General features: G+C 35.1%; 5 protein-coding genes across 7 annotated transcripts in view; 3 read left to right on the top strand and 2 right to left on the bottom strand.

Annotated features, from left to right (window-relative positions):
* LOC104904269 (squalene synthase 2) overlaps positions 1 to 7431 on the top strand; it is an 8404-nt gene extending 973 nt beyond the window's left edge. Inside the window, exons 2-13 of one of the 2 annotated variants that reach the window (XM_048636410.2) lie at positions 905 to 947; positions 1661 to 1750; positions 2191 to 2266; positions 3652 to 3806; positions 4231 to 4331; positions 4433 to 4537; positions 4714 to 4860; positions 5561 to 5636; positions 6192 to 6280; positions 6381 to 6472; positions 6954 to 6999; positions 7074 to 7431. In XM_048636410.2, the coding sequence (XP_048492367.1) occupies positions 905 to 947; positions 1661 to 1750; positions 2191 to 2266; positions 3652 to 3806; positions 4231 to 4331; positions 4433 to 4537; positions 4714 to 4860; positions 5561 to 5636; positions 6192 to 6280; positions 6381 to 6472; positions 6954 to 6999; positions 7074 to 7142 (1089 nt within the window). In that variant the 3' untranslated portion in view covers positions 7143 to 7431. Of the gene's footprint in view, positions 1 to 904; positions 948 to 1660; positions 1751 to 2190; positions 2267 to 3651; positions 3807 to 4187; positions 4332 to 4432; positions 4538 to 4713; positions 4861 to 5560; positions 5637 to 6191; positions 6281 to 6380; positions 6473 to 6953; positions 7000 to 7073 lie in introns of both variants that reach the window. The other variant, XM_010692473.4, reaches the window with a different exon arrangement.
* Positions 7432 to 14985: 7554 nt separating this feature from the next.
* On the bottom strand, positions 14986 to 21461 carry LOC104904267 (SH3 domain-containing protein 2). Its single transcript, XM_010692471.4, has 10 exons — positions 21155 to 21461; positions 18810 to 18929; positions 18664 to 18733; positions 18417 to 18568; positions 17585 to 17686; positions 17264 to 17464; positions 17100 to 17162; positions 16834 to 16986; positions 15829 to 15903; positions 14986 to 15463 (listed from the first exon to the last, which is right to left on the bottom strand). Exons 1-10 carry the CDS (start codon positions 21212 to 21214, stop codon positions 15347 to 15349), a joined length of 1113 nt encoding a protein of 370 aa, XP_010690773.1. The 5' UTR covers positions 21215 to 21461; the 3' UTR covers positions 14986 to 15346.
* Positions 21462 to 22742: 1281 nt separating this feature from the next.
* On the bottom strand, positions 22743 to 41225 carry LOC104904265 (MAG2-interacting protein 2). Its single transcript, XM_010692470.4, has 12 exons — positions 40884 to 41225; positions 40753 to 40801; positions 38759 to 38932; positions 37779 to 37980; positions 37471 to 37685; positions 36359 to 37322; positions 34551 to 35485; positions 34079 to 34167; positions 30023 to 30382; positions 26158 to 27346; positions 25760 to 26025; positions 22743 to 25597 (listed from the first exon to the last, which is right to left on the bottom strand). Exons 1-12 carry the CDS (start codon positions 40968 to 40970, stop codon positions 22994 to 22996), a joined length of 7134 nt encoding a protein of 2377 aa, XP_010690772.1. The 5' UTR covers positions 40971 to 41225; the 3' UTR covers positions 22743 to 22993.
* Positions 41226 to 47627: 6402 nt separating this feature from the next.
* On the top strand, positions 47628 to 54896 carry LOC104904999 (subtilisin-like protease SBT3.13). The gene is given in 10 exon segments (XM_057392285.1): positions 47628 to 48062; positions 48183 to 48274; positions 49537 to 49628; positions 49720 to 49875; positions 49955 to 50066; positions 50418 to 50894; positions 51199 to 51269; positions 51272 to 51313; positions 51659 to 51808; positions 51811 to 54896. Coding segments are annotated over 10 exon segments (1782 nt in total). The 5' UTR covers positions 47628 to 47975; the 3' UTR covers positions 52314 to 54896.
* A 15005-nt stretch (positions 54897 to 69901) lies between these two features.
* LOC104904264 (GATA transcription factor 7) lies at positions 69902 to 71814 on the top strand. 2 transcript variants are annotated; one of them, XM_019251558.3, is made up of 3 exons: positions 69902 to 70153; positions 70418 to 70719; positions 70823 to 71814. In XM_019251558.3, the coding sequence occupies exons 2-3, from the start codon at positions 70438 to 70440 to the stop codon at positions 71489 to 71491; spliced, it is 951 nt and encodes a 316-aa protein (XP_019107103.1). In that variant the 5' UTR covers positions 69902 to 70153; positions 70418 to 70437; the 3' UTR covers positions 71492 to 71814. The 2 variants fall into 2 exon arrangements, with proteins under 2 accessions (XP_019107103.1, XP_010690771.1); XM_010692469.4 differs by having other exon boundaries at positions 69903 to 70153; positions 70379 to 70719.
* The last annotated feature ends 275 nt before the right edge of the window (positions 71815 to 72089 follow it).

The following is a 72089-nucleotide window of genomic DNA, read 5'->3' as shown; positions in this document are numbered from 1 at the left end:
GTTTTAGTTGGGTATGTCTTATTAGAACACGAAGTGTGAAAGATGTGTTTGTTGTTGGCTATGTCCTATGGTGACCTTGAAGTGAATGAGTGGAATTTTTATTCTTTTCCTAACTGATTCCTTTGAAGTACTTTTTTGTGGCCTTATTTTTGCGTATGTATCTGCATGCATGTGTCTGAAAAGTTTATGAAGCCTTCCTCCGGAGAGGCAGAGACAGGAGTTACACAGTTTTTACTTACACGCTTAATAAAAATGATATTTGCATGCTGTTCTACTGCGAAGCATCAATTATATTATATGCTAAATAGCTGAATAACATTCAGTCATAACTATAACTTTTTTTTCAGTTTTTAGTAAGTTGGCTTAGATGATTGCTCCTTAGACCTCAGTTAGCATATCTGTTAATGACAATGTGTTATATCTTGTAGCAGCACAGTTTATGATCTCGAAAATGTTGCATGATTTGTTGGATAATCAACATTTGTGATCTTGGCTAGAGTGATGGATAGAGTGGCTGATCTAGAGTAGTATAATAGTGGGTGCAAAAAAAAAATTATTTTTTTAATGGTGCAAATGATCATATATTTATAGAAATAACCACAAATTCACATGTATTATAACAAAAATTACCAAAAATCAGAATTTAAGTGGGGTTGCTCTGTCCCTGATGGATACTGAAACCAAGTTGTGCGAAAGTTTTTTTTTTTGAGGAAACACTCAGACAGTTCATTCTATAGTAGCCTGACCAATTTCTAAATACCTCCATCTAGGTGGCCAATAAACGTGGTTGGTTGTGTGCGTGCGTGCGTACCTATCTTTAGTTTACAAAATGTTGTTTCAAGATTTTATTATTGCTTACGTGGGTACCTATTTTTGCTTATTAATTTAATTTTTCGTATGACAGGTATGTGTCTTTTACTTGGTCCTTCGAGCCCTTGACACTGTAGGTTTGTTTCTTCAAGCTCAACAATAGAAACCATGTGTGCTATATTAGCTGAGTATTGTGGTGACTATTTTTTCATATAAGTAGTTATGATGAGTCCCTAAGTGTTGCTATGGTTACATGTCCTATTGACAACATGAAATTAGGGATTTTTTGCTCAGTCTAAAGTTAAACTTCAAAGTCAGCTAGACTCATAAGTGAGTATGTTGTTCACTGTTATATAAGGAGGGAAAAAGAATATTTGTAGGGATGCATAGAGGATTTCACAGGGTTAATGAGATTCATATCGTATCTCTTGTCTTTTCCCTCTTCAAATGTGTTTTATCTTCTAGTCTTTTGTAATATTCTTGACTTTTGCTTGATCCTTTGGACGTGATGACGCTTGACAGTTGACAGTTGACACCCATCCTTGGGAGTTATTTTTGCATGATCCTGGACCAGTTCTCCTTCATCTTAGAATGAAATGATTAGCACTTTCTTAGAGCGGTGTTAGGGGTGGGAGTAATCCTCCTGGACGATACACTATTGTCTCCGTCCTTTTACCAACTATACTCTTCATAGAATAGTCAGTAGCATAATAAAAGTTACGTGCAAGTCACTGTGGAAATGTTTATATTGTGCTCCATAATGATAAACATTATATGTCGAAGGTTGGGTTGTAAACTTACTGTAAGTATTATGTCTCTTATTGGTTTTTGGTATGGCACTGACGTACAGAGGATGATACAAGCCTAGCCGATGATGTCAAAATACCTATCCTGAGAGCTTTTCATGAGCACATATATGATCGTGACTGGCATTTTTCTTGTGAGTAAACTGAATTTTGATCAGATTCACTTTTGCTGTTCAACTTTATTTTGTAATATATGAATTACCTAACTATACTTTTGAGTATCATTTGTGTCATGAAGTTATTCTAGGGCAAAAGCTACTTATATATATTTATGTTTATATTGTTATTATTATTAGTATGTACTTGTATTATCTTTGCCTCTTAGCTTGATGATGATGTTATCTTATCTACTTACTAAGAGCCATGTCATGCCTACGATCAGGTTTGAGTCATGAAGTTACTGGTGGCTACTGTTTAATTATATTATGCTAGAAACCATTAGCTCAATGTCATATCCCATTTATTGGCAATTTCATGTATTTTAACTGAAGATATCTGATTCTTTTTCTCTGCTTTTCCTAGATCTTTCCTTAAAAGAAACAGTTCTCACTGTGATTATTGTTTCTGTAATCAGGCGGTACAAAGCACTACAAAGTTCTGATGGATGAGTTCAATTACGTCAGAACTGCTTTTCTGGAACTCGATAGAGGGTACCTTCTTATCTCTTGTATCTGCATGAGAGTAGCATTTTGCAATTTATGCAGTTATCTCAATATTGTATGTCTTGTTAACATGAACACATAAACTGTTGCTGATTGTTTCTCCTTTAGGGAAGTTCCATACATCAATGTTTAAGAACTGCTTACGATATCCATGTTTCACAGCTTAAACTCTGGTCATGTTCTTGATGTGTAAGGATTTGGCTGATCTTGCAGTGATACTAAATTGCTTTGACGATATTCTGCAATCAGTTATTGCCATGTATTAGCAGTGTTACTGGCAGAATTTTGATTCAAGCAAGATTTATAATAATTTCCTTGATTTTTAAATTTCCACTAGTTTTTGCTGGAAATATATGGTCCTTATATTTTGTTTGGCAGCTTTCATTATCCTTACCTCAAAACAAGCATGTACAATAGCTATTATATAGTTGGGGAAAGTTGGTAAAGACTAAGCGCACCCATTTTCTACCATTGTAGAGACTAGGACCATGTGTGGGGGAGGTGAGGTTGGGGCAAGATGCTAGACCAACCCCACCATTGGTCTTTGTGAATTTAACTTTGTGAACTTAATTAAAATATAAAATTATTGGGTATGAGGGGATTGAGGGTGAAATATATGGTGGGGTGTAGTAGAAGTAGGAGAGAAAATGAAGTGAACTGACCTAACCATTGGGAAAAAAAAAAGGAAGGTCTAGGCAAGTGTTGGGGAAAGATAGTGAAACATGAGGTGTAAGGAGGATAGGAGATAGAGAATTGGGCAGGAGTGGTGATTGGTAACCACCATCATTATACATTAATGAGCAATATTGTTATCCTAGTAATGTTCTATACTATCAATTAAAGATCTTCCCTTCTCTGCTTGATATTCTGATTACCCTGGCTGTTAAATTGCTCAATCTTGAAGATATGCTTAAGCATTTTCTCAAGTCAAATGGTTCAAGACGAATTTTGGCAATACTTTTCAAGCCAACATACCAAGTTTGTGTCTAAAAATTCATATCTTTGTCTCACGAGTCATGATACTGCAAAATACCAAAACAGATAAGGGCCAAAGAAAGAATTTTAATCCTAAGGATAAGGCAATTTGGCATGTAGCTTAACCTTGTGACTCTTGCAATGTGAACATCGTTTTGAAAGATATTTACACGGCAAACATATAGGACTGCTGAAATTAAGAACTGCTTACAATTTCCATTTTTGTCATCATGTCCAATTATTGGTGGCATCTGCAGTTTACCAGGTGTTAATTGAGGAATTAAAGTCCTAGGCTGTGTTTCATTGTTATAGATTGGTCACATGCTCCTACTTATCCAAGTTTATCTACTCTCTATGGTATAATCAAATGATGTGTGAATTCACGGTGGCATCTGCAGTTACCAGGTAGCAATAGAGGATATCACCAAAAGGATGGGTGCAGGAATGGCAAAATTTGTCTGCAAGGAGGTTCGTGCAAATGTGTTACAGAAAGCCTTTATATACATAAAAAGTACTTTAAGATCAATTTGCTTGACCCCTCCCAAATATCTTGGTAGGCAACATTTGAACCCCCCCCCCCCAAAACTCTCTTTTTTGACAATGATTTACCTGTTTTTCTTTGTCAAATCTGTCTGACACTCTTTTACCTTCATTATCTTTCTATATGCTGCCCTAGATCTGATGGAGATTCACTGTGCAAATTGTCATATGTTCTTAAAGCTTGTACTTTTAGAACTACATTTTGGCCTTGAGAATGATATGGGTCAGGATGCATTCTCGTTTTGGCCTCAGGGCAGCAATATGCACACTATATGGCCATAATTTTTATATTTGCTTTTGATTGTACAAGTTTCTGATTATTGGATCCAACTTTGGTAAGAGTTAATCTTCCAAATCAGGTGTATATCTATCAAAGGTTTTCCTTATTTGGCAGGTAGAAACAATTGTTGACTATGATGAATATTGCCACTATGTAGCAGGACTTGTTGGTTTAGGGCTATCAAAGCTTTTCCATAACGCTGGTTTGGAGGATCTAGCTCCAGAATATCTTTCCAATAACATGGGTTTATTTCTTCAGGTATTCCCTTTTGATTGGGAACTGGAGTTGCAACTTTTCTGCTCTGTGATTTTGTATTTTATATGATGTTACAAAGTGTTCTGTCTGTCCGTATTATGCAGAAAGTAAACGTCATTCGTGATTATCTTGAAGATATAAATGAGATCCCAAAACGTCACATGTTTTGGCCTCGAGAGATTTGGAGTAAATATGTTAACAAACTTGAGGTCAGTCCTTCCATATCAAATTTAACCGGGTAGATTTCAGCTCCTGTCATCTATTTACCTCTTTGTTTTTGTCCATTAATAGTTTGATTGATTAGATGGATGCAATGTCCAGATATATATTATGAAGAACCTGCCCTTGAATAATCGTTTCACTTGCTTTAATATTGGAAATGCAGGATTTGAAAGATGAGGAGAATTCAGAGAAGGCAGTTCAATGTTTAAATGAAATGTTGACTAATGCCTTACTGCATGTGGAAGATTGCTTTAAGTACATGTCAGCTTTGCAGGATCATGCTATATTCCGATTTTGTGCTATTCCACAAGTATGAGCTCTTCTACATCAGCATCTTACATCCCCTCGTTTAACTCTATGACTGTCCCGTTAAAAAAGTAACTTGCATTCGAAGAACTACATTTACATATCCAACTTATGTAGAAAGAATATTTAACCTAAAGTATCCTTACTATCAATTGGTTCCACTAGTTAAAGCTATGAATAGTAAGAAATAGAAGTACAGGTTAAATGTACAAGTACAACTGCGTGAACTGCATTAGATGAATCAAGAAAAAAATCATTTTCAGAGCAAACGAATGGTCCAGGGTAGAAACAAAAATAATAAAAGTAGGGTGGAGGTCGGGTTCTCCAACCCTGTTTTTTTTTTTTTTTCCTAATTTCAGCATGGTGTGAAATTCATTGTAACTAGAGACGAAGTGACAGTCTGAGTTTTGACTGTAAAATGATGTTGAGAATCTAACAAGTTAAGCGGAGCTATATAAAAGTGTGTCTGATAATGGTTTTAAAATAATTCTGTTGTCTGCAATTGTGCTGGGAAAGGGCATTTTATACTATGTTAATTAAAGAAACTTTACTGATATAGCCATAATCTTCAAAATGCATATCGCTTTCTTCTTATGCACTCGAGGCCTGTTTTATCTGCTAGGCCGATGTGTCTTAGTCAACGCAGATGCCGTACTGTTTCTTTAGCATTATAATCTCATGTTATCCCTCTGTACGCATTCTAGATCATGTCCATTGGAACCTACGCTTTATGCTACAACAACGTTCAAGTGTTCAGGGGTGTGGTGAAAATGAGACGTGGTAAGTAATATCTGTTGTAATCATCTTTTTACATATACTTGCGAGCAGTATGTGCCCTTATGATGTTTCTGATGTGCTGCTGCCATCTTTTGTGTGATTCATAATTTGGAATATCCTGTATTATGAGGTAGTTAGTAGCCTTTCGAGTTCTTGCTGCTTCCACTAGGTTCGCAAATTATATTAGTTCGATGGAGGTAGGATCCAGAATCTGTCTTTTTTCTTTTCCTTATTACTTCTATAATTTTTGTCCACTTTAACTTTTGCTTTGGACATGTTTTGGTCCTTTGGACATTAATTCACTTTTACTTGGGACATGTTTCCCGCACTTGCACTTATTTATATATTGTTATTATGTTTCGAAAAAATTAATTGACTGCCATACAATGATACAATTAGAGCGTGTTGTTTGTATAGCAGTTGCCATTAGACCATTGTCTTCCTGAACTGTATTTGCCATGTTTGGCAAGTACTGTTTTATTTTTCTCACACTTGTCATTTTATTAATTCTTCCAAGGCTTGTCATGACTCATGATTATGTTCGTATTCATGTATTAGGTCTCACTGCTGTAGTTATTGATCAGACAAACACAATGCCAGATGTTTATGGCGCCTTTTATGATTTCGCCTGTATGATGAAACTAAAGGTAATACCCCAAAGAATGATGTAAAGCTTTACTTATATGTGTATTTTGGAAAAGTGTGAACACTACATAATAATATCTCTATGCAAATCTACTTATGTAGGTTGACAAGAGGGATCCAAATGCCACCAAAACACTAAGTAGAATTGAAGCAATCCAAAAGATTTGTAGGGACTCTGGAACTCTAAACAAAAGGTGATTCTGAAATTCCTGCTTTTGGGTAAACAGTTAAGACATACAATGGGTCTGATCCGGATCAAAACTTTATTAAAATCCATATCCAGTCCACCTGTACCTCATTTCAGGTTTCCCGGTTTTGTATCAGAATTTTGATCCTTGGATCGATGTCGGATATGAGCCGGATTCCAACTATATTGTCATTGAACATCACAAAAAATAAGTTAAAGGAAACAATTATACCATATTTATCTGATTTTCAAGGATGCAAACTTTATTATCTTGTTGGAATATAATATTAATGTTACAGTTATTCAGTTGGCAATAGTTCTCGTATTTGGATCGAATTTAGTTTAGGTTCAACTCCTATCGAATTCAGATCAAATTATTTCTCTGGATCAAGTTGGACTCAGGTCGAATACGGAATTCATTGCCATCTTTAGGAAAAAGAATTTCTTTTTCACATCTTATGATTAATTTCCATATACATTTTTCTCAGGAAGCTGCACATTGTGCATACCAAGTCAGCTTACACTCCAATAATGGTGAGAAATTATGAAATATTGTTTAGTCACAGCTTTCGTTCAAGTATAGATACTGACCATAGTCTTCTATGCAGATGATGGTGCTCCTCATCATAGTGGCAATCATATTTGCTCGTTTATCTGCCAATCGACAAAATCCTTAATTATTACGAAGGGCACATTAACGTATAGCCAAACTCGATTTGTATGTAATATAAGCTAGAGCTACCTGCCAACAGTTTTGGGTCTGGTTTTTGCAGGTGTGGCTTCTATGGTATATTGTTGTATCATAAATTATCATATATAGGGATGCTTATGTTTTTTTTAAGGCGTAAACCCATGACTTCTTATATGTTGTACCTTGTAATTCTATTCTATATGCTACTATTTATTGTAGCACATGAATCACTTGAGACTTCAAAGATGAATGTAAAGGAAGATTTTTGTGTGGCTTTTGATTGACTCGAAGATCATGTTTTATATTGTTTAGTTTTCAGAATTAAAGCTTTCAATTTTGACCATTTTATGGCTACTTGGGCCCGGTTATATTTTTTGCCGAAAACCTTCTTATGTGATGTGAGACAACTTATAATGCATCCCAAGTGCTTCGCACCATCTGAATTGTCCCAAAATGCTATCAATTCATCCATTTATGATTTTGTGGTGCAGCCACGGAGTGTCCCCGAAACGGTCGTAAAAGTTGTTCTTATGCCCGTTCAAAGTCATGGAAGTCCTTAATATACCATCCAATGTCTCCTCGAGCCATCCAACGACATTCGGTGCACGGGTTCCAAAAAGGTCTAAAATTGTGACTTATAGCCTTCAATTTTGATCGTTTTAGAACTCCTTCGGGCTCGATTATATTTTTCACCCAAAACCATCCTATGGGGTGCAGTACAACTTATAATGCATCTCGGTTGCTTCGCACCATCTAAATTGCCCCAGAATGCCCCCAACTAACCCATTTATTATTTTGTTGTGCAACCACGAAAATGACGAAATGACCCCGAAATGGTCGTAAAAGTTGTTATTATGCCCGTTAAAAGTCGTGGGAGTCCTTAATATATCATCCCATGTCCCCTCCAGGTATCTCACGACATTTGGTGCACAAGTCCCAGGGACGCCTAAAATTGTGACTTATAGCCTTCAATTTTGACCGTTTTAAGGCTCCTCTGGGTTCGGTTATATTTTTCACTCAAAACCTTTCTATGGAGTGCGACACGACTTATAATGCATCCCGGATGCTTCACACCATCTAAATTGCCCTAGAATGACACCAAATGACCCATTTATGATTTTGTTGTGCAGCCACTAAATGACCCCAAAGCAATCGTAAAAGTTGTCCTTATGCTCGTTCAAAGTAGTGGGAGTCCTTATATACCATCCAATGTCCCCTCGAGACATCTCACAACATTTGGTGCACAAGTCCCAGGGACGTCTAAAATCGTGACTTATAGCCTTCAATTTTGACCATTTTAGGGCTCCCCCTGGCCCGGCCATATTTTTCACCCAAAACTTTCATATGGGGTGCGACACGACTTATAATGCATCCCAGGTGCTTCGCACCATCTGAATTGCCCCAAAAAACCACCAAACAACACATTTATTATTTTGTCGTGCAGTCACGGAATAGACCCGAAATGGTTGTAAAAGTTGTTCTTATGCCCGTTCAAAGTCATGGAAGTCCTTAATAGACCATCCAATGTCCCCTCGACGCGTCCCACGGCAATCGCTATACAAGTCCCGGGGACGTCTAAAACTGTGACTTATAGCCTTCAATTTTGACTGTTTTAGGCCTCCTCCGGACCCGGTCATATCTTTCACCCAAAACCATCCTATGGGGTGCGGCACAACTCATAATGCATCCCGAGTGTTTCGCACCCTATAAATTGCCCCCGAATGCCATAAAATCACCCATTTATGATTTTGTGGTGCGGACAAGGAATTGCCCCGAAAAGGTCTTAAAAGTTGTTCTTATGCCCGTTCAAGTCGTGAGAGTTCTTAATATATCATCCCATATCCCCTCGAGACATCCCACGATATTCGGTGATCGGGTCCCGTCGACGTCTAAAAGCGTGACTTGTAGCCTTCAATTTTGACCGTTTTAGGGTTCCTACGGCTCCGGTCATATTTTTCACCCAAAAATTTTCTCTGGGGCGCGGCACAACTTATAATGCATCTAGGGTGCTTCGCACCATCTGAATTGCCCTAAAATGTCTTCAAACCTCCCATTTATGATTTTGTGGTGCACCCACGGAATGACCTCGAAACGGTCACAACAGCTGTTCTTATGTTCGTTGAAAGTCGTGGGAGTCCTTAACATACCATCCCATGTCCCGTCGAGGCATCCCATGACATTTGTTGCACAAGTCCCGGGGACGTCTAAAATCGTGACTTATAGCCTTCAATTTTGTCCGTTTTAAGGCTCCCCCGGGCGCGACACGACTTATAATGGCTCCTGGGTACTTCACACCATCTGAATTGCCCAGAATGCCACCAAACGACCCATTTATTATTTTGTCGTGCAGCCATAGAATGACCCTGGAACGATCATACAAGCTGTCCTTATGCCCGTTCAAAGTCGTGGGAGTCCTTAATATACCATCTCATGTCACCTCGAGGCATCTCATGACATTTGGTGCACAAGTCCAGGGGACGTCTAAAATCATGACTTATAGCCTTCAATTTTGACCGTTTTAGGGCTCCTCCGGGCTCGGTTATATTTTTCACCCAAAATCTTCATATGTGGTGAGGCACGACACGACTTATAATGCATCCCAGATGATTCGCACCACCTGAATCGCCCCAGAATGCTACCAAACGACCCATTTATGATTTTGTCGTGCAGCCACGGAATGACCCCGAAACGATCGTAAAAGTAGTCCTTGTGCCGGTTCAAAGTCGTGGGAGTCCTTAATATACCATCCAATTACCCCTCGAGACATCCCACAACATTTGGTGCACAAGTCCAGGGGACGTCTAAAATCATGACTTATAGCCTTCAATTTTGACCGTTTTGGGGCTACTCCGGGCTCGGTCAAATTTTTCGCTGAAAAGCTTCCTAAGGGGTGCGACACGGCTTATAATGATTCCCGGGTGCTTCACACCATTTGAATTGCCTCAGAATGCCATCACACCTCCCATTTATGATTTTGTGGTCCAGTCACGGAATGACCACGAAACAGTCGTAAAAGCTGTTTTTATGGCTGTTTAAAGTCGTGGGAGTCCTTAATATACCATCCCATGTCACCGCGAGGCATCCCACGACATTCGGTGCAGGGTCTCTTGGACTTCTAAAAGCGTGACTTATAGCCTTCAATTTTGACTGTTTAGGGCTCATCCGGGCCCGATCATATTTTTCACCAAAACCCTTCTTATGGGGTGCGGTACAACTTATAATGCATCCCGATTAATTCACACCATTTGAATTGCCCAAGAATGTCATCTAACCACCCATTTATGATTTTGTGGTGCAGCCACAGAATGGCCTCGAAACGGTTGTAGAAGTTGTTCTTATGCTCGTTCAAAGCCGTGGATTTTGTTACTATACCATTCAATGTCTCTTCGAGGCATTCCACAACATTCGGTGCACCAGTCCCAGGGACGTCTAAAAGCATGACTTATAGCCTTTACTTTTGACCGTTTTAGAGCTCCTCCGAGCGCGATTCTGTTTTTCATCGAAAACCTTTCTATGGGGCGTGGAACGACTTATAATGTATCTCGAGTGTTTCGCACCATTTGAATTTCCCCAGAATACCCCTAAACCACCCATTTATTTTTTTGTCGCAAAGCCACAAAATGGCCCCGAAACAGTCGTAAAAGTTGTTCTTATGTCTGTTCCAAGTCATGGGAGTCCTAAATATACCATCTCATATCCCCTCGAGACATCCCACGACTTCGGTGCACGGGTCCCATGGACGTCTAAAAGCGTGACTTGTAGCCTTCAATTTTGACTGTTTTAAGGCTCCTGCAGGGCTGGTCATATTTTTCGTCTAAAACCTTCCTATAGGGTGCGACACGACTTATAATGCATCCCGGGTGCTTCGCGCCATCTGAATTGCCCTAGAATGCCATAACCAACCATTTATGGTTATGTGGTTGTAATAGCCCTGTTTTAAAGACGTTTATTTAGAAGTTAATTATATTTATTAAGTTCATTATGTTTCGGAAATTCTTATATTATTTGAGTTGTGGAGTATTATTTTTATTTGTCTTGTTGTAATATATTCGTTATATTAATTTTTTTATGGAGTTATTATTATATTATTTTATATATCGTGTTTAGTTAGCAATTTGTGGATTTGTATTTATCCGATTAGGAAACCAAAATTGGCTCTCATCCCTTGTTGTCGGTTTAATGAAACCCCAAGCTGACCCTTATTACTTCTTTCTCTCTCCCGTGTCTTCTAAACCCCAACTCGTGAAAACCCAAAACCCCAATCAATCATCTCTCTCTCTCTCGCATCTCCCCTGTTTCAGTTCACCGGAATTTCCCCACCCCCTTGCAGCTCGCCGGAGCCTCGGCTTATCTCGCCGCTGCGAACCAGCGCCGTTGTTGTTCTCGTTTTCTCTCTCCTCCCTTGAAACACTCTCTCTCCTCTGCTCGTGCTGTGCTGCGGGTCCTATTGTTGCCGTTCACTCGCGGTGATGCGCCGCTGATCTGCCGGTGCTACCTTGCCGGTGAATCATCGTCGTTGCTGTCATGGTTGTTTTCTTTCTCTTTTCCTTCTTGTTGCTGCTGCTGCCGTGGTTTTTCCCTCCCCTATTCTGGCTCGCTGCTGCTCTCCCTGTCGTGTGTTGCTGGTGTTGTTGGTGGTGCCGGTTGTTGTTGCTGTCGGAGCCAGCCCCTCCCCTTGACGTGTCTTCCCTGCTCTTGAAGCAGAGGTGGTGTTCTTGCTTTCCCTCTCCTCTTGTACTGTTATTGTTTGTTGTTATTGTTTGATATTATTGTTAGTGTTATTGTTGGTGGTGGATGTTGTTAAGTTGTTGTTGTTGTTTTTTTGTTGTTGTTGGGCTGTTGTTGTTTATTGTTTTAGTTGTGGAGGAGTTGGTGGTGGTGATGGGTGGTTGTTGTTGTGCTGTTGTTGACGATGCCTTGTGGTGGGTTGTGTAGAATTAGTTTAGGGAATTCAGTATTATGAACGTGAAGGATTTTCATATTGGTAATTGTTTATGGTTCCATTTCATAGTTGGAATTATTTTGAGAATAATTGTCAAACATTATTGTTGATAAGGATGAAGCAAAAAGTATTTAGTTCAGTTAGAAAAGGGTTAGTTAGATGAGCTTCTCATTTATCGAGCAATTTATCAACTATTGTCGTTGTTGTAAGGTGGATTGTGATTCGGAGTTGGTGATCAAATTGCCAATGGTCTTGGCGGCTTGTTATTAAGGATCTGGATTGTATTTCAGGTAACTTTTATGTTCAGTAAAATCATTTACTCATGCCCATGTGTGTGTGGATCTTTATTCTGTTTTTGATACTTAAGTTCGTACTATGGCCATAGTTATGAATGTGATGTTATGAGTTGATTCTGAAAATGTTATTCGATGAATATGAATACGCAACTATTTTGCTGGCTTAGTTTATGAACTGAAAATAGAAAGTGGGCAAGGTATGGGTGGAGGATGGTTACTTTTTGACCTGATACGGTCGGCTACGCTCCATGGACTGTGAACCTTGGGGGTAGTATTGCTGGGCTCCATAAAGAACCTTGGAGGCAGTGTTTGTCCTTTGTCCAAAGCCTGTACTTGCCACTGATTGTTTAAGAGAGTGAGCTATGCCAGCGTTGTAACGAATTGAAAATGATTTGAGAAATAAAATGTTTATAAAGGGCTGAAGTAAAGGTTACGAGTTTTCTACTCATTTTGGAATTGTGTTTGTTTTGTATTTTCTCCCTGAATTTGCAGGTTTGTATCAAGAGCTCGAGAATGGAAGTGAAGCAAGATTATGATGGTGTCGTCCTAGATTAAGGATTGAGTTTGTATCTAGTTAGTTGATTGGAGAATAGTTTATGATATTTCGTTGTATAATATTTGGGAATTTTAGTTCAGTTATTGGTGTATTTAAGGATGTTTTTCCGCTGCGATTTTATTTAATTAAGAGTTAATTATTGGTTATGGATGCTGAGTGTGTTTTCGTTAGCAGCTCGGAAGAGCGGGCTGTTACAGTGGTGCAGCGACGGAATGGCCCCGAAACGGCCGTAGAATTTGTTCTTATGTCCGTTCAAAGCCGTGGAAGTCCATAATATACCATCGAATGTCCCCTCAAGGCATTCCACGACATTCGGTGCACAAGTCCCGGGGATGTCTAAAAGCGTGACTTATAGCCTTCTATTTTGATCGTTTTAGGGCTCTTCCGGGCCCTCTCATATTTTTCACTGAAAACTTTCCTATGGGGTGCGACACGACTTATAATGCATCCCGCGTGCTTCACACCATCTGAATTGCCCCAGAATGCCACCAAACCACCAATTTATTGTTTTGTCGTGCAGGCACGGAATGACCCCGAAACTGTTGTACAAGTTGTTCTTATGCCCGTTCAAAGTCGTGAGAGTCCTTAATATACCATCCCATGTCCTCTCGAGTCATCCCATGACATTCGGTGCACATGTCCCGGGGACATCTAAAAACGTGACTTATAGCCTTCAATTTTGACCGTTTTAGGGCTCCTTTGGGACATGTCATATTTTTCGCCAAAAACCTTTCTATGGAGTGCGAACGACTTTTAATGCATCCCGGGTGTTTCACACCATTTGAATTTCCCCAGAATGCCATCAAATCTCCCATTTGTGGTGTGGCCATAGAATAGCGCTGAAACGGTCGTAAAAGATTTTCCTATGCTTGTTCAAATCCCTGGGAGTTCTTAAGATACCATCCCATGTCCCCTAGAGCCATCCTACGACATTGGAGTCCCGTAGACGTCTAAAAGAGTGACTTATTGGAAAACTAATTTCCCTTGATTAGAGGGCTTATAAATTGGCACAGGAGAGTTGCAAGAAAAATTGCTCATGCTTGCTGCAGATTTATTGAAGCAACTTATTAGTTGTGTAATATGCAAGTTGGGAGTTTTCCTCCTTTTTTGGCTCGAATCGTGTGTTTGAGAAGAGGGTTTTTCTTCCTTTACCTATCTAAATCAAGGGTTTATTTAAAAAAAAATTGTTTGGAAGATCAATTTTGATAGAGTATAATTCTAAGTGTTTGGTTACAAACGGTGCAATCTTAGGTGCTCTTCTTTTTGAGTTAATGTAAAGTTAATTACATCAGGCCAATTTTCAACTCCATATGGAGAGATTATTTTCAAGGAGGTCAATCCATGGAGCAATCCATTGTCATCAATGAACAAAACAATGATTGATTAATATGATTCGTGAGATGAATTGAGTACCAATTGTCATTGCTATTATGGTCGAAATTGAACAGATATTCTATACTAAACTAAATTTTATAAATCGAATATATCTAATTAAGTAGTAGAATTCCTTCTATATGAATGTTTTATCAGATTGAATCCAATAAATGAATTATCTAGTAATTCATAATATGAATGATGAAAGTCGAAGGTGCGGAATAGAAAGTTAACCTTTGAGACATAAGCTATGCAACTTTTGGCGGTAAGGAGGCCGTCTTCCACGCCAACGCTTAAAATCACATCTTACATCGGCTCTTCCCCAAGCATTATCCCCAAGCATTTCTGAGATAGAAGGACCCAAGGCTGAGGCCTAATGTGTACCTTAGAAGAAAAAAAAGACGTTTGATTGAACAAAGTTTCACCGCGAAGATCCGAGCACAAATTCCACTTCCACATATTTCCACTTCCCAATAACTTAGGTCTTAGAACATGATATTCTCAAGACTTTAGGAAGGCCAGAGTTGAGAAGATGGCACATAATACAATAGAAGTTAAGTGCAAGGAAAATGAACCAACAAACAGGATAATAGATAACAGATGAACCAACAAAGAGGATAATCATATTAAGAATCAGTTGGTATTAAACCAACACGCAAAATCAAAGAAAACAAAAGCACTACGTATAAGTAGGTAATGGATCAACATAAAGTCAAAAAAATAGCATATGAAAGTTTTGAAGTCTTTAGTCACACTTTCATGACATCCTTCCATCGATTTCCCCCTCCCACTTCCAATGTAAAGGAAAAATAATATTACTATATAAGATTGCACAAAAAAGAAAAACAAGGGGAAGACTAGAAGAGGGAAAACAAAAATGATAGCTACATCATACACTACAGTAAACCTAAGGCAATAGTTCCATTTATATTTTCAACAAAACAATGAATTGTGGGCTTTACTGGAGAGTTGGAACATCACAAACAAAAACTTTCTTGATTTTAGTCACCCAGATGTAGACTTCAGAAAACTTCCGCGATTTTGCTTGCTAGAACACGCTCTCGTCTCTCAATGTATCCATATGGGAACCAACCGGCTTTGCCTTTGCATTCACCTTCAGCCCAACCATTGTTGGATACCTGTCAATAGCATGGAAATGTTGATAAGATATCTACCAAACAAATAGTAGAAAACAACTTAATCCTTTGTACATCACTACAAAATGACAGAAATGTGATATTCGGAATGCCTGCTCCACTAGAGCTCAAAGGTTTCACTGTTTTCACCTGAAAATCCCTAAGCTTACTTTTGAGTTGTGGAATGATTTAATTTTTTAAAAACATAAATCAGTAGACAAACCCATAACTATCAAACATAGGAATGATCTTTCAAAAAAATCATAGGAATGATTCTAGCACATAACTTATGGTGCTTGTGACAATATGATAAACCACCAGAGCAACCAAAGAGTCAAAATAAGAGGTAAAGATATAGGTTGTAAAACCTTTCGGACGACAACATAATCCCCGACTGACAAACTCAATTCAATGTCAGATTCTCCTTGATATGGGCACGTGACCTGCAAAATAAAAATAAAAAAACATAATTAGACGAAAATCTGCTGTCTATTTTTCCTTCTCTTGAAAAAAAATGCTGAAAGGACATCAAATTAGCTCAGCTGCATAGTTTAGCAATCATTATGACAAAGAAGTGTCTCAAGTTGCTATTCATTTAGCATCTTACTATAGCATATACATACTATAAAAAAATTCACCAACATGTGCTCATCAGTGCATTAGAGGGATATCATATGCGGTTCAAACATTTTTGTCAGATGACCTATTAGAGTAAATAGAATATCAAACTTAGGATCCTTTTCCATAAACTTCAAACACTAATCTTGTTGTACTGAACATCCTTAGTCACATAATTTGTCCACAATAACAGCTGCACAAGAACTTCCATATCCAGCATTCACCACCTCTAACAGACACCATTTCGTGAAAAATTAGAATCAGAAGATGACAACAAAAAAAGAAACACACAACCACTAATAGCTTTCACTAAAATTGCATAATCTCCGATCTTCACCATCTCACAACAGATTGAAAATGCTATCAGCATGACCCATTTACCATCCCCATAACCATGATCACCGCAAGCACCATAATGATCCAAATTGATATACACTAATTCTGTGGATTGGTATATCATGTCTTGCTGTTTCCTCCTAGATCATGTCCATCAATTCTTAATACTAGAATTTTGCAATCCAGCGGTCCAGCCTCTAATACATAAGGCTATATCTTAGCCATTTTTTAGCAACTAAGCGCTTAGGCCTTAGTACAATAATATATTCTGTTTAGTATAGCCGTATAGGCTTTTACTATATTTTACTTCCTCCACAACTACCCTCCAACTGGCCCTTGCTGTGCAAAAAATTGATGCAGCATAAATTAACTACACATTTACATGATATGATTCAGCAAAAAGGCGCATAGTCACTAACCTCTCCTAGGAAGTAGCCCATGCTGTCACTTGAACCATTCTGAGTCTGAGATGCAAATACGCCATTAACATCTTCATACGCTGGGGGTGGTGGTGCATGGTTCTCCATACTTGGACTGGGAGCAGCTTCTATACGTTGTCGCTCGGAAATCATCTGTAAAATACCACATAATATAAATTTCACACTTCGATAAAAGTTGATGAAACCAAATTGCAGGTTCAACCAAACACAAACAATATAAGAAAGTTAGGAGGAAATGAAGATACCTCGCCTTCAAGCTGTTCAAGAATCTGGAGTGCTCTTTGATGGTAGGCACGTTCTGCTTCCACCTTGATTATAGAGAACAGAGAAGGAGAAGAAACAAACAGTTTAGCTTTAAGACGTACGTATATAAAATTGAAGTCCAGCCGAAACTAAAATTCTGCATCACCATGGCGAGGAGTCGTTGGAGAGTCAATCTCTGCTGTTGCACTTCAACAGCAGCCATTGCAGATGCAGCTTCCTTTCCCAATATCCCCATATTAGATTTCAGGTCTTGAAGCTTAGACTCGGCAGCTTCTAATTTCATAACAATATCAGGATTTCCTGACGTTTCTCGAACTCTAGCTTGGCGTTTGGAAACTTCAATTGCCTGTCTAGGTTCAAGTTAGATGAAAATGAAAACCACAAGGTGTGCAGGAAGGTTTCTAAAATTCAGGATTCAAGAAAGACAGCATTATCTCCGAAAGCTCCAAATCATATTATATTATACCTGAGCTTCAGCTTCTTGTCGCATTCTGTCATAGCGTTGAGCAAGATGTCGAGCGTCCTCCAAGGGAGCTCCCATAACCATTGCTCTTAAGGGTTCTGCTACCTGGTAATCAGAAGATCTTCAGAAGAATCTTGTGAAAATTTGGTCTACGGTATTTTTGGAGGACAACGATCAACTTTTTGACTAACAACCAGGCAATTATAGTATGCTAAGTAACACTTCCTCAAAAGGGAAGAATTTAGGGAAAAGGCTGTTAATGGCTATAGCAACAACCCTTTGTCAACATTACTGGGGTAACTTTCAAGAACTATAGAAAAATCATGGAGCAATATTCAGGTTCAACAATATAACCAATTTAAATAGAAAACTACGTCTTCAGTCTTAGACATCAAGGCAAAATAGAGCGATCTATAAGTTTTTAACATATTGGCATATGCACTTTGAAAATTAGAGTCTAGGCTTGTATAGTTTGTGCTTTTGTTTATTCGTTTAGAGTCCATGTATTGGGCATTGTCAACATAAGATTCAGTTTTATCTCAATTTCATTATGAGAAGTTGCTAACCTCCAGACTAAAGTGGGTACCACTTCTCAAGAGGAACAATAGTAACCTCTTGCATTCACTGTCACCTTTCTCACAACTATATACAACAATCAAGGTAAAGTGTAGCCTAAACTAGCAAACACTTTTGAAAATAGCCTATTCTTATCAGTAAACCATTGTTGGAATTCTCCCCCACAACGAAGCACAAAGAAGTAGTATTAGTAAACAGCACCAAGCATAAAATTGCTAGGCAAAGAGTAACATATATCATTATACAGAGATGGTCAGACCTGTGTACCCAGAGCTTTTAACAAATTTCCACGCTCCTTTTCCATCTGCGCTCGAGCTCGGGAAAAACTGACTGCTGCTTTGGACAATGTGCTGCCACTAGTGCATGTATTTTCACCACCATACTTTCTGCTATCTTCAGACAGCTTTGTTCCTAGTACCACGACGAGTAAACAGCATGAGGATTCAACTATTTTAAATTCTAAGCAAAGGCGAAATTTTGAACCAACCATAGAGGTGGGACATTACCAATTTCAACTTGCTTCGATCCGGTAACAATATAACCTTCAACTCCACGTACTATATCTCTTTGAAAATGCTGAAACAAGAAAACACTAATTAGTATGAAATTCAACAAGAAAAAAGTTAAGATAACTGCATGAAATTCAAGCAACCTTAGCAGCTCGCGTTGATATGTAAAGCTTCTCAAGTTTTTGATGCTGATGAAGCTCCGCCTCATCTGTGACCATATTATCTGAGCCATATCCTCCTGCACCAAATTGCTTGAGAACAGCCTGCACTAGAGATACAGATGATTAAAATACACAAGTATGTCATGGAGAAGACATCTATTCAGCTTCAGCAACACAAGTGAAGACAGGTAGCAGCACCTTGCCAGAAAGTAAGCAGGAAAATTTTCCTTTTAATATCTATGCAGGGTAACAACGTCAAGGGTTAGCAAAGAGGGGGATGAATTTTTTCAGTAGACTTCGCTTCAGCCTTAAAAACAAGTCACCAGAAAAAAGGTCAGATAGGCCATAAGGATGACTTCCGATGTAGGTTACTAAGTTCATTATACAACTAAAATAAATAAGGTTCAAAATAGTTTATCTAAGTTCACGACCTTTCTGAAATATTTTATCAGGGCCAACAAAGTCAGAAAGGGGTGATTAGGTGAAAAGAAAGAAGCCTAAGATGCTAGGTATGCGCTCATATTGATAAGGACATGTAAAGGAGAAACATTCACAATTACGCAGATAGTCAGAGTTATAACTTATAACTAGTAAATTTTATTCTTTTCGGTGCCCACGGAGGCACAAGGCCAACATGAATGAATGAATGCAAATCTTGCATAAAGAAATCTGATCATAATACTACTTGATCACATCATTTAACACCACTGTAGACAAAGAGGATAGGAGGCTCTTATTGTCGTTGTTGAGTCTTACAAACAAAAACGTAATTTGAAAGCAGGAAATAAGTAATCTCCTGCAACAAGCATGATATGAGATATGCATAGGGTTGTTTATGAGTCAATATTCTTGTGAATAACCAAGCTCGCCGAAACTCTCCCATGAAAACGAATGACTACTTTGTTCTTTTGAAACTCTCAGAAGTGGGCCCAACTTGAGCATGATGATGGCTCACCGTTCACTCATTAACACAGGTGCACAACGTAAGACGTGGTTCTCTTACCTGAATTTGATCTATTCAAACTATATCAAATTTATCTATACTAATCTGGACTTAGAGCTAATTATAGTTGTGAAATCACTTGCATAAACCTTATTGGAATTTATCTCAACTTATTATTTTAGATATAATTTCTTTTAATGTGAACAGAACAAAGCCTTAATAATGTAACTCATACTAGTGTACATAAAAGAATAATATTCCTCAAAACTAACACTCTTTAATAGTTCAACAAGTGGAATTTATAAGTTAACTATAAATTTCATGAGACGTAATTAACCACGAATTCTCCCTCAAGTGTTTGAATAATTTCTCAAATACCTAATATCTGTTGTGTTCAATATATTTGCTATATATTGCTAACCAAGCTCGAGCATTACTTAATAAATCAACGAACTAATTTGCAAAAGTCATGTTCTTTAAGAGTTGAACTTCGACTTATTTGGCTCATCAATGCCCCTAACGATAGTCTATCTAGACCCTGTTTATATCTCAGAAAACAAGACACAAGTATGGATGATGGTCTAAATGAAAGTTGCTCTTCAACCAAAAAGCTTCAGCTTGTAGAATTTGGTAATGCGGACAATCCAAACACCACTGGGAAGCGAAAAAACTTATAAAACTAATAATCATTTCTATACAATTTACAGCTTCAGAGTAGCCTTGCTAAAAAATTACATATCTTTTCACCTCGAATATAAAAAGGCTAAACCAAAGTCCTGGAATTTTAGTCACTAATCAGTCTTAGCAAAAGCAGTCAAGCCCGCTTATCGAATTCACCTTCATAACACAACTAATGCAATATAAGCCAACTCTAAATGTCTTCCAGAGTCAAGACTGGTACTATTTCAGATCAAGATCCCAATTCCTACAAAAAGTTCCTCCATTTCTCCAAATATACAGCATACTCAATCATTCATATTAAGAAATCAACATTAATCAAATGAATCCAGATTCCAGACTTTAATACTCTAATTTGATCCATTACCACGTACTTGCTCAAATTTGATCCATTTTCAACACCATGAAATAATCCATCATTTCTTTAAACCTAAATTAGATGCATTACAAACATCAAAATACCTATACAGATCGATCAAATCACTCGACTACCCCCAAAATTCGCCAAAACAATCAAAATTTCCGATCTTCTAATTCCAAAACAAAAACAAAATAACAACAAAACAAATCAAAATTCAACATAGATAGTTAAAATTAAGCTCAAAGATCGATAAATTGAGCTAATCCGATAAAAATAAAGATGATTATTACAAAATTAGGGTTTAATCGGAAGTAAATTAAAAGAGGAATAGAGAAAAAAAAGGACCTGTTGTTGTTTAGCAACTTGTTCACGAAGCCTAGTAGCTTGCTTTCTGATTGCTTCCATTCACAAATTCAAGCTTTCTCTCTCCTCTTTCACCAATAAAACTCTGTGAATTACAAGTTCGAAGGTAGGAGAGAGAAAAAGGAACGTTGAAGAGAGAGAAAGAAGGAAGACGATGACAGTTTTGAAATGACAAACTTTTTCCCTTGTTTTTTTTTTTTTTTCCGAACACTTTTGATTTTTGAAACTTAGTTTCTCACAAGGAGTTTTGTAGAATCGGAGGTTCGAAGTAGGAGTTTAATACTATTATGGATGTTATATGGAAGAGAAATTTAAAAATTAGGGATGTATACTTTCCACCTGATACAATCATCATTCATCCAACTAATCCTGGCCCCTAGGTGTTACTACCTCCGGTCTTTATTAGTTTACCCGTATTTTTTTTTAGATATCCCTTATTAGTTTATTCATATTTTTTTTTTAGAATGAGACTACTAACTTTCCATCACACATACATTCAACTTTAATATAAAATATTTCTTTCTGTGTCGCACAACTTTTTTTTTTCTTGAAAATTTTGTGCAAAAAAAACGGGTAAATTAATAAAGACCGGAGGGAGTATGTTAGAAGTACTTCATGCCATAATTTGAAGAAAAAAGAAAGTGTTGCTTATCTATCTTGATTTGGATTTTTTATATATATTGATTGTTATGTTAGAAGTACTTCATGCCATAATATGAAGATAGTAAGTAAAGAAAACAGAAAATAAGATAATTTTGTAGTACATAATATTACTACATTCGTAAACTTAGCACGAGAGATTTATTTAAGATAGGACAATATGACGTTTGGATGTTGTTTTGAATGATTTTTTTTTCAATATATGCTCATGCGTATACAATAATAGTTATAGACGAAGTTATATATTCATTCTAATAGAACCGAGTTAGCGGATGGTAGATCAGCTTTTGATAGCTCTATTTAGCATATCAGAAAAATCACTAATTATATTCTACACACGCAAAGTTCCAGAAAAATTACAAATTAACTAAAATGCATTCGAAATTACTAGCATATTCGCTTTGTTTTTTTTCCTAATAAACTTGATAATTGTCTCTCAAAAGTGCTAATTACAGTGATGTAATAAGTAATACATTTTTCATTTCTTCCTAATAAACTTGATAATTGTCTCTCAAAAGTGCTAGTTACAGTGATGTTAAGTAATACATTTTTCATTTCATCTTATGATTCTCATTATGTAACAGAGCTGTCCTTATAAAGTCTGAAGATAATTAAGTCTCCATCCTGTCATTTTCGTAGTAGGAGAGCTGCTAAAATTTTCAAACAAGGTGACACTAGGCATATGCAAATCTTGGGTGTCATCTTACACTCCAATATCGACAAAAAATGCTATTTTTAATCCTAATTTATATAAGAAAACTTGCATAATTTAATACTTTTGCGTTGCAATATGTTATGATCTGAAATTTTATGAATTTGGCAATAAAACTTGTCAACTTCCTGTGTCAACTTTCAGCAAACTAAGACATAATGAAAGAAAAGAGCACATCAATATGATTACGCCCTTAAGAAACTTCAAAAATGGGATTGAGTTCCAGATAAATTCTGCCATCAGAAGTATTGCACCAAAGTTACTTACTATATTTAAGCAAACCAGCCTACTCTTGAAATGTACAATTCAACAACACAAGACATGTACAAGACCCCTACATATATCCTGCTAAATAAAAATGCTTATCCAAAAAGAAAAATCTTCTAGCTGAAAAGACAAAGATCAGCAGTATAAACCCAACACCAATGGGTTGCTATAACAACTATGAACTAACTATTTGGAAGCAACGATAACGCAGATCGGATCAAGTCCTTTAATTTGACTTCCAAGTTAGAAAGTGTCTTTCGTAGTATCTCAGGTTTTCTTGCTTCAACATCGAAGTCATGACGACATTCTAGTAGCTTGATATGGCTTTGCAAATACCGGCTGAGGCCAGCCTCGGCAACATTAACCAAGCAAAGAGAAGGATTTGTGTGCATTACTTTAGTAACAAGAAATCCAGCTAGAATCTGCTGATTTGCCTTTATCAGCTCCGACACAAAACAAGGAAACAGAATTTGTCTAAAAGTAAGGCAGTAAAAGCCTTCATCTTCGCTCATATTCTGATTTGTCCATGACACGAGGGAATTCTGAGATTGGTGTGAAAATTGGCCCACCAGGTAACAAATGTAAGAGAAAGTAGCTCCGAATGCTGGTTTAGATATGATAGTGGAAATTATTCCAGAAGATAAAATAAGAGTTAAGAAATCCTTATCGCTCTTCTCTGGAATACCTCCTTGTTTAAGCTTGTTTTCAACTGCATCTAAGGAGCGCAAATGTGATGTTTTATATGGGAGCAATAACACTACTTTTAACGCCATGAAGCAATCAGAATCAATTAACATGTTGCTCAGGTTACTTGCATCGTCTTCATTGATTACGACTATATCAGGTCTTTCCAAGGATCGATCGATCAATTTCATCACCTCATTGAATCTTGAAAGTATTATGAGTTTCCTTAGGATCTCCATCCAGCATGTGTGTAAAGGATGGACAGAGACAGAAGGTTCAGTTTTCTTTTCCTCAACAGGGTCTTCATCTTGAAAGCTTTCCCAGCCCTCATCCCAATTGTCACTCCAGTTAATGCCTGAATCAGATGCTCCCGACACTTCTACAGAAGCTTCTTTTCTTTTCTCCACCAGAAAGAGGGTTTCCCACTCCCTCAATATGGCCAAAAGGGAGTCAAAATGAGCATGCATATCAGCTGCTTCACACAATTTTGCAAAGCAAGAAACTGCTGAATCAACTGTCAGTAGATCATCATCGTTAATTTCCAAATGGGAAGAAATTGATCCTGCAAGCTCAGTTGTTTTCAGGGCAACCAATGTATTCTTAAACCTGTTAGATGCTTCTGATTGATTAGAAAAAGTTCTTTCTGCTGTAAGTTCAGCATTCTTACTTGTGGAAGTCCATTCATCCCACTCTTCCCAAGGAAGGATACTCCAGTCCCCCTCTGTCGAAAGCTTCTCTTTTCTCCCTAAAATAAACTGCAATACCTCCAGAACATATACTCGAATATGACTGGGCAGGTGCAGATCATCAGAGAACTTGGCTATTCTTTCCCAAACTGCAGATCGGACCCTCTTTAAAACTTCCAAGTCACCTCCCAGTCTGCTAATAGAAGATAACAAGTTGTGCAAGCTCTGGCGTTCACTATTGTCATGAACTAAGTTTGACAAGATACTTTCTAGTATGTTGAGGTATAAACTGCAAACATCTAGGGAGCAACTAACAATGTCCTTTGTGTCAGAGCTCACAGTCTGGTAATTTGAGCATTCTGAAAGAGCGTCAGAGAATACGGCATCCACTGAGCCAAACTCACATCCAGATAAGACCATGGCTTTACAGAAAGAACAATGTTCTACCGGACTAGTTGAGAAGCCATAATTGGCAAAGTAATACATAGTGCCCCATCCCTGACTTGGTGTAACTTTTCCCTCCATGACTAACCTCATGAAAACCTTGAGGCAAATCATCAAAGAAACTGCAGTTAGCTTCTCATCTGAACTTTCGGCAATTTCCACCATATCAGCATTTAATCTCACCCAGAAGTTAAGAAGCACAATAAGGCAATCCTTCAGAGAAAGATCACTATGCACACTTTCTTTAAGAACATGCAAAGGGACAACTCCACTGAAGTACTGCTTCATGATGACCAAAGCAGACTGATGCTCTAAGTTTCTAAAATGCTTTCTACAAACATCATAGGTCTGCTCAAGTTCACTTAGTATGCTCTGTAGGCTCTCAGGATTTTTGATATGAATTTTTTTAACTCTGTACTCCAAATTCTGCAGCAAAGTTTGAACATGATGCTTATAAACATCTTGCCAGGATATAATATCCTCTAGGGTTGCACTAGGAATGGTATTATGAAGTGTTTGTACCATTTTGCCCAATGCTTCCACGGTAGATTCATTAACATGTCGGTAAACTTCATCATTGAAACGATCAAAGTTCAGACTGCCCATGCTTATATCTACAATGTTTTTGAAGTTGAGATCTGTTATGGAGGAGACATGAAAGCATTCCTGTTCGAGGACCCGGTAAAAATGCCCCAACTTTAGAAATGAATCTGTTAGGTCATCAATTTTTGAGGAGTGCAAGCCCTTTGTTTCCACCAAATGCAGGTGACAGTGTGAAAGCTGCGCAAAAAGATAACCAAGACGAGCCTTGTTGCACCCATCAATCACGGGATACACAATAGAGGTCATGATATCAATAGTCTTTATAGCAGAATCAAGAATTTCTCCTTTGAAATCTGAGATTTCAGCATCTATATCGTCATTGCTCCAAGCTTCTGAAACTAGGACACAAGCAAGAAACTTCAACAAGACCTAGAGAAAGAGCCAATAAAAAAGCATCAGATGACATCTTGAGTCAGAAAAAAAAAAATTAAGATTTGTAACCCAGGTTTAACAAATGGAGAAGTATGAAAGGATAACTGATGAAATTGTAGAGAGAGCCCACTCAATATAGAGAGATACTGCAGCTTTTACCTCTGTGCGATTCAAGCTATAGGTGTCTGCCAACTTCAACACGTCTTTCAAGATAGTTTTCTTTTGCAGTTTCACTGACTCAATGAAGGACATGACACTCCTATTCATGTACTGCAAATCCCCAGACAAGAAGCGTGCAGTATCAACCTCAGGGATTAGTTCTTCCAACACCTTTGTACGATCTGCCATCCGCTTTTGCTCCTCTAGTTTCAATTTCCAGCCTCTCCAAAATGTGGACTGTGCCTTTTCAATTTTATCCAGATCATCTAGCAAAGAGACATATGATCAAGAAAGATGGTTACGTAACTCGGCAGTATATTGTAAATGAGAAAGTCAACACCAGACTACAGTTTTAAGTAATTACATGATTTACATTTAATAAGAGAGGTTTTATTTACCTGAATTAATCTTCTCCTGGAACTTTCTCCGTAATAGCTCTCTCCTCTGGGGTGGATCTTTGCATGCAGCTCCAGAATTGTGTAATAAGCTATATACCATCCCAACATTCATAATGCTACAGATATCCTGGTAATCTTCCCGTCCCTTCAGCTGCTGTTCGATAACTTCTACCCCATGAAAAGCGTCGATGAGGTTTAGAAGGAAAGAGCAACCCACAATATCATCTTCCTCCGTAACAGGTGGTTCCATGATGGATTCAGCCAGAGAGGAAATCAAATCATCCTTGGGAGCAAACCCATTCCTTGCCAACCAGGACAAAATTGTTATTACGGCCTGGGTTCTCACTGAAACATATTGCTTTCCTGGCACCGAAGCAGGATAGATGTTTTTTACCAGTTCAGGTTCACAGCTTAGTTCAACTAACCATGGCAGCTGCAAATTAGCAAAAGATGAAACTTTCCCATTATCTCTTAGAAAATCATCCCAACTGGTCCCATTTGCCACAGGAAGGTCTTTGGCTACCTTAGAAATTATTGCCTTAATTCTACTCAAATAAGTTTCTTCGTCCTCAGAAAGGTCACCAACCATTACAGATTGAGCAGCGCGACCAGGAGCTGAAATAAATGAGGAACCTTTATCAGCAAAGTCATGGGTACCTATTAGTGACTCATATTGGGCTTGCATATCCAGATCTTTCCATGCATGTAGCAGGTCGCCAATAGATTCATCATCACAATTGCACAAAGCGAAGCCCAAAAGCTTCTTCCGGGAGCTTAGATCCATGTACTCAATAGCAGGACCCCTAGCTAATGCAGCACAAAGATCCCAAACAGGACCATGGCCTTTCTTAGACAAAACAAGGCATAGATCATAAGCCAACTGCATATCACCAGCAACAGCAGCTTCTCGTGCTATAGCTTCTTGAACAGAAGATATATCTTCCTGAGAACCCAACCCAAGAAGCTTGGCAACTTCAATAATTTCATCAACATTTAGATACGCTCCAGCCTGGCTAGTAATTGCCATCTTGACAATTTCCATAGGATCCTTTATTTGCTTATACTGTATGGGCAAAACATTTACACCGAGGTTTGGCAATTTGACTGTTAATGCATCGATGACATCAGCTTCCAATCGAACATTTGGGCTGTTAGGAAAGAGATCCAGACAGTCCCTAGCCTTCCAGATCTGAAACAAGTTCAGGTAACATGTTGAATGTATATTGATATCAGCAAATGGTTGTATTCAATAAGGTAGAAATGTAGAATGTTAACATCCAAACAACAGACTGGAGGCATGCTAAAACGTTAACCCTTTTGTGTCACACTATCACGGTATCACCAAATCATCACTCGGATAATATTATGTATGCAGAAATGAAGAATTGTAAATTCCAAATGAACATCTAGCTTCTACGGCAGTATACTAGTAAAAACTGTGGAGATATACCTATGTAATAATCCACAAATGACTCAGGATCCTGTCTGTAGGCTCACAGGACTCAAAATTCTCTACATATTCAACTTTAATAACAGAAGGAATCCACAATTTCTATCCCTAAAAAGGGTCTTAGTGTCTTACATAAGATGATCCTTCATCTCCTTTGTCATTTGTCAATATTATGAACCACTTAACTAGAATATAATCGTTGGGCCTATAAGTGCCTTCTCATTTCATTATATGTGGTTTGTTAATGTTTTATTTCTCTTTAGTCTTTAGTAAAGGCCATTTGCCTTCTATTGTCTTGATGTTAGAAAATTTCAGATCTCACTACCTTCTCCTATGCTTTCAGCTCATATTCGCATGTCAGCCGTATACTTTGATAATCTTCACCTTTCTATCCAGGAGAAAATTCTCAGCCTTTCAACATTTTCTCACAAAAAACAACCAATCAAGTGTTGGGGGGGTCCTTAGTTCTGCTAAGAGGCTATCCATTTTTATTTGTCATGTATGGAGAAGACTTTACGTCAAAACTTGAGGCTTAGGCATTTGTCTAACTTAGTGCTAATGAGCATTCATAATTATTCTAACCCACTCTGTAATATCTCAACTTTTACCTATAAAATTATATTTAACCATAAGATAATTCTTTTATGATAATAAATTCAAACAACCTTTCAAAAAAAAGCTAAGCAAAAGAAAACCTTAAAAAAAATTGCAAGGAACAACCTGACCCATTTACCGGCATTGCCCAAGTTCTTTCCACCGTTAACTCATAAAGACCAAACATGTGCAGTGCCTTGCATCTCTTATGTTTCAACCTCACTCCATAAATTTTTTTAAATGTCAAAAACAGGTCAAGGTTGCTCCTCGGTTTTTTTTAAGGTCTTCTTTTGCCAGAATTTTTTAACAGGTTATTTCTCGCAACAACTTGTATTTAAAAGGTTGTTTATGACAAACTTTCCTAAAATTTATGGTCAGATATGAGTTCCGAATATAGTGCTAAACTTATTAATATAAAAGAATTATTCCATGGTTAAATATAATTTCATAGGTCACGTTTGGCATATTACACCCCCCTCCCATCTAGGATTTGGTCTGAATGGGTCCCAGTTGGGAGTTAATATTTGCATTCGTAAATTGCATCGGTGAACCACCAAGTGCCATAAAAGGTAATAATTTGTAGACCTGGTGAGTCCACCACGTTTCAAGACGTATGTAGTTGGTGGGACTACAACCGGATTCAGACAGATCAAAAGTTACACTGGAAGAAGTATGTACTGCTAAGTCAGATTGGTTCTGACTTCTTAAGATTTAGAAACAGGTTGATTCTTGGGTCCAACTAATGCTAGATCCAAAGGTATCTTAGCGGTATATTTCTAAGAATAGAATCCTACGCTGGTAGTTTGCATGACAGATAATACTAAAGAAAACGATGTATGCGTAATATGTGGCAGCTTGTTTATATGAACTCTTCTTTGAATGTGATTCAAGCCAGAAATGTGCTACTTTTGTGTACAGATGGCTTCAGCGGTGCAGCCTAAGGAGAGGGGCATATCATTCTATGGGAATAAAAGAACTGTACAGAAAACATCAGAAGAACAAGCTCAATGTGAGGTTGTCATGGCTGTCAACTGGTATACCTCAAACAGGAAGCAATAACACAACTTCTTGGGAGCATAAAATATTCTGGTCTGATGTAATTTCATGTTGAAAAACTGAAGTTAGAGGAAAATTCTCATGAGTAATCCACAATAACGCTAAAGGAAGAGAAAGAGTGGTTCTAATTAATACCAGAAAGGTTCTGGATTGTACATCTAGGGGGCCCCAAGAGGAAGCCCTTCATACAGGTAGCTGCTTCCCTTCAGGTCATGTGTGCTTTTAATGTAGTGTTGGTTGATGTGGCACACACCACAGTGTAGTGAACTGATATTTTGGTGAAGAAGATGAAGCAATGGAATAGGCATTTGATTCATAAAATGAAAATTACAGAAAATGTAAAAGATATTCAAGCTTTCAAGAGGCCAGATTTTCTCCCAAATACAACTACAAATAAATGAAACACTCCATAATAATATTCCTGCCTCTTCTCGCACTGATCTCTTGTTTAATAGAGCTAACTCAATCACTTTCTCTCCAAGCTAGAATATGTATGTTGTACTTCCAATTTTACCCCTTCCCTATACCCAATGCATAACCCACAGTTATAAGCAATCATATTTCTGATAATGAATTAAAAATTGGAAAGTAAAGGTTACCATCAAAATAAAACCCATTTTTCTTCTCATAATTTTCTAACAAAGTGGGCGAAGGGGTATGATTCTCAAAATATAACGCCTCATTGACTGCACTCAGAAGACCGAAAGTATGAAGAAAAATTCAAATGACCAAAAACTTAGCAGGCTACTAGGCGTCTAGACCTACCTCAGAGGAAGATAGACTTGATGCTGAGAAAAAAAACTCCTTCGCTGTTTGAATCACAAGGCTTTCTGCCTTCTCAATTGGCAAACTGATTGTACCTGTACCCTTTAAGTAGTTCCTTGCAAGAGAAAATCTCCCAGCTTTAAGCAGACCTCTGCAAAATTCCATCAACATGTATTCCTGGTCTATAAATGGAAAAGCTTTTTCCTGCAAACACTGCATATCACGCCACATATTTGCCCAATCATTGTCCAATCGGGCAGGTTGGCGTCTTGCAAATTTTGAGAGTATAAGACGAAGAATTTGTTTAACAGCCTTGTCATCATTATGAGCCTCCAGAAAGAAATTCACTGGCTTTGGAACCTGTAGTTTAAAAAATAAAGGGGGGAAGGGAGGGAGTAGTTAGCATCGGACAAAAAGACCAGCTAAGAGTTAATAAGTGGTTCCCGTACCATACTTTGCAAAAATAATCTCCAATCTTGGGGTGAGAAATGTGCACTGCACATAGGCGTGTCTGTGAAAACTTAAAACCAGAGACCGATTTCCGACGTACGGATAAAGTAAGAAATAGAAGCAGCAGAAAACCCTAGCCTTATCCCCACCGGCCACCACAACAAAAACTGATTAAACCCAGCCAAAAGTAGTCTTCTGGGACAGAAGATTACGTTACATATAATAGAACTTGCATGTCTAGAAACCAAAGCAAGGCAATAAGACCTCAGGAGCAAAAAAGCAGTAAACTAAACAGCCAAAAGAACCTTATAAATCTAAAATGTTATCTAAAAAACAAGGAAAACTAACAAAATGAAAGAAATCTAGGCCAACTTGGAGTGGGGGCCAGCTGAAGGAGGTGACAAAAAAACAGGAGCAGCACCAGCTTAATGGAAAACACTGGTCCCATCAACGACTGATGCCAACGAGGAGGTCAACTAACAGCCGAATTTTTTGTGAGCTGAGGAGCATTGAAGATGTCTAATAATGATAGAAGCAGGAGAGCATAACTGCCAAAAGAAGGGATTAAGGAGGCAGCGATAGCCAGCAGACACGTCACTAGGACGTGGACATAAGCCAACAGTGATCCAGATGTGGAACTCAAGCAACAATATCTTGAGTGGCAAAATTCTCAGCAATTTAGGCTAACTAACGAACTGAGAAGCCAAAATTTTCAAGAATAACCAAGGAGATTGACGAAAAAACTTGGTTAGATCTCAGTTACTTCAGTATGAGACAGTGGTTGGCCTTACGATTTATCTTAGGGTTTTAGGTCTAGAGACAGAAGAGCTTCTCTCTAAAAAATGGGGCAGTCTTCGCTAAATCCATCCATATCAATTCTAACGAAAGCTGAGAACCAATAGCATCCGTTCAATGATTTTGATGTGATGTGGTATAGACCTATAGTTTCCCTGCCGTTGCAGGCTTGCAGCTGACAAAAAATGAGGGAAGAAAATTTTGTGATAGTAGACATATTTCATTTATTTTCTGTTTTTTCCTGGTATATAACTAATTTGTTATTTAAGGTCACCCTTTAATTATACAAGTAATAAAGAATAAGATGAAGCAGATACCAGGGGATGTCACCCATGTACAAAAGGACTAACAACGAAAGCCTCGACCCCTCCAGCTATCAGAACAATTCAAGTGCGTTCAATGACTAATACTAATCTCCAGCTATACAAAGTCTCAAGAAATGAAACCTTCACTAATAGAAGCTATACCCTCAAAAATATGTTGCCTTCTTTCTGTCCAAGTACACCACCAAATTGCCAAAGGAATCATCTTCCAAATCTGAGCAAGCCAACCTTTTCCCATTCATCTTTTCCGAGCAACAGAACATAGCCTTTAAAACAAGATTGGACCCATCCCAATCCAACCAAGGTAGAAGATAAGTGCCTAAGAGAAAGAAACCAAGGACAAAAGCGAAAAAGATGATTTACAAATTCCTCTTCCCTAAGACACAAACTACAATGATTAGTTATGATGAAGTTCCTACTCATAACCAAGCATGGCATGGATATTGGATCCAATTTATAGGTCCAATGGGTTGAATTTGGATTTGAATTTGGATCTTGTTTTGAGATCTAGATTCGCGCCCGATCCCACTCGAAGATCTGTTTAGTAAATGTAAACTAAAGTTAAATGATTGTATACTTTGTTGATAAATTAAAGTTAGTCTTGTCAATCTTCTTGTTGGGTAAGCAAAATTGTTTGATAGGTAATATATCATAACTAATTTCATGTACTAAAATAAATATCATTGGTGCTTTTCCTTTGAAGTTTAAAAAAAACATCCACGAGGATCCAGATCTAGATCTGTCGACCCGATGGATATCGATCTGATTTTTTGTGGATCCATTGGGTCTAGATCCAATCCTCCGAATTCAGGTATAAGATTTCGGATTCGAATCTGCATCTGGTCCAGAGTTGACTCATTGCCACCTCTCCTCTTAATCATAATTGAAAGCTTCTTAATGAACAGCAGCAAAGCGGAAAAACAAGCTTTAGGAGTAGCTTTTGTCAAGCATATATCAAAAGCAGAGGAAATCCATGGGTAAGTTCTTTAAGGAAGAAACGGAATCTCTTAATATAAATCAACCACTATTACAGTGACACCAAATCATCTCACATTCCCCTCCAAACAGACCTCTAAAACTATAAGGCAATACATAAACATTGAGCCTGAATCTTTGCCAATGGCTAGAGTCTTAAGAGGCCAACATTCCGATGCTTGAGGTTAGCGATCAAAACGAACACCTTGTAAATGATGGAATCTTTAATTAAGTCAAGGAACATGATGAAGAAAGGAAACAGAGGAGAGAAAAAGAGTTGACGAAGATGAGAGGAGAAGGTATGAATCAAAACTCAAACTACGTCTGATATGAGATCCCCAGTCCAAGTACAATTTTCCTATTCAGATACATCTAATCAATAGGGCAGTTAATATATTATAAAAAGCAGATCAAAAGAAAAGTCGAGCCTACACAATTTATTAATTTGATCCAACTGTATATGCGTTCCCACCCCCAAAAGAATTCTACAGGTAAGGCGAGGGGTTGCCAAATGACAAGACATAGAATAGGCTTATGGGTGGTCATGAAGAGACAATAGACATATACCATCCAGCTCTTGAATCATGAGAGGGGAGAACTAAGGAGGGATGAACAGAGGGTTCATATATGGAGGAAAGAGAGGAAGGAAGAAGGACGGGAGAGCCCACACTGTAAAACGGGTGTAATAACTGCAGCTCGCCACTGAAGATGAGAAGCAAAAGAGGGATAGATTGGTAAAAGCCTTAGGGGTTTAGATTTCATTCTAGCCTATCATAGTTGAGCATAATATATATAACCAATCTAACATATATACATTTCCTTCTCGTATTCTTTTTTAGTGTAAGGAAGTAAGAGTGGAAATAACAGTATTTCAAATGTATGCTCATCACTTTACTATGTACTTTCCCATTGTACTTTCAATTTCCGCCCTTTTCCAACTATCTTGCTTTAAGATTAAAGCACATGCAAATCACAAGACAACTTAAAATGCTTAAAACACAGAGGCAAATCAATTTTTGGAAGGAAATAGAACCAACTTATCAGTGGCTGAAACTCAAAACACTCTTCCTTGTACAACTTAGACCAGTTGTTGGAATCCATACTGGCTGCTGTCAGCCTGTCACCATCCTACACGGTATAACATCCTAATTCCAAGATTTTGAGATCATTCAAACCATTCACAAATACCACCAAAGTGCGGAAATTAAAATATACAACAAAATAAGCAGTTCCAACTTCCAATCAAGCTAAATGTATCGTGTGAATTGTATTTAGTATATCAGTGTAAATATTCTATGACGGTGATGTGCAAGTTTTCATAAATTTAGCAGCACCAGGGAAAGCTTAAAACAGCCTGCTATATAGTGACTCGCTTAAGAATTCAAATTAGCATTTCAAATGTGCAACACAATCATAAAGCAAGGTACATCTGCTACGAAGTTTCTTCCACACCTAAACTAGAATTTTGAACAAATCAGAGGAATTCTTGAGCACGATATGATAAAATGCAAACCTGATAAAGAGCCAAGAGTCGGCCTGCTTCAACATGGCCCTCTGCTGATTTGAGTGTTTTCTCTAGGCCCTCTGAACGAATATCACTACCTGCATGTACATATGCATACAATCATATTCGCCAACAGATTCATCGAAGCCACTTCAGATTTTCTTTGATTCAAAGAGGACATCTCGCTTTTGATACATATGCATGAAAAATATCATAGATAGCTCAACACATTTCTAAATGATGATTCGGGAAGCCATTTTATTTGACACAAAAATACGAAGAATAATAAAAGCAAATTAAAAATAAAAGGTTTCAGAAAACTACACTGTTGGAGTCTTGGAGATCAATTTTTTCATTTATCATTGATGTCACATTGATAGTTGGGCGTTCACACTGAAAAAACAAGTGCAACAACATGCATCCGATAAACAGTAAACTGTATTTCTAATACAGATAAATGTTGCAGTAGGGCAAACCTCACCTCTTGCATTTGGAAACTTTGATAGAATTGATGCCATTGTATTCCACCTATCCGTAGCATTGCATAAGTATATGCACTGCAACGCACAGCCAGCTGCTTCCGTCTCATCCACAAAAAAACCACTTTGTACATCCCGACACCATTCATCAATGACTACGGAGCAAAATTCAATACTGTTCTGAGCAGCCATCTCCTTCAACCACTGAAACAAAAATGAATCCCCCCTCTGGTGATCTCCCCTCAAATGAAGCTTATTTTTCATAAATGGGATTGCACGGACACGTAATTTTTCAACAATATTATCTTCTTTCACACCCTTCAGCATGGTTTTGAATTTCTCGTAATCGGACAGATGCTCCCATTCAATAAGACTAATAGGGCTATGCATCTCATCATCATTGCCTTCAGAATAAACAAGCTGTTGCAAGTATGAGATGTCATCCAGAAACTGCTGTAACTCATACATACCCCTACGACAACCATACTCAATTAAGCAGATACTGTTTTCTAACTGTCCACTAAATGTATCAATTTCTTGAGCCCTTTCCTTGTACCATATCAACATCTCATCCGTAGACGGCCACGAAATCCCTGATAATTGCTTGATAACTGGTTCAGTTCTAATAAGCACAGATCTTCCATCATTATCAGGCATATTTCTGATATATTCCAGCATATCTTCACATTCAACCCAATCTCTCTCACGAAGAGCAGTAATTGAAGGAGGAGACCTTCCAGGAAGGAGTTGACTGTATGTTTGAACTTGGATCGTTTCAGGTATAGCAGAAAGTATTTTCAAAATAAAAGGAGACACGGAGAAAGGATGGCGCTTCAATAAAAGGTTCAAAGCTCCAATTTTACCATTTTCAGCAAGCTTCACAGCAGATTCATTAATAGGCATTATGCGGAATTTGCTGTATTCCTGCACAGAAAACCTGCACAACACTACGTCATTAAGCAATGAGTCAGTGGTACCTTTGGGTAAAGATAAACCTAAATAAAAGGCATCCAAGCTTCTTGTTTGTGACATGGCATCCGAACTTGATGATAGCATTAGAATTAACTAAAAAGCATAAATGATTGGACGTATAGAAAATGGTTTCTGTATACATCCTGCGAAAGGAGAATATAAGTAAATTTTTGGTTTATACAGACAGCCACAAAATGCAGTCTTGTGCTTATAACCTTTTTTTTTTTGAGGGAAGTTGTGATTATAACTTTAGTGTAATAACATCAACCACTCATCCCTTTTCAAGTTTCCACACAACTGCATCACCCATTAAATAAATATTGTAAACTATTCTCAGAAGTATTACTACCTTTACTGCAAACTAGTAGGCCATACTCAACTCTTTGGGCAAATTGACCATATATTAGTCAAAACAAATAATAATTTCATAAATCAATTTTCATAACAATTTTCAAAACACAGCATAGTAAATTTCATGTCAAAGATTGCTACAAAATCAAAGGTGTCCCATTACTTAAGAAATAAGAAAGGAAATGTGGCCAAAGAAGGTTCCATATGTAACACAAAAGACTTTGTACAAAGTTTATACTGTATTTTCCGTGTCTAGATAATCAAACTAGTATACTGTATTTCTATCCCTCCCTATCCTTAGCCAAGCCCGATGGGCACCTAGATATGAAAAATGGATTTCTCCAGCCCTTCCTCACCTCCCCTTCCCTTCAAATCCTTCTTTCCAAACACATATGTCCCCCTTGGTCGATAATTCACACTTGCCATTGAAAAGAACAATAAAATATTGAGTAAAAGTGTGTTGTCAATGTATTCTATCGAATAGTACCTGCCCATGTTTATTCCAAGAAATGTCTCCAGCCTATCCCTAAATTGCAACAATTGAAGTCTTGTCAGACGAAAGTTCCATACATGCTCAGATGTTTCATATGCAGAATCAGAAAACTTGTAGCTATTAGTCAAGTTAAGCCCATATGCAAGCAAAGCCCTCAATGCATCCTCAGTACGCCCAATTGTCTCTGCACATTCACCAAGCACAAAAGCTTCATCCTTGACATTAGCTAGAAACATATGCACCTCATCACTCCCCTGTCCAGAGTGCAGCCATTGAGACTTAAATACTTGATCCTTATCTAAATTATAACGATCAGCAAAGTCTAAAGCAGACTGATAACTGTGACTCTTGATAAGGACATCATACATTTCAGGAACTGTTTTCTTTGAAAGTGACAACAACCTCCATGAGAGTCTTGATATCTCCACTTCATCAATGTTTCCTCCAGTATACTGCTCTATGTCATGAATGAAATTTATTTTTAAATGATCAGAGCTTTCTCTGTCTTTAGGCAATGGAATATCCAGAACAAACACCTTGCCCAAGAAACATTTAGTGTTCTCCAAAACCGGCATAGAAAACATTGGATCATCATCTAGCAGCTTTTTACCAGTTATAACATCAAAAAAGGTTGTAGCACCTCCATTCTTGATAATAATGCACACATGAGCAGACCACCAAGTGAAATCAACAACATCTTCAAAAAAATCACTCTTTGTCTCCCCACAAGCAAAAGGAGAAAGAGATGGGCAGTCAGCATTGAGCTTAAAAATGCTCAAGCGTGCTCTCATATCTAGGGTGCCAATAAATTTCCCATGAGGTGAGATCAACACCTTTGGAGATACAACGAGGCCTCTAAAGCCTTTTGGTTTGCTATAAACACCTTCGAATTGCAAACTGCTGACTTGTAGCAAATCTGAATTTTGACTCCAGCTCCATACAGAGAGTGTACAAGACCCTGCAGTTGGACAATTGACAATTGTAAAAAGTTAAGAACTACCCCAAATAAAAGCTCTTTTACAAAATTCTAAAAAATCCCACTCTTGCATAATTTCTTTGAGAGACAAGTATATATTGAATGTGGTAAAGGATACAAATCAGTATACCAGTACTGCTGTTTGTAGACCGAGAAAAATTTGGAGGGCCAGCAACCAGAACAAGCAAGGAATGTTCTACATCGTAGTCTAAACAGAATAAATTCAATGATGAATGTCTCTTTATATCACTCCATAACCGTATTGAGGAAAGAGATGCATTGAGATCCTGACTGATCTCAATTTGATGTAGGGTTCCATCTGAAGTAAGAAAATTGAAGTTGCACCTATAAAATTCACATGATTAATCAGGTTTTCCCATAATGAACCCACAACAGGGAAAGCTGGGAATGAAATTGAAAAAATGAATGAAAACTTACAGGAAAGATCCCACTGTCTCTGTAACATCAGGCACAAAAAGGCCCACAATTGGCAATGTCACTTTAAATTGCCTGCGCTCGACTTTCATTAGTTCTTCGCCATTTGATTTGATGAAGTATAATGTGTCCATGTCATCAACAATTCCGAGAACATCATGTGATTCTGACCATACTCCAAGAGTGAATGCATTAATATTATGACCTGAAAAAAACAAGAAGATTTTCGAACTTTCTTTTTCTGGTAAAGATGTGGTAACAAACCTATCATTATGTCTAGGACACCCTGTGTTCTTTGGTTTTTCATCCTATTACTTCAAAGATTGTAAGCTACTTAGTACTTGCAATAATAATATAGTATGGTACGAAGACCTCTCATGAGATATATATAATGGACACTTCATTATAGCCACAAATGAAATAATCATACTCTGTATATAAAATAGTATCCTTGTCTTCGTGTCCATAATGTAACTTTAAATAAAACCTTGTAACTATCCTATATCTTCAAGTCAAAAAAATTCCAATGAAGCTTTTGGATCTTTGTCTATGTGATTGAGTGTGACACTTGTATATCAGTTAGCACCATGTTAACACGAGAATATAGCTCCATAGTTCAATTCAGAACATAATGGGGGTGACACTTAATATTCTTTGACTTCTATATTATAAATATATAATTAAATCAAAATGGTTCACTAAGCTTTGCAATTGTTATATAATGAGTTACTTGAAAAAACTCTCTTGATTCCCGAAAAGGAGTAAGGTTGCATACTTACATACATCCAATTTCCCTAACTCTGCCCGAAGCGGAAGCTTTTAAGAGGCATTCGGATATTTTAATGATGTTGTGAAATTCAAAACAAATATCAACAAAGAACATTTATTTGAATGAATATAAATAAAAACTCCAGCTAGTAGTAAACAAAACACCGCATCAAATACATTCATTTCTCAACTACTCATTATTTAGTAAATCTTACTAATAAAAGTCCCATATGGTTGTTGATAGTCCTCATCCTTCCGTAAAATGGTTATATGATTTCCAACAGCAACTGCTACTCGTTCACCTTTAGGAGAAACAAACAACGACACCAACCTCTTCAATTTCTTAGGTTCTTTGTATGCAGACCATTTCTCTTTAAGTTGAGCCAAACCTTTAAGAAACACGGAAAATAGAGGGTATTAAAAAAACTGTACTACTAGCTTACATAAATAACTGCAAGGATACATTTTCTACTTCAGCACAAACACAAGCACATTGGATTTACCCCCTCACCGCAGATGACATTCACACTCCTGAAGTCATGAACCTCACTTCCCCCTCCCCCACTTTTACTTTTTTTTTTAAAAAAAAGGAAGTAGAAACATAGTTCATTTGCTTAACGAGACGGGTCCAAAGGACAGGGTTGGGAGAACTTGCCACTGTAGGACGGCAGATCTGAATTCAATACAGATTATGGTGGACCACTTCACCTCCATAATATGTGTTAACATTTAAATAGTATAAAAGAAAAACTCAGCGTAGTACATTTATGAAGCAAAAGCTGACTTAATGGTAACCGAAGTGAAAAAGAGAGGATTCTCGGTTTGAGACATGTTACCAACAGTTTGTTATTTGACTACCTTATTCCCTTCTGGTAGACTTGAGTAGTATAAGATTCCCGTGAGAGTCACCTTATGGTGCAAATTACAAAAGTCACCATTGGATCATATAAATCAAGGGTTGAGAATGAGATCGGCACGTGACACGGAATAAAATTGTTAGCCCAATTAGGGATTAGTATGGCCATTCAATTTACATGATCAGTGATTGTTGGAAGGTTCACACCATAGGGCGATTCTCATAACATCTCACCATATATGTATATATACAATTATACATACATATATATGTCCATATGTATGTGACTAAATGTTCCAATTTCATTTTATGTCCCCGAGAGAGCTTCTACTCAATGTTAATGGTTAAATTTCTAAACTTTTAGGGTTACCTAATAATTTAAAAATATATATGATAAGAATATTCAAATCCTTTGATTCTTAATAAGGTATGTTTATCAATGTACTTTTAAAATTAAATATTAATTGTATTTCCATAATTTAAATTTTCATCATGTACATTAAAATAGTATTATTATTATTATATTCATAGGTACTCCGTGTACTACTTAGTAGTCAAAGTAGTGTATATTAGAGAAAGAGCAATCATCAACCTCATTAAAAACGGTAAACTTTTTTTGTAAAAAGTGTAACTGTTGATTACCTTATTTCAGCAATATGATTAACTGAATCTAATTTTAACAATTTGGTTGATTACATGATTAAAAGTAACATTATTTTCCTTTGCACAGCCTAGGGGACATCGTTGCCAAATGCCAAGAGAGTATGTACGCACAAAGACTAATAGGATGGTGGAATGGGTTAGTGATTTAGATATTACTTGGCCAAAAGTTATAGTGTTAATATCCCCAGATCCGCCACTACCACTACAGTAGGATAATTCAGAAACAAAGTAATTATCTAGCACCAATCCCCCGAGAAGAAGAAAAAACTGAACATAGACAACTAAAGAAACTCATACAAATGACTCTCGCATATAGTTTTGCAATAGCAAGCAACCTAGCAACTGTAACAACTAATGGAACTATGCACCTACAGAAAGGATCAAACAGAGCTTCACACATTGATATTGCTGACATTCATCACATCAAAACCAAATCAAACTGTATCCAAATTCGACAACATCCCCAAGATATTTTCGCTTTATTAATCCAATCAGTACTCCGAAACGAAATCAATATATAATGTCCACATAATCAAATCATACTGCACAATTTTACTTGAGTATCATAAAAACACATAGTCCACAAGTACACAACATCATCTAATCACAATTGCTGTAAAAAAACTAAACAGATACTGCAAAGTGCAAATTTGCTATACAAAAATCAACTTCGACAAAGAAAACACATACCTCGAGACGATAGCAATGATAATACTCCTGAATTGGAATTATCACTCACCTGAAAAATTAACAAAATTAATCAATTTTTACCAAAATCAAAATTCTTGCTTTAAAAAATCGGAAAAGTTAAAAATGCAGACCTGTCGAGGAGGATAATTAGGGAAACAAGGACGAGAAGCGTGATGAAGAGTTTCATAGAGAACCTCGGACAAGGTTTCTTCCGCCATTGAAGAAAGCTTGAAATTAATTTGATTGGTGGAATAATTTATGCTTTATATGACCGCCATGAAAACCACCGCAACGCCGTCAATTAAGCGTCGTTGATGTGCATGAAGTGAGAGGTAGAAACTAGAGAGAAAGCGCAGATCTTGATTGAAGAAGGTCTTAGTAATGGAGACGTGGGAGTGAATTTTGATGGGGGTCAGAACTCAGAACTCAGAACTCAGGACTTAGGAGAGAGAAAGAAGAAGTGAAGAGAGGGCTATAATGTGGTATTTTGGTGGTTTGATGATGATTTAAGGGACAATTTGGAGACTGATTTCGGCTCTGTTCATTTGGACTGAATTGAATTTTGTCTGAATTAAACTATACTGAAATGAAATAAATCAAACTGAACTAAAATAAACGGAATTGAACTAAACTGAACTAAAATAAACGGAATTGAACTGAACTAAAATAAAATGGATGTGTCTGAACTGAATTGAAATGAATGTGTCTGAACTGAATTGAATTGAATTGAATTGACTTTTTATAAATTCAGTCCAAAAGAGCAGAGAATTTCTAACTGATTAAAGGTTGTTTAATACCATTTTAACTTTGACCGCTAAAAACTCTCAATATTTTGTTGATGGAAGTTATATAGAAAAAGAAAAAAAATCAACTACTCCTTATAAATACATGGAACATTTTTATGCCTAAATGTTGTCTAGTGCACTACTTCACAATATGGCCTAATTTAGCCCAGGCCAAAATGTTATTTCATAAGATCATACTACTTGACAATATTTCCTTTCATACATTTGTGAGATAATATGGAATAAAGTTGATAGATAAATGGTTTTAAGATACAAATATTGGTATTTTAAAATGGGTGAAAGAGTAAGTATTTATAAGCGTTTTTAAACAAATTTAATAATATAATTTTATATGTTACATAGGATTTTATTTTAAATGGAATATTGAGTATCTTTCAAGGTATAAAAGTTCAAATTATGCAGCAAAAATTGTACTTAATCTATATATTAACATAATTGAGAGTCACTTGTTCAAACTTTACCACATTTAATTTTCGAGGGGTAGTGATATATCTTATTTTTCGATGTCAAAAGGTCTAACCTACAAAGTTTTACTTATCAAGCCTTAAATTTACGTATCTATCTCTATTTTTCGCATCATAAACCTTATTCTTTCGGATATAATTTGGCTGATCATAACTCAACTAAAGAGAGCTAAAAATAAACTCATAAATAAGTCAGAAATAGAAAAACTCTAACCAGTAAAACTCAACAATCTCTATGTAGTATATGCTTCGTTCTTTTGGGTTGGGAGAAACCGAACTGAACCGAAGTATACTGCGAGAAAGTTGAACATGAGAGAGTGTCTAAAATGAACTGAACTGCGAGAAACTGAAGTGAACTGAAAATAAATAAATAAAGACCTACTCCCAGCACTTTATCTTTCTTATACTCATCTCGAAATACGTGCAAATTAGTAAGTGCACACGTGCATATAGTGAGAAAGATGCGCACGGTGAACATCAAGACCAATACCAATGTACATATACTAACAGAGATGTACATAATATATGTTCATTTGGCTTGTTAGTCATATACAATAATTCATTTGACTTGTTATTCATGTAAATTTGACTTGGTAGTCATGTAAATTTGACTCATTAACCATATACATTTAAATTATTAGCCATATACATGTACATACCTTACTCACAATATAAACGTGTGCTCCATCTACGGATTGCAAAATACCTACATTCCCCAATTTTGTTCCCAAAATCGAGTTATAACAGATAGAAATACATCACTCCTCGCTAACAGCCACAATGGCCCACAAGCCAGTGCCACCCCCCGCACACAGCATCAGGATATAAAAGCAAAGCAGGACAAATTCACTGTAAGAGGCTTAAAACTGAAGAAGCAAAACAAGCTAATTAAGATTGAAAAACCCATAAATTTTATGACAGTGAAGACGGAGAGTTATAAGCAAGGTTTCTTCATTGTTTGTTACACTACTAGGTTTTGGACCCGTGCATAATGCACGGGAACTTTAATACAATAAAAATGTTTATATATCCGCTACATTGAAAACATATAAACGATTATTTACGTCTACTTAAAAACTTTGTGTTTAAGAGAAATACACATTTATATTAATTATAAAGTTGTTTAACAGATACATGATATTCATATGTTTTGGAAGATTCTTTTTAGAGCAAAACAAAATGTTTTAAGAAGCTACTTCATCCGTTTGTAGTCTAATATAACAATGAGATTTTTACACTATTCATTCACTATCATACCCTTTCACTATATATTGTTATTTTTATGTAAAGACAAATATAGTCATGTGGGGTATTGTTAGATTCGTCTTGATATATACTTTCAAAATATCAAATGTGTATAATTTTACTAAATAGTAAATAAAGATATTAATAGTAAAAATTGAGCATTGGCAAGCGTGAAAACCCAATTGCTGCAGTAGAAAAAGAACGGAGGAAGTATAATATAGTCAGAAGCAATTATATCATCATAAGTAAAGCCAACAACACCTTAGGAGGAAGATTATTGGAATTCCAAATTTTCTTCCACACTTCCGATACAATAGAATCGCCAACAACTGTATGGGAATTCTTAAAAAAATTAATAAAGTGATGGTCTTATTTAGTAGAACATACCAATTTTGGTGTAGCCCCATAGAAAGCCGTCTAGGGTTGAGATGGTAAAGGTTAAGGATTTCAACCGCCTCAACAGGGAGAAAATTTGCACGAACTTGGTTTTCATCCCAGTAACCAGTGGGGGGTCAATCGTCTCAAAACTCTCTCTACATTACATCTTCATTTTTTCCTCGAAATGGCCTTAAAGTATTAGACTTCCCATTATCTTTCTGATATAGGAGTACTATTAGGCAATTTTTACCAATGACTGAGAAATGGCTACATAAAATTGGCCATGACTGAGAACTGGTCTCGGGAGATACAAACCCACCATGCGATAGGGATTGTCCTTGACTTTTGACACACGACCAACTAAAATTGCCTTTTTTGAAACCTCGGAGGAAATTTGTTCCATCTGACGGAATGAGTACCATACGGGGTATAAATACCTTATTTCACGTTGCTACCTAAAATGACCACAATTTCGATGATATATTGTATCATACTTTATTCCCCATTTCATCTGGTGGAATGAGTATCATACAGGGTTTCCCCACTCTACTTTTTTCCTAAATACCTTATCCCCGTTGCTACTTGAAATGATCACAATTTCGATGATATATTGTATCATACCTTATTTCCCATTCCATCTGACGGAATGAGTATAATTGGGTTTCTCAATTTACTTTTCACCTCCCAAAGACTACCTCAAGTGACTTCAATGGTCCACAATTAACCCTTATTCATTAATTTCTTCCTAAAACCAATTTTCGAATATATTAAACGAACTAAAGTTTTAATATTCATTAAGACTAATTTAGAAAATGTAAACAAATATAAATACGCACTACTTGTATAATATATGTGTGTTTTATAGGTTCTTTATAAGATGTACATTTCAATATTATCTTCTACATCAAAGAAAAAAAAAACCAAAACAAAGTTAAATAAATTAACAACTTTTCCAATTCAATAACTTTATTTGATCTTTTCAAAACAGTTTCACTCTATTATAAACCAATTAAACTTGAATACTTATAAATCCCCCTTTTTTTTAACATATAAGCTTGACAATTAACTCATCTTGTTGATTCACCTTCTAAATTAGTGTCGCAATGCTCATTAGATATCTCTCTTTCCAGTCTAATATCGTCCACACGATTTATGGTTTAAAAATTGTAACATTACTTTTATATAAAATTATAAGATAATTATTTTACTTGTAGTTCCCTAAAATGACCACAATTTTGATGATATATTTTATCTTACATCATTCCCCATTTCATCTAACTGAATGAGTATTATTTAAGCACATGTGTCATGTTTTCACTCTCTCTCCTACTCTTTTATTTTATAATTTTTATAGAATGGGCCAAATTCAAAGTGTGTGAATTTTCTTTAAAAATGATATTAGTATCAAGCGTAAGTTCATAAGTGTATGTACTTATATCGTTTGTTTCATTTGAATGTAAGAATGTGGGAAAATATTTGAGTGACCCTAGTCCCTAAGCCTAAGGTTGTCAACCTTCTTAGTCGCAATAATAAATAATATATTAATATATATCCAATAAATTGGAGAGAGAATTGCCATAGATTAATGTTTTAATGTACTCTTGACCTTAACTTTTTAGTAGTGAGAAGAATATCCATTTTTATCTTTAAACAACTTATCTTGTCTGACATTTTCTTAATTCTCCCTTAAGTTGTCTGAAAAACACTTAATTATTATATCTAAATTTGTTTAATCTTATCTAAATTTTCCAAACTTATATTATCATAGTTATGTCAAAATTAGTTAAAGTAGACAGATGCTTATATATTGGTTTTCATTTTTTTTTACCTAATTCAATTTCTTGAACATATATATAGATGAACTCTTATTTTACCTCTCTCACTTTAACTTTGTTTTTTTTAAAAAAATACTTTTATATGTATTGGTCATGGATATGATTTTTTTATGATTATCATATTAGCTTACCTAAACCACTTTGGGACTAAAAATTGAATATTTGAGTTGTTATTGTTTTTGTTATATGTAATCTCTAGTCATAATCATGGTGTGTTATATTTTTTTTAACAAAATCATCTTTTTATTTCTTGTTTGGTAATAAAATAAACTTGCATTACTATTATTATTACATTTGCATATTTTCTTGAAGGGGCTAGCATCTCATGATAATGGTGTGGTATTCATTACCAAAAGTGAATAATATTAAAAAAAAAAACTTATTAGACCAATGTACCCATTGGCTTGAAATTAGGTAATTTTTAAATTAATTATATTATATAAGTTTGATAGGTGTGATGAAAAACTTAAAGTTTTTATACCAAGCACCCATTGGCTTGTACTTAGCTAATATTTGTTTTATATTTGAAATTTCATATTTTGACTTTTTGAGTATCTTGTATTAGTGAAAAACTTAAAGTTGTTATATCAATTCATCTTTTTCATTGTATATTTTCTCTCTCCTCTAAATTGGTATTTAGCTTGAAAATAATTCCATAACTGGTTTTTGTGAAAATAATAAGAATAACCGCTAAGATAATATATGATTTTCGTTTTAAAAAAATAATAATATTTGATTTGTTTCCTTAATTGATAATTGGTTGATTGATTCCTTTAGTTATTGTAGTTGATATTATTTCCTTCATTGTTACACAATCGGAGGAATTAATTGATTATTGTTAAAATTATTTTTAGCAATGCCACGTGGCATAAGCAAGCATTAGGTCGAAAAGTTGAGGGTGAAGGAGAACAGAGGAAGGTTGAGGTCTTGCCACGTAGGACAATTTTTTCTTGTTTTAATATTATATAGGGATATTCCATTTGGTACCATTGTGCTTTTGGCTTTTCCATTTGGTACTACTATTTTTCAGATATTCTACATGGTACCACTATAATTTGATTTTATTCTCTATTGTAGCATGCAACTAAGTAAAGTGTTAATTTAAGTTAGAATAGGCTAGAGTTTTACTTTGATTTACATGTTTTAATTTGCGTTAAGGTTTTAGTAATCGTTTTAGTCGTTAAGGTCAAAGTTGAAGTCATATTTGACAATAAAAAGACATAGAATATTATGATCATTTTTATGAAAATTTTGACTGAAAAATAGAGATTTAAGGGTTAAAACGACACCCTAAAATCTTAATTTATTAAATTTTTGCAACTATAAATAGAAACATGCAAACCCAAACAAAACCGTTTCTTGTTCAACCATTAACTAACATTTTGCTTAAAAAAATGGTATGATAAAGATTAATATTAAATTAGAGTGGTATCTTGTGGAATTTTAAAATAACAGTGGTACCAAATGGAAAAGCTAAAAATTCAATGGTACCAAATGGAATATCCCAAAAATATGATGAAACTCTCTTACCAAACCCAAATTTTGCTAAGATTATTACTCGCTTCTAAGGCTATGTTCAGTTCACCTTATTTTTGCTTATTTCAGATCTAATCAGATTAGATCAAATCAGATCAGAAAAAATAAGTTCAGATCAGATCATGCTTATATTTAAAAATCACTATACTATTAAATATCTTTCATTACATATTAGTAAAAATTATAATAATTAAATATTAATAAAGTACTCGTTGAGACAAATCAAACAAGACCCCACATAACTATACTTTTTCTTATATATTGAGAAAAATCTAAAAAATAAGATCTTGTAATCAAATCAAATCAAATCAGTTCAGATCAAAAAAAAAAAATTCAGATCAGAAAATTTGAGATAAACTAAACATAGCCTAAGTAAAGTAAGATTCTATTCACATCTCTCACTCTTTTTTTTTTAAAAAACCAGAATTTAAAGCTTTCAAGTTTCATATACTATGTGATCAATTGTTTCTATCTTGGAAAGTAAAACGTAGAAGAAATTGTGCTCTTAGTTCTTTGTTACATGCATGATTCACCTGTTTGTTCATTCAATTGTGCGTTTGTGATCAACCCAGCTCAATAATATTTGTTCCAAATGAAAGGTAATATTTAGAATGAAAGAAAAATCAATTTATACTTAGAAATATATATGACATTTTTCCAGAAATTAGGGCTCTCAAATTTCATGTTTATGGTAAAAAACGAGAGTAGTCTTTATTGTAAAAACTGGACAAAAACACACTTTTCAAGATAAGAAATATAGCTGCCAATATTATGTCATAATCTATATGTTTATTCTGTGTGAATTGTATGCTTACTTCTATTGATTTATAATTGCATGTGACTGATTAGTTTGTTCATTGACTTTATTTCTAAGTGAAGTAAAGAAGGCACCATTTTGTTGTTATATTAAGTATGTATAGCACAAGGTTTGCCAGAATTACAGTTTATGCTTAGAAGTAATGACATTAGCTTATTGGCGTTGTCGTCTGTTTGTTTTGGTGCTTCAACAGGCAATCTTATGGTTCTTGGCTTATGGGTCGACCGAGGTAATTCATTGCTGATTTTGTTGAGGATTTTTCTATCCTATTTTAATATGTGCTATGTATGATGTATCTATCAATTTGATTGTCATTTGAGATTTTTAGTTGTTTGGGTGTTTTTGTCAGGTTCACATTGTGTATATGGGAGATAGGAAACATGAGGAACACCAACAAGTTCAGGATTCTCATCACTGGATTCTGGCACATCTTCTTGGAAGGTATTCGATCTATATGTGTGTGTGTTCTACAGGGCAGTTTTGTTGGGTAAATTTCAAATGACTACTCATACACAATTTGTACCTATATGATTAGTAAATGCTATTGTTCTAGGAAGGACTCGAAAGAGCTTTGTTTAAGATACTTAAATCAAGGATAAAACTTGGTCCAGTGGGTAGTTTACCCACTATTAATAGGATTTAAGAGATGGTGACACCCAACTTAATATCAACAATTACTTTTTAATTGTCTATCAGGAATGGTAATCTAGCTAATGTGTAGACATAGCTATCTCCTTAATTAGATGCTATCAAGTAACCTTGTAACAAGTGATGTTGAGTTTATTGACCCTGATAGTTAACTTTTCATGCAATCCAAGGGAACCCGCGACCCCAAGGTACAAAAAATTATTTTCCAAATTTTCCTTTTTGATTATGATTTTTATGTTCCAAAATTTGCAAATAAACTGTTTATTGTAGAATTGTTTCATTTTGATGTAGCATGTTGTGATTGATTTTATTATGTGGAATCTTCAAAAGATAGTCACTTTTTTATGCCATGGGTTAAGCTACTACGTAAATGCAAGTGATCTGAATCTAAAGTCTATGGTAGGCAAGGTATGATACACTCTCATTTAATTCATGACAATGGAAATAACCATTCATGCAAAGGGGCAACTTTTTCATATTAGGATGGCTATTTCACTGGCTACGTAAGTGGGTATTTTGAAGAGAAAAAATGGTGTGTGTGGACCTTGAATCCACAATTGTACTTGGTTTAATATTCTTCCAGCCCTGCATTGAGTTGGTAGTTTAATTCGTTTCATTTGGAGTAGGTTTTCTCGTTTCTGTTATGTGAAAGGCCTTCTCATTGTGTAGTTTCACAAATAGCACTAACCAAAGCCAAAGGCTAAGTGTTTTTTGTTTGTCTTGTGCATCTTTCATGTTAAGTTTTAAACTTTTGGAACTTATTTCAGTTATCGAAAAATTTTAGGGGAGATGTCTGATTGCTCTCTACTGCTGCATGAAGGATTACATGGTTGGTTGTCCGTGGGGGTACTATATGCTGTTTTAGCTGGCCACTAAATTTGTCTTCGGTGATCATTAGTAGTACACGGGCACCCTAATAAATACACAGTGTTTCTCCGCTGATTGATGATGGATTGTTATTAATTTTGTATTAATTTTGCCCATACAAATTGCTTTCATAAGATGCCATTGTGGTTTTAAAGTTGATACCATTTTTTTCTGTGGTTGAAGCAAAGAAGTGCAGAGCAGTCTATTCAGTACAGCTATAAGCATGGGTTTTCAGGATTTGCTGCCATCTTAACCAAATCCCAAGCTGAAGTTATTGCAGGTCATCATCTATAGATGAAATAATTATATTGCAGCTTCACTGTCTCTTTATCTTATTCACTAAATTATTTGTACTATGTAAAATCCTGCAGATCATCCTGAAGTTGTTGCCATAGTCGTAAATAAGATTTTTAATGTGCAAACAACTAGAAGTTGGGATTTCCTCCATGTAAAACCCCAACTCACTGATGGAATTCTGCCAAGGGCCCATATTGGAGCTGGAACTGTGATCGGAATCATCGACACTGGTACATGTTTAGGTTCACAATGCGATTTATATTCAACAATACAGGATATATACATTATCTTTTAAATTTTATCGTGCAGGCATATGGCCCGAGGCAAAGAGCTTTGGAGATGATGGCATGCAGAGTGTTCCATCGCATTGGCATGGTATATGTCAGGGAGGTGAACATTTCAACCATTCCCATTGCAATAAGTTGAGCTTCGTTCTAATTTTATCTGAGTTTCTTTGCTAATTAATCTAGATATTTCCTTTACCATTATTAAACTTAATTAGTGACCAACATTGTGCTTATTTGTTATTTAATTCTGTGGATAAGAAAGGTCTATGGCTGGAATCCTATACGGTATCCCGTTCTTTGTTAATTGCATCAGTTTGACATCTACACTATTTACATACTTGACTTTGACAATCTTTGGTGATTTATACGCAAGGAAAAATATAGCCATTTGAAATCCTCTTAAATTCATGTCAATATATATATAGATATACTTTCAATTTAGTTGAAAATCGGCATTTTTTTCCTTAAGGATATACCATCAGCAGGAAAATAATTGGTGCACGTAAAGGATATGAGGCTGTCGTTGGAACTCTGAACCGGAATGTTCTGCCTGAATTATTATCTCCTCGTGATGCAGTCGGCCATGGTACTCACACTGTGTCAATAGCTGCTGGGGTCTTTGTGTAAAATGCAAATTTTGCAACACTAGCAGAAGGATTGGCAAGAGGTGGAGCTCCTTTAGCTCATCTTGCTGTCTACAAAGCTTGTTGGGTTGATGGGACGTGTATCTCAGCTGATATCTTGGCTGCTTTTGATGATGCCATCCCTGATGGGTTGGATGTCCTTTCTGTATCTCTGAATTTTCCTCCGCCCCTTGATTCTTATGTTAGTGATCCTATAGCAATTGGCTCTTTCCATGCTGTGGCGAAAGGAATTACCGTGGTCTATGCAGCAGGAAATGATGGTCCACACCCTCAAAATGACAATAACTGGATGCTCCTGCTCTCAACAGACGCCCTAAAGTGAAGTTTAGAGCCCGCTGAAACTGTAGTAGGGCGACAATTTCTCCAGAAGTTGCAGCATTTTCATCTCGTGCTCCCAGTTCCCTTTCTCCCCAACTCTTGAAGGTTTGTGGAGTCACTCTCCCCGAATCATTTGTCAACCCCTTTAATGTTCACTTCTCTGCACGAAAAAAAATATAAAGCCCTTGTAATCCTGCTCTTGCTTATTTTTGTTAGTACTTTAAAATGCAGCCTGGCATTGCTGCTCCAGGGGTCAATATCTTGGCATCATGGTCTCCCATTTCTAAGCTTGAGCTACTATCAGGAGGAGACTTCAGAATTGCATCGGGGACATCCATGTATCAGGAATTGTAGATCTTCTTAAATCTGTCCATCCAACATGAGTCCTGCTGCAATTAAGTCTGCAATCATCACCACAGGTTAGAAAACACAAACCCCCTTACTCGGACTTTACTACTATTGTAAGAATAGTACAGGTATGCATTCTAATGTTAAACTCAGACTTTATTATATAAATTTTGTGCGCTTTTTTGGTTATAACGAAGGGTCAAGATGACCAAACCCATATCAAACTGTCGGGTAACCAACATGGATACTCGAGATGAAATGACGAGTCCTAATAATGTACAATTCTATTTACATATCCAATTTAGAGTGCATTCTCGTCATCTGAACTTATGTGAAGTACACTTATGAGACCTAATTAGACCTCATTAGCCTAATTAGACCTGCTGAGCCCTAAAATTTATTCTCTTAAGGTTAAGAGAGTGCACCCTTATTAATTATTCTATCCTATGCATTCTATACATTTGGTCATACGTTTCATTTCTTCTTCCCCGTCTTCTACGCACCTTCTACAAAAGATACGTTTGGGCAACATATAGTGGCCGAAGGCTATCCCCGCAAGGTAGCTGATGCATTGACTATGGAGGTGGACACATTGAACCTAACAAGGCTCTTGATCCAGGTCACATATATGACATAAGAACTTCAGATTATATCACTTTTCTTTGCTTCATGGGCTATAGGAATTTCGCTATCAAGTCCATGATGGGAGCTAAAATAAACTGCCGAAATATGAAAGAATCCCTTGTGAATCTAAATGTGCCTTCCGTTTCGGTTCCCGAGCTCAAAACTAGCTTAGTGGTCGGAAGAAGAGTAACAAATGTTGGTCCTGCACTATCTGTGTATACAGTAAGAGTTGAAGCTCCTGCTGGTGTTAGTGTTAGAGTTAAGCCCTCAGTTTTGGCTTTCAATTCTACAGTAAAGAAGCTCAACTTCAAGGCCATTTTCACTTCTCAACTGAGAGTACAGGGTAGATATTCTTTTGGATATTTATATTGGGAAGATGGTCTGCATTCAGTCAGAATACCATTGGTTGGTAGGACTGGTATTGAAGAGTTCTATACTGAAGCATAATGGATTTGGAGCGGAACTCTTATTACGTATTTCCTCTGTTTCTCTTTACTATAAGTGTAAAAGTCTAATCGTTGCAAGTGAAAAGAAGCCGAGGAAGTATAACATATTGACAATTTTCCAAATGACGATGTTAATTTTCCCAACTTCCCATATATCTGTTCAAGTAAATGCTAAATCAAAGTACATGGCATGAAGGTGTCTCAACTTCCACAATTTTGATGTTACTCATTGTTTTTTTCAATAATGGATCTTAATTAGAAATTTCAAATAGAAGTTTGAGAACTTGAGGTGGCATACCACGTTGTCAAGCTTAATTGTGGACTATCATAGCATACTATACTGATGTAAAGCTTACAAATTGTTAAAAACATTTTATTTATGTTCAATTGTATGTGATTTTGTTTAAATGTTTATCATGATTTAGAGAACTAATTGTAACTTTTGAGAATGAATTATTATTTGTTTGGCAAAACCCTTCTCAATAACATGCTTGAGCATTCGAATTGGTTTTTGTTGATCGTAAATCATTGTTATTCATTAAAACCACTATTGCTAATCCTTTAGTCTATTTTTCTTATGCACTAGATTAAATTTTAACTAATTATATAAGTGTGTCTTGTATTTAATTTGACTTACTGTAGTATAATATTATCGTAAGTTATTCAAATTTACTTTTAACTAATTGTAACCAATCATACCTTATTTGCCATTTTTGGAAATAAAAAATTTATTGAACAATATAGTTACTAAATTATACTTACTAATTGAAACTTTGCTAATTGTAACTAAATCGTACTCATTAAAATTGTATTAATAAATTATTGTATTTTTTAAGTTGAAATGAGCAAAGCCTAATAAGTAACCTTGAACTGTATTTAGTGTGGTTAACTAGTATTTTACCCTGGGCGTACCCCGAGTTAGTTATAATTATTAAATATATTATTCATAAATTTCATATTTGATTATATCAGTTTTTCGTAATATTCTGTCTGGTACGAGATTGAAAAATAGACATTATGGCATAATAAGTTGTTCAAAAAAAAAATTATGAGGATTTGGGGATAAAAATAACAATTTCCATGTGATTCGCGTAAACAAATGTTATTGAATATTAATAAAAGGGTTAAAGATCAAAAAACTTGTCTACATGATTTTATAATTACATATAATTACGAGACATTATTATGTTTTACTTTGAAACTTTAAGCATTGAAATTGTATTAGATTAGTGGTTAAACTCTCACATTTCATTTCAATAGTTGTGTATTCAAATCCTAGTAACCACACATTGTTAATATTTTTGATTGACATTATAAGCATGTGTATTAGAATATTGAGAAGAGCGCCACGTAACAACGTTCATTTGCATTATGTACACCTTTATATCGTCGCACTATACATGCAGCCAAACAAGGTTGTTGAGGTGATAAGGCTAGTGAACCACTGTCCCAAGAAGAAGAAAAGTACTAGCCCACCAAAAAAGAAAACAAATTATATTAGCAATGGATTTTGTGAGGACTCTTTTTCCTAGTAACTTGTAGAATAGTACAATTTACTAATGAGAACGTATTGTGTCGGACTCGTCCGACCATAATCTTGGTCGGACGACTTTCAGGTGGTTCCAATTTTTTTTCAGGTAGTCTTCATTTTTTTCAGGTGGTTCCAAATTTTTTTCAGGTAGTCTTCATTTTGTTTTCAGTTAGTCTTCTTTATTTTTCAGTTGGTTTTTGTGCTTCAGTTAGACTTACTTGGGTTTCAGTTGGTCTTTATTCTTTTTCAGGTAGTCTACATTTTTCTTCAGGTAGTCTTCATTTTGTTTCAGTTAGTCCATTATTTCTTTCAGTTGGCCCATTATTTCTTTCAGTTGGTCCAACTGAAAGAAAAGAAAGTCTAACTGAAAGAAAAGAAAGTCCAACTGAAAGAAAAACAATAACCAACTGAAACAAAACAAAGTCCAACTGAAACAAAACAATAACTAACTGAAACAAAAACAATAACCAACTGAAACAAAACAAAGTCCAACTGAAACAAAACAATAACCAACTGAAACAAAACAATAACCAACTGAAACAAAAAAAACCAACTGAAAACAATAACGAACTGACCTGATGAATCAAAACCATCTGCAGAAGTGGGAATTGATGGTCAACCATGGCTGGTGAAGGGAGCTTCTTATTCTCTCTTTCTCCTTGGTGCTTGTGGTTAGAATTTTCTCAATTGAGGAAAACAAAGAGGAGATAATGATATGTGCACACTTGCTCATTGAGAATTAACTGAAGTTTCTTTATACATCTGACAGGGGAAGGAAAATCACATTAAGTGGCCAGCGTGATCTTGATCAAGTTGCTTGCACAATCGGTGTTGCTGCGGTGTAAGACATTGGTTTACACTGCTACTAACGCGTCAATCTCTTTGGATTGTCAGTTCTTGAAACTAGGTGTGTAGATGAAATGAATCAGATTTCTACTTTTTGTGGCCTATGTTGAACTTGTTAGTTTTGAGATACTATGCTAGTTGTCGGCTTCAGGGTTGTGAAATTTTATCAATGAAATATATATCTACTACTTGATTTTTATCGTCGTATCGTATATCACCTGTAGTACTGTCGACGACGAAGAGTTTCACTTGATTTTAGGGTAGGATTGGCAGCATCAGTGACGAGAACTTGTTTTGGGCTCAGCCCGTCCGACAGTAAATATTGGTCAGACGGTCTGACCCAATACTTTCACTTTACTAATGGAACAAGTTAAGATGAATATAAGTTAACATGTTTTATGCAACACCATGTGCAAATATACAATTAGACCTAAAGCTTCAGTACTTTAATAACGAAGAAAGTTGCTGGCATAGCATTTTGGCTTCTCATAAGGGCATTTTTTACATCTAGCGTAAAAGATAAAAAAAAACTGATCCTGAAATTTGGTATCCAACTTCTATTAATAATGTTCAGTAAAAGTGGTATCAATACTAAAAGTGAACTTTGTATCAACTTTGAGTTTTGGTACCAAACTACTAATTATATATACTTACTTTGTTAACATTTGATATCAACTATGAGTTTTGGTACCGGTAATAGCAAAGTAACTCTTACATTGGTACCTCCAAATAACAAATTTTTGCCCTTTCAAACTTTAGTACCTCGTGTGAGAAACCATTTTGACCAAATGATAAAACACCAACACTTCCTCTCTAGTCCATAGCATTAATAGACTACTTCCATTTCGAAGGTTTGGGGGTTCAAGGCCAATTAGATATGATAAAGGGAGATTCGAGGGCCAATACTACTTTATCTTGGGAGTTGGGACTAAAAGATTAAGGTTGCGTTTTGTTTTAAAACTTGAAATTTTGTTTTCCTTTTTAGAATCATCACCTATTCATCTCATATTGTCCATATTTCCTTAATAACTTTCTTATTTTTCAAATTCTAATAGTTTCTTAGTTAAATGCAACATTTTGTGTCTATACATTGTTCAATACAAATATTTAATTATGTATAAGTAAATAATAAAGATAATACGAATATATGCATTAAAATAATCAAATAAGATCCCATTTGACTATATAATTTCTTATACATTTACGAGAGAATATGGGATATGGTTGATAGATGAATACTGGTTACTATGGAGATGTTGTATATATTTAGAAAATAAAGTATAAATTTGTAATAATAACTTAATATGCTATGAGATCTTCTTATATTATACTATAGTATATTCTAGACTTTTTTTTGGACGAATTACTCATCAAAGAGTCCGAAAGAGTAATAAAATAGACGAAATTTAATTCGATTCTACATCTTTAAATATCATGTCCAACATACACTTTATCAATTAAAAATATATAGCTTGTATTCAGTACTTCATATGAATGAGTTGTAGAAAATAGAGAATAGCTCTCAAAATTAAACTATTCAAAAAACTGATAGAGAAATTTACATGAATCGTGACTCATAAGTCCTTTCTCTCTTTCTAAACTTTCTTTTTTCTTTCTTTAGGGCAATCATACTTAATAATTTGCACATGCAACTAGCTAGCATGATAGAAACATTGAAGATTTGGAGTGTTAATTACTGCATGGAGTATTCGTTATAGTGTTACTATCAACTAAAAGACCCAAAAGAAAAAGAGAGATTGGGGGTATAAGGGTATTTAAACTTCTTGATCTGAACCAAATTAAAACATTAGTATAAAATTTATTCTAAAGTTTGTTTCCAAACACATACATGAAATAAATATAATTGTCAAAGAATTAACTCAATCAAAAGTTTAAATTGATGGTTGGAGTCCCAAGAATAAACTAGAATTTTTTGCACGCGATGCGTGCTTGAATTTTTTTCGAAACAGAAACTCGATTTTCTGTAGCATAAGAGTCAAATTTTAAACAATAGACATACAAAGTATAATTGTTTTTAGTTGCAAAAATTGATTGGTTCAGTTTCTTTCACTTAAGTCTCTCACCATTCTTTTTTTTTTTTTACTTTTCAAAGTTAAATTCTATGAACAAAATAGAAATTTCATTGAATTTATTTATGATTTCTGATATTATAATTTTTTAGTTGATTTTTGAATTAAGTACAATAATTCATAAATTGTAAAGAAAGTGTACACTTTGATTTCAAGTCAATTTTTTTCATAGGTTGTAGTTTGTAAGTGAATTTTTAAGTTTTTGTAAAGTTTCCTCATTTTAGTGATTTGCATAACGTGAATTATGTAATTTTATGATTTTAGTTGACTTGTGAGTGATTGTTATAATTATATTTTTGGTATTTTTGTTTGAAGCCCCCTTTGATTTGTAAGTGAATTTGTAATTTAGAATGGGAAGGAGGGCAAAATAGACAATTCAAAAGAGGACACCATAGAGCGAGATTCATACTTTATCACGCCCCTTCGCACGAGAGCCCATTGTGCATTCCTCATGTCTGGCGGCTAAATGAGGGGTGGATGAGATTTGAACCCGTGACGTTTATGTCACGCCTCACGCTGGCTCTAATACCATGTCAAATGATCAACTCGACCAAAAACTTAAACGGATGGTTATTAGAGTCCTAAAACTAAATTTATACTCTATTAATAATGTTGTTGTTTGGTGGTTAAACAACCAAAGAAAACCGATTTGTCAACTCGTGGATGCACTTCAAAATTGGGTAGCAGTGCTTATCAAATAATTTTCATTTGATTGGATTAAACAATGTGACCGACACTTGCCAAGCTCATGCACTGATAAGTGATGGTAACCTCACACACTTGTGATGTTCTTGACTCACATTTGAGTATATATACTTAATAAATCATGCTATATGACTTGATTTGTGGTCTAATTGTAATTAGGCGGCAGAACTCTTACGTATTATTTTGATTTATATAAAAGTATACCCAAATTTAGGGTAAGACATGTTATAAAAGTAAAAAGTGTATGATAATTGATGATTAAAGTTAGGCCTTGTTTGGTAGTAATGTAAAATTTTGCCAACTTTGATCGATTTTTTTAGGTAAGTAACAAAAAAAATTGACGGAAGCTAAGTAATTTCTCACATGCCTTTTAGTTAATCTGGAAAGACTTTATCATTCGACACATAAATAAAAATGTATTGCTAAATTTAATAAGCATGTCATAACAATTAATACAAATAATTTTGAATGATCAATATATATCAACTCATCAAAGAAACCAATTAGTCATACAAAAAACCAAATGAACTCAGACATTAGCAAACAAACAACATGCAAGTAGTTATATTAAAGAAATTTTGAGTTCCATTATTCTTCAAATCGGTTAGATCCATTTGAAAATCTGCCACTTTAAATAAACATTACTTATGATATTATCATATACTACCTCTGTTTTTATTTAGTTGCAACATTTTGACTTTCACGCTTGCCAATGTACAATTTCAAATCGTTTTATCTCTAATTGTATGTAAGTAAAAATTATAAAAATTTGATATTATGAAAGCTTACATCGAAACGAATCAAACAAGACCCACATGACTATATTTTGTTTAACATATAAATCAATAAATGTGGTCAAATAAGAGAACATGAATAGTGCAATTTGTCAAACGTTGCAACTAAAAGAGAACGGAGGTAGTATTATGTATTGCAACTAGACATGTTAATTGGACCATATTAGAGTTATGGTCAATATATTATATTAGAGTCCTAAACTAATAAGGAAACGAGTATCGCTTGAGTTACTCTAAGTCATCGGTTATCACTAATGGAGTTAATTTGGGATAAAACACAATAATTGTTGGGCCCTAGAATTTACGTGTTAGATTTCAAGTACAAGGAATCAGTTATCACAAGCGAGCATATGGTGGGAGGAGTTGACTCAATCTTTAACAAATTAAGAGAGAAATAAGGAGGCAGATAAGGAGATAGAGCTGCCCCCTATTTTGAAGGAAGCACTACAACAACAATCAAGACTTTCTCTCGGTCAAGTATAAATAGGAGATAAGTAGTTTATTTTAAGGGGATTAGTGACCATTAACTAATATTCTCTCTTTAGCTCACATTAACTCTCTCACTCTCTAAGCCATTTTTTCCTCTCTCATTATTATTCATTGTTACGAAGGGAAGAAAACACTACCATTGTAATATAATTCCTCATTGTAATTGACGGCGTTGGCCTACTAGTGGATTGGTGATCAAGAGTGTCACCCGCAGTTTTTCCCATCATTTGGGTTTTCCGCGTCAACAATTCGTTTGTCTTTTTATTGTTTTATTTCCTTTACGTATTTCATTTATTCGTTAATATTGTTTGCCATAGTATAAAGATCTCGTTGTTGGTTCCCTTTGTTCCTTTTGCGTACTTGGTACAAAATCGGCATAAACAATTTGGCGTCCACCGTGGGGCCTTCAGCAAGATCTTTATACATCGTTCATCACTTTCTTTTTGTCTACTATTTCGTTTGTACCTTCTCTTTTTTTTGTGTTTGCAATGGCAGGAGATTGGGTAACCACTCAAGAAGTCATAGATGAACTCAACCGCGTCAAGGCTGCTATGGCGGAATTGCAGAATAGCTATGTCGCATCATGTATGGAGAATCAAAGCCTGAAATCTGCTCAAAAGTCCAAAGGCTCTAAGCGCCGCAACATAGGCGACATCGAGCATGACGCCGACATCGAGCAGCGTCTTCAGCGACTAGAAAACATGATCGCCAGAATTCCCGGCGTCCCTCACCCTATGGAGAAAGCGACGCTTAACAGCTATGCGGACTCACCTTTTGCTGAATTTATTGCCATGGTCGAGGTTCCAAAGCGGTTCTCCGTCCCAACCATGAAGATGTACGACGGCACTACAGATCCAAATGACCACGTCGCCCAATACAAACAACGAATGATCACCATCTCAGTTCCTCGTAGCATGCGCGAGGCATGCATGTGTAAAGGATTCGAATCGACGTTGACTGGACCAGCCCTGCAGTGGTTCATCCACCTTGGCAACGACACTATCTCTTCCTTTGCTCAATTGATTAATATTTTTAATTTACAGTTTGCTAGCAGTCGTGAGATGGAAAAACAGGCTAGTGACTTACATAGAATCGTGCAAAAATCTGATGGATCCTTTTTGCACGATTTCAGTCGTAAGATGGAAAAACAGGCTAGTGACTTACATAGAATCGTGCAAAAATCTGATGAATCCTTGTATATGGTTGGTTTCATCAATATAATGTGTAATCAATTTTGGCTAAATCATAGTATAAATTTTCAATTTTCTCCTTGCATGGTCAATCTTCCAAAACGATTACATTTTAGGAAAAAGGACTATCATGTGACATCTTAAAAGTGGATTAGTTTTTCACTAAAATGGATTTCATTGTTCTCATATTTTTCATATAAGAAGTTTTCTCATGTAATCTATGATCATGATGAAACCATACGAGTAAGTGGTGGGGGAGTGATGGCTCTCAAACTCGACTTTTGATATTCGAAGAGGGTTCGGTTCTCATGCCAACCATTTCATAACTTAGGAGGGGAATAAGGGTGGGTTATGAATCGATAAATTAGGTTAGATCCTAAGATAAGGTAGCCATGCATGGCCTAGTCTCGAGCCCTATGATAGAGTAATAAAATTATTCATGGGACTCTAACCATCAACTTGAACTTTTGATTGAGTTGGTCCTTCGACATGGTATAAGAGCCAACGTGACATAAAGATTACGAGTTCAAATCTCATCCACCCTTCTTTTTAAGTGGAAAATTTAGCGCCTGATATGACAAAAAACCTATACTGCATTTACATTTCAAGCCTAATGAAATTAGGAGACCAAGCAACAGAGAAATAGATTAAAGAAAGAAAAGGAAAGAGAGAGAAAAGGAGTGATATAGTCTACTAAATTTAGTGATAGATTTTATTCGGACGAAAAGCAATGTCGTTATGGGTAAGTTGTCACTTAAGTTAGTCGTGCATACGACCTGACATTTCAATTCAATATGTTTCATATAGTCTCCCTCTCGTCCAACCGTCGGCAAATTTATATAAAGGTATTGCTGATATCTTAATTTATTAACGAAACTCCTAGACATGTAACCACATTTTGGATTGAAAATGACCTTTTCCTACATTCTTAACCCCTCACCTTTGTGTTCAAATCTCAAGGTTGTGCTTCCATTGTCATGAAGTAATCGTTCACTTGTTCAAACTAAAATGTAGTTAAAAATTAATATTATAATCATATTTACTAAGTCTCTTTATAACTTCGGCAAAGGAATTTAAGGTGTCCAACTAAGCAAAAGGCTAAAACTCGAACATGTTAGTTTTAAGAAAGTAAATGAATGTGTAGTTGTTTGGTTTACAATATAGGAATGAGACTTCATAAGATATTGCATTTCTTAGAAAATAGAAACATTGTAGTTATGTAGATGTCAATTGGCTAAGTTGGTTAGAGTCGTGTGAGATGGTGTCTAAAACCTGAGATCAAATCTTGTCTACATCATTTGTTCTTGTGGCCCTCTCTATTCTAAAAAAAATAATGGAAGCAATTGTTTACTTAGGTGGCTAGGTGATATGAGATCCATTTAGATAGGTGCTACTTCACATACTTCATATTTCCAATATCGACCAAACAAAAGTTCGCACTTCCTATAAAACGCTACAACATGAGATAATCACTTCATAAGATATATTGACCTTCTATATTCAAGTAAGCAACCCTTTATTCACTTTAATATTTTTTCTTGATTTTTTTTTTAATTTCTTAATTTTTCTAAACTTTTTGAATTAATCCTACCTTTTTCTTGCTTTTCAAAACTACTCTCCATTTTTTGTTAAATTTTACAAAAGACAAAAAAAAATTGTTCTACGAACTTTTGTTATTTAGTCCTAACTATTATGAACTTTTAAAATTTCTTTTATTTTTCTTAAAAAAAGTGATAGTAAATTAAAAAGAACACACTCTCGAACTGTTTTTTGCTAACAAAATCTATTCTTCTCCTTTGAAATTAAATTTCTTTTTGGTTTAAGGCCTAATTAAGACGTCGCACAAAGATGTTATCGAAACTTGAAAGAATGAGAACTCAACTAGAAGTGAAATAACATTAGACATATATTATATCTCTAATGCGAAAATTAGGGGAAAGTAACAAAATACGTGTCAAATTAGAAAAACACGCAGTTAATATATATGGATTTATCCATAATATAAATTTCTATAAGATGACGACCGTTACATTTTTTCTAATTTCATAAAAAATAAGAGGAAAAATAAGAAAGTGGCTAAAGGATGAATTTATCTCAATTGAATTTATTAGTCTTCATTGACGCTAATCAACTTTAATTTTACCTTATATTTATACTTAATTCAATTTAATTAAACATAATCATCTAATTTTTTAAGGTAAAGAAATCGTACAAATTCGAACTTATAACCCGTCGTTTACAACGCCTTAATCTTAACCACTAGGTCAAGACATTCGAGGAATTCGATTCTTCCCATGTTGCTTGTTGGGCAGTCCGATCACCCATGCCTGTCCTGCTAGGCTGTTTATTAGTACTACTACTAATTCTATTTGGAATAAGAAAAAGAAAGCTGCCATATTCTGGAATTTAGAATAATGCGTAACAGCCTATAATGGCGGCAAATTTAACGCGGTAATGTTTTCTTCCCTTGCCCTAAATATCTCAAACTTGGAATTTTATTCTATCCATTCCTTAACTCTTTAATTTTCTCCTCCATTAATTTCTTTTTTATTAAGTTTCCATTTGCGGCGGCTTGAAATCAATCAGCCAATTGCGCACACGTATGAGTTATGACATTGAAATTGGAGCAATTTTGGAAATATTTTTTAAAAATAAATAAATAAATATTAACCCTTGTTTTTCTTTTTTTGAAAATAAAAAATTTATGAGTTTTTGGCTAACACAAAAAAAAAAGCATAGAATTGTTAGAAATTTAATTTTTGTAACTTCAATTTAAGTGAGGCCTTATTTAGTTATCTAAAATTTCACAAAATATTACATAAGGCAAACTTACAATAATTTATTGTAAAATCACTTTAGTTATTTTATATTAAAAGATCAAAAGATGATTCTAACTATTATTAGTGTTATCTTTGAATATCTTACAGCAAGTTGTTGTGTATCTATACTTATTCTCACTAGGGGTGTAAAGTGAGACGAGTCGAGTGGACTCGATGACTCGGTCAAAACTCAACTCGAGTGAGCTTAACTCGAGATGTTTGCGAGTCAAGTTGAGCAACTCGATACTCGACTTGAAAACGTGTAAAAAGCTCGAATATTCAATTATTTATATTAAAATACCTAATTTTAACATATTTTCTACCTTAGGGTTACTTTTAACTGAGGCACTTGCAAGCTACTTAAGATATATCTGATCAAGACTCGACTCAGTAAAAGCTCGATTGTAACTCGACTTGGGTGAGTTCGACTCAACTCGAAATGCTAACAAGTCGAACTCGAGTCGCATCATTTACACCCCAAACTCTTACCTAAAACTTGTTCTTATTGCTCGAGATATCTATCTATAGTTCTTTTTTAAAAGGTATAAATGAAAAACATTATCATAAAGTTGTATGGTTGGCAAAAAAACACACATAAAGTTGCACTATTTGAGAATTTTTTGTTTTAAAAAATAATATTAAGAATACAAAAATTATTAAAAGAGACGGTCTAATTTTAATATAAAAGTAGAACTAGTCACTAAATAAATTAAACTAGTCACTGAAAGAAATTATCCTAGTCACTATTGGGCTAATTTTTTTTTTAATATTAGGCTTACCATTGCCTAATTTTAATTTAAAAATAGACGGTCTCTTACAAGACAAACACTTAAGAATATACTCAAATCAAAACCGTGAAAATATTGTCGGATTAATTCTTAATGATATCTTTAGTATATACCCATGAATATGATTTCAAATCCTTTGAGCACACAAGAATACAGAATAGAATGTGATATCTTTGAATATTTTAGGGCATGTTCTCTCCAATTTATTTTCAGTTAAGTTCAGTTCAATTCGATACAGTTCAATTCGGTTCAGTTTTTGACAATATTTTTTACTCTCACATATCACTATTCATTTCAGTTCAGTCAGTTTAACGGCTTTATATCGGAAAAAAAAAACATAAAAAAGTAAGAACTAAAGGTAATTGCCTAAGATGTATTTTTCCTCGCCATTATATGAAAAAGTTCAAAAAGTGGAAGATCAATTTATACAAGTAATAGAAAATTATTGTGTTTTGAAAGGGGAGAAGCGAGCACATGATAACGGATTGTCGTCAAAGGGAATTAAAAGTGAAGCACTAACATTATTGTGTTTTGTTTTACCATGTGAGTATAATCCGATTTTGCTAGTAATAGAAAATTTTGTGGTTTGTCAATAAAATTAGGCATTTTTTTTTATTCATACAATGTGATGGTGGGTGGAACTTCTATTATTATCCATTAATGGTTTATTGCGTGCTTCGTTTTCAACTATGTGATGATTAGTGAAGGTTATATTGTCACTTTGTGAATGTGTTTACGGATAAATTAAGTAAGATACTCCTTTAAAACTAAGCTTAGTTTCTTTGTTGGAACAAGCTACAAATTATTATTAATGACTAGCTCGGACCATTATTATAACAAATCAAAATCTCAGATGTACATATAGTATGAGGAATACAAGCAATACAATATACTTGATCCGTTTCTAAATACATATAATATGCATTTATACGGTAATCGCTATTCATCGACTAATAACTTTATCCCATTTTTTTTTTTGTGAAAGAGAAAATTTCATTAATTGAAGGTCAAACGGCATCTACAATAGGTATTAAAGTAAAACAAGATACAATTAAACAAGACTAAATCAAATTCGTCTTCGAATAAACTACAATGAACCAGATTGAACAATACAGCACAACGCTCTTGTATTTGCTGAATCAAGCAGCTATTGATGAGGAAGTCTATCATTCTGATATATTTTGGGAAGAACATTCTTGATCGAGTCAGGTTGACCGCATCCGAGATTCCAATACCTTCATGTTGAGTCTCGAACTTCAACCAATGAAAATAATATCTCATACCTAAAAACAAAAGAACCATACTCACAACTCCCATAGGGGAGAAGGAGATTTCCAAAATAGAAACTAAAAACCCCATAACAGGGTTTGAGAAACTCTCATTAAGAGAGACTAATTTATTGAACAAAAAAAGAAAATGAATTAAAAACTGGAAATAAAAGGGAAAAAGGGGCTTACCATGGATGAAAACATCCATGACAGCCCCTAATTGATGAATAAAGGGTAGGGGAGGCTAGGGTTTGAGAGAGAGAAAAAGAGAGAGGAGGCTAGGGTTTGTTTAACTTTATCCCATATTATGTCACATAAGATGTATAAGTAAAATATAGTTAAAGTATGGTTTTATTTGATTTGATTTAATGCTACTTTATTTTATGATATCAAGTTATATATTTTTCTTTTACTTTACATGGTTAAATATATTAAGGAAGAAAGTATACATTGAATAGACATATGTATAAAATATTACATGTATTTAATAATGGAGAAAGTAGATAACGTTCTGGTTGGACTGACCTATGTTAACAACCTAATTCTCAATAGTTTCTAGAGACTGATAATGATCTAGGAAATTTTGATTGCGAAAAACATATTATATTTTATAAAGGGCAAACAAATTTGAAATCTATAGAGGAGGAGAACAGTCAATTATAGTACTTCTTCCGTTTCTAAATAAGTGCAACACTCTTTGTTTTCACGTTTGCCAATGCATTATTTTAACCATTAATATCTTCAATCATCAATAAGTAAAAATTATAAAAAGTTGATATTAAGAAAATTCACATTCAGACAAATCTAACAAGATCCCACATGACTATGTTTTTCCTAAAATGTAAATCACCAAAGCTAATTAAAATTTAAACTGTGAATAGTAAATACTATGCAAATGTTGCACTTATTTAGAAACGGAGGAAGTAGAAAATATCAAAAAATCAAAATTTATAAGGAAGTATTTGAGAAAAAGAAAAATCAATTAAGTGGGACAAGATACCTCAATTCTATATAAATCTTTAACTGTGACCTAGAAGTTTAAGTTTGACGCCTATTTACAAAAGGTGGGTAGCTATTCAAAAACAAACTTGAATCATGCTAATTATAGAAGGTTAAGTTTGACGTGGTCCATCAAGTCAAGGCTCTTCCACTAGCAGATGTTATGTTTATTATTCATTCATTAAGTGAAATTTGTATAAAGATGCATAATCTAGTACAAATGCATAGATGATAGTTGTAAACTAAAACAATTTTTTAGTGGCTCGTGATTACCAAACTATTCAAATTTGTGTGAATATGAATTAGCAATAGGCAAACCAAGTTAAGATTTAACATAATAATTTATTGTAATTAATTAAATTAAAGTACAATCCAACTCGTCAAGTTGGTTCGAGTCAGGTTTGACATACTTATTTGCAATTATTTTCTAAATTTGGTAATATTTGAGATTTGAGTCGAAATTCTATATTGAAACCTCAATTAAACGAATTAATTTTCGAGTCGATTTAAAAGTGGGTCAAATTTGTCTAGTATGAAATTGAATATCAAAGTATTAGAATATTATCAGATAAGAGCCTCAATATGGATTGAGAGTATTCTAGCTAGTCTCATTATACTTTGTACTTACATTTTTTTAGTGGTAAGGAGAATGACTTTGGCTAATTATACTTCAATTTCCATAATTTCTCGATTTTATATTTGTTACTAAGCACTCGAGACTCAAGAGTAGGAGGAATGTGAAGGGGTCCTTACCTCCAAGCATGAAACACCCTTAACAACCAGTCAACCCTACTTGATAAGATTCAAAACTAAACGTACCTTGCTTGATTAATACTCTAGACTAACTCCAGCTTGAACTCTTTTGACTTAGTATTGCTAACTCGGTTGCCAATATATTTTAACTTCTACTACAAAAACTCGTTAATCTAGAACTTGTATTTAACTTTCGGTCAAATGTAAACGTCTTTGTAAATCAAGTCATGAAGTCAATAAAATACAACCTCTACATATATTCCAAAGGTAAAGTAGAAAATTAAAAAGAAAGATACAGTGGAAAAAGGAGAGAAAAGTTGTACTATGATACAATTATATACAAGTGGTTGCAATTACGTAAAAACTACAACAGCGAGGGATAGTCTCGTGGTTAGAGTTTTCCTCACGATTTCATGAAATTTTGAATTAATTTTCACCCTTAACAAGCAACTGAGCAAGTTCAGATCCCATTTATTCCCCCTAACTTGTCAAGGCTTATTCTATTATCTTATTAAGAAAGAAAATCATGTAAAAACTTTTTTTTTTCATAATTTACATAAAAACTTCTCTTTTTATATAATTCACGTAAAAACTTTATTATATAAAGATATACAAAAATTATTAAAAAAGACGGTCTAATTTTAATATAAAAATAGACCTAGTTACTAAATGGATTAAACTAGTTATCGAAATAAATTAACTCAGTCATTATTGGACTAGTTCTCTTTTTAATATCGGGCTTATCATTGTCTAATTTTGATTTAAGAATAAACGGTCTCATACAAGACAAACTCAACTAGCAATCTGGCATGATGATTCAGGAAGGAGGGATCAAGTGATATTATGGGACACAACTTCCATCGGATTGGACCCAAGATTAATATTGAAAAATCTACGTGTAACGGTGTAACTGTGGATTCGGTCCAAATATCCGGGCCTACCCGCATTAGGACCCTCTCTTAGTCAAATTCCACACTTATTTTTCTTTCCCTATTTTGCTTGAGTTTGTCTTGTGAGAGGCCGCCTACTTTTAAATTAAAATTAGGCAATGGTAAGCCCAATATTCAAAAGAAAATTAGTCCAATAATGACTAGATTAATTTCTTTAAGTGACTAGTTTAATTCATTTAGTTACTAGGTCTACTTTTATATTAAAATTAGACCGTCTCTTTTAATAATTTTTGATTTTGCTTAGCAATCAAAATCACAGTTGTTAATCACAAACTTGGAAAAGAAAGATTTATCACGTCATAAATAAATTATACAAATAAATACAAAAACGTATAAAAATCTAAATTGTATTCACTGCCTTCAAATTTGACTATTATTTTAGACGCGTATTTCATTTCATATTGTGATACATATAATTATTTTTTGAATTTTAAACCGTAAGAGTAGTAATGTACTAATATTACTAGTTTGGGTGTGGATTCATTAGCATGTAGGTATTCTAGATGATCACTTTATATAGAAAAAAGAAAAAAAAGATTATGCTATAATCAAAATAATGTGAAAGCTGCACAAATCTATAAAGGAAAAACTAATAATAACATATTATAATGTATAAAATATTATTGTATTGATTAGGACAATAGTATTTTTACATTTTTTTTTTCGAATTATATTATAAGATTATAAAATAATAAAACTTTCCGATTATATACATTTAGCACACGAGATCTTGTTCTTCCTTATCAAGCTAAAAAAAAATTGAGTAACTTAACTTTTTGCTTTCTTTAGAAATTCTTATCCAAATTTTGAAATATCTATTACGATTCGTATCCAAATCTTCTCCATGCCATATATAATTGCTTTTATCTTATTTTCGAATTCACAAATCAAGTTAAAACACGCAGATTCAAAATTAATGACAAAATCGCACAGAAAAGAATCATGAGTCTACACTTTTGGTATAATGTCAATATATAACATAATATTCATGTCCGAACACTGCAATTCCAAAATAATCTTCCCAACTAAATCCAATCCAGAAATAAAACATAAAAAAATAATGAAAATGATATAGAGTTATTGATAGAGGGGAAAACGTGTTTCATTTATTTATTTCTTTAAAATAAGCCATTCATTTTGTTTTTCCCAAAGTTAAATCAATTCACTGATAAAAAGTCATGCAACATCTACAAAGAAATTTGAATGAATGAATCCAACAAATATAATATACAACAAACTAAATCACGCCGTGTAATTATTTTCTTTTTTTTATCAATAAACCAATTTCACGATACTCCACCAACATAATAAACTTTTAAAAAATCAACCATAAGTAATCCAAATATGGGAATTGAACTCATTACTCCATTGATATATACAGTAATGGAAAGTCATACAAACATTGAAAATGATATAGAAATTAGTGATAGATCGGGAAACGTGTTTTATTTATTTATTTCTGTAAGATAAGCCGTGCATTTTGTTTTTCTCAAAAGTATAATTAATTCACTAATGAAAAGTCATACAACATTTACAAAATAAATAAATAACTTAATTCGACAGACAGATTACACAACAAACTAAATCATGTCGCATAATTATTACCATATCACGACTGCATATCTGAAGCGTCAATATTAGTAGCATGAATGAAATCTTTTAGATTGACATTTTGAATCATCTTATAGGCTTATTGTCATTATTATAAATGCCGTACGATATTTCATTAATGATAATTTCCTATTCCCATTCAAAAAAATCATACTACGTAATTTTCTCTATTTGTTTCACAATACTCCAACATACTAAACTCAAAAAAATCAACTACAAGTAAACCTAGCATAAGATAACTGAACTCACTACTCCATTAATAATGTGATATATTACCTCTATACTTTGTTAATTTACCCGTATTCCTTTTTGGAATGTCCTTTATTAATTTAACCATTTCTTTTGTTTCTATTTTTAAAATGAGACTACTAACTTCCTATCACACATACTTTCAACTTCAGCATAAAATAATAGTTTCTATTTCCTTCTATGTCCTACAATATTGTTTCTCCTAAAACGTTGTACTTAGTTTACCCATTTTTTTTTTTCTAATTTAAGACTGGGACTACTATCTTTCCATCACACACACATTTAACTTCAACATAAAAATAATAATTTCTCTTTCCTTCTATATACTACAACATTATTTATCCTAAAACTTTATTCAATAAAACAGGTAAATTAATAAAGACCGAAGGGAGTACGCACAGTGTACACTCAAGCAACGCGGTCCAAAAACTTATTGAAATCAACAACACAAAGTCACAAACACAGATAAATTAAACAGCAAAGGGGCGAAAACATGTGTTTGTGTTTAGGTAACCCTAGAGAAGAAAAAAAAAAAAAGTAGGAGCGGCTAAAAGGGTAATAAAGTAATTTCACTTAATAAGATAAACCATTAACTCACCCACCTATCCCGCCCTTGAATTAGCCTTTTCTTTGAGTGGTCTTCTTTCTTTTTCCCCCATCCTTTCTTCCTTACCCACCTTCTTTTTCTCTCTCCTCATAATAATTTCTCTTCTCCAAACTTTCTTTCATTTCATTTCATACCCACAAAAAACACTTCAGGTAAAATTTCATTTCATTTCATTTAATTAATCCTTTTTTTCTTTTTGGTTTTGTTTCATGTATTATTATGTATAATATAATTTCTAACAACCCTTATTTTTTAAATTTTTTAAAAAATAAGGGTTGTTTGAAACTATGAATTAAATTTCTGGAAACGCCCTTTAATTTGCACTCAATTAAATTAAAAAACGCCCAAATTAATTTTGGTATGTATATTTTTCGCAGTTATATATATTTTATATATATATACACATATTTATATAGAGAAAAAACGAAGTGCGTGCATGGAGGCTAGAGCGCTAAAATCAAGCTATTCGTCAGAGTTGGCCATGAAATCAGTGAACCCACAAAATCAAGTTGAGAGTTTTTGGTGTGTTACAGGTTTACCAACTGATGATTTCTCCATTGATGACTTTTTTAACCTTCCAAATGAAGAACAAAATGTTGATGGGTCTTCTTCTTTTTTTGAGGAAGAAGAAAAAGACTCATTTTCTCTCTCCTCTCAAGACCCTATCGATGATTCCAACTCTAATTCTACCAACTTCTCTCCTGGTCTTGCAATTCCGGTAAGTTTTTAGGGTTATTTTCGTCTTTTCACTTTCCCCCACTCTCGTTATTTTTTTTTTAAAAATGTTTTTTTAAACGTATAAAAAAATTGAATTTTGACAGGTTGATGATGTTCAAGAGCTTGAATTATGGTCACATTTAATGGACGATTCTATCCCTGACCCAACACTTGCATGTCCATGTCCAAATCTCATCTTAGACACGACCCGGTCTAAACCGGGTTTTTATAACAGTTTTATGAACCGGGTTGAACCGGTGAGTAAACCGGGTTTAGCATTTATACCATCAGCGGTTCCAGTGAAACCAAGGAGCAAACGGTCTAGAACAACAACCGGTTCATGGGTATTCGGTTCATCATATTCATATCATAAAAGTGAATCATCTTCATCGCCCGTGTCGACACTTCTATTCCCTCCGCCCGTTATGCAATTCAGCTTCGGCAAACGGGCGGCGGGGATTAAAAAGCCGAAGACGAAGCCGCCACGAGCTTCGTCTTCGGCTAGCTTAAATTCATTTTCAATCCACCAAAGGAGTTGTAGTCATTGCCAAGTGACAAAAACTCCGCAGTGGAGAGCCGGGCCAAGCGGCCCGAAAACATTGTGTAATGCATGCGGAGTCCGGTTTAAGTCGGGTCGATTGTTTCCGGAGTATAGACCGGCGTGTAGCCCGACTTTTTCGAGTGAAGTTCATTCAAATAGTCACAGGAAAGTGTTGGAAATGAGGAAGAAAAAAGAAGATGGTTCAACAACAACTCCAAAGATTTTGAGTTAGTTTTTAGGAGAGAGAAAAAATGAAATTTGTGAACCGGGTTCGGGATATATCCGGTTCAGTTGTACAATTTTTGGTGGTGGTTGGCGTCGGTAGGCAGGTTAGTTGTAACAAAAAAAATTAGAGTGGGGGTGGGGGAGTTAATTTTTAGTACTCCTAGTTTTTTTTTTTTTTTTTAAATTTTTAGTATTAGTATAATTATCTTTGCTTAGTTTAATTTAATTTGTTGTAGTTTTTTTTGATAAGGAGAATTTGTTTTAGTTTTTACTATTATAAACTAGTTATATTTAATTTTAGGTTTAATTTGATGCGAAGGTTGATTTTTATTTTTTTGGCTGACTTTTAGTAAAGTAATGCTTTTATTTTACATATATATATATATATATACTAGTTTTTTATGTACGCTATGCGTGCGATAACATATATAGTTCTTCATAATTCATATATAATACAGAGATAGAAATACGTGTATGTTTATTTGATGTTTTTATATGTTGCCTTATATAATAGAGATGTACCAAGGACCCTTGGGTCCAATGGTATTGCTTCTTATCTTTCACATGGGAGACCAAGGTTCGTATTGTGGAGGAAGCAAATTTCA

Source organism: Beta vulgaris, chromosome 9 (assembly GCF_026745355.1).
Source record: "Beta vulgaris subsp. vulgaris cultivar EL10 chromosome 9, EL10.2, whole genome shotgun sequence".
Lineage (NCBI taxonomy): Eukaryota > Viridiplantae > Streptophyta > Magnoliopsida > Caryophyllales > Amaranthaceae > Beta > Beta vulgaris.
This window is presented reverse-complemented; position numbering and strand designations above follow the sequence as displayed.

What these genes read in the sequence shown, in the direction of transcription:
- LOC104904267 (XM_010692471.4), bottom strand. Translation starts at nt 21,214, where the DNA reads ATGGAAGCAATCAGAAAGCAAGCTACTAGGCTTCGTGAACAAGTTGCT. An exon ending in ATCGAAGCAAGTTGAAATTG is followed by an intron (nt 18,569 to 18,663) that starts GTAATGTCCCAC and finishes TCGTGGTACTAG; the next exon opens with GAACAAAGCTGTCTGAAGAT. An exon ending in TCCAACGACTCCTCGCCATG is followed by an intron (nt 17,163 to 17,263) that starts GTGATGCAGAAT and finishes TCTATAATCAAG; the next exon opens with GTGGAAGCAGAACGTGCCTA.
- LOC104904265 (XM_010692470.4), bottom strand. Translation starts at nt 40,970, where the DNA reads ATGGCGGAAGAAACCTTGTCCGAGGTTCTCTATGAAACTCTTCATCAC. An exon ending in CTAATTATCCTCCTCGACAG is followed by an intron (nt 40,802 to 40,883) that starts GTCTGCATTTTT and finishes TTAATTTTTCAG; the next exon opens with GTGAGTGATAATTCCAATTC. An exon ending in CAAGTCTATCTTCCTCTGAG is followed by an intron (nt 27,347 to 30,022) that starts GTAGGTCTAGAC and finishes AACTTGTTTCAG; the next exon opens with ATCTGGAAGGCTAGGGACTG.
- LOC104904264 (XM_019251558.3), top strand. Translation starts at nt 70,438, where the DNA reads ATGGAGGCTAGAGCGCTAAAATCAAGCTATTCGTCAGAGTTGGCCATG. An exon ending in CTCCTGGTCTTGCAATTCCG is followed by an intron (nt 70,720 to 70,822) that starts GTAAGTTTTTAG and finishes GAATTTTGACAG; the next exon opens with GTTGATGATGTTCAAGAGCT.